At 37.5% G+C, this 72,089-nt stretch overlaps 5 protein-coding genes across 5 annotated transcripts; all 5 read left to right on the top strand.

The window, feature by feature from the left end:
- Window positions 1–10,059: 10,059 nt before the first annotated feature.
- Window positions 10,060–10,990, top strand: LOC121397329 (olfactory receptor 5V1-like). The gene has a single exon (XM_041573963.1). It carries the CDS (start codon window positions 10,060–10,062, stop codon window positions 10,987–10,989), a length of 930 nt encoding a protein of 309 aa, XP_041429897.1. The 3' UTR covers window position 10,990.
- A 7,287-nt stretch (window positions 10,991–18,277) lies between these two features.
- LOC121397328 (olfactory receptor 2G3-like) lies at window positions 18,278–22,181 on the top strand. Its single transcript, XM_041573962.1, has 2 exons — window positions 18,278–18,349; window positions 21,222–22,181. The coding sequence occupies exons 1-2, from the start codon at window positions 18,278–18,280 to the stop codon at window positions 22,179–22,181; spliced, it is 1,032 nt and encodes a 343-aa protein (XP_041429896.1).
- Window positions 22,182–32,274: 10,093 nt separating this feature from the next.
- On the top strand, window positions 32,275–36,133 carry LOC121397327 (olfactory receptor 10A3-like). Its single transcript, XM_041573961.1, has 2 exons — window positions 32,275–32,346; window positions 35,174–36,133. Exons 1-2 carry the CDS (start codon window positions 32,275–32,277, stop codon window positions 36,131–36,133), a joined length of 1,032 nt encoding a protein of 343 aa, XP_041429895.1.
- Window positions 36,134–44,249: 8,116 nt separating this feature from the next.
- On the top strand, window positions 44,250–45,191 carry LOC121397326 (olfactory receptor 49-like). The gene has a single exon (XM_041573960.1). The coding sequence runs from the start codon at window positions 44,250–44,252 to the stop codon at window positions 45,189–45,191; it is 942 nt and encodes a 313-aa protein (XP_041429894.1).
- Window positions 45,192–54,922: 9,731 nt separating this feature from the next.
- LOC121397325 (olfactory receptor 493-like) lies at window positions 54,923–58,995 on the top strand. Its single transcript, XM_041573959.1, has 2 exons — window positions 54,923–54,931; window positions 58,042–58,995. The coding sequence occupies exons 1-2, from the start codon at window positions 54,923–54,925 to the stop codon at window positions 58,993–58,995; spliced, it is 963 nt and encodes a 320-aa protein (XP_041429893.1).
- Window positions 58,996–72,089: the final 13,094 nt, after the last annotated feature.

Here is a 72,089-nt window from a genome sequence, read left to right as displayed (position 1 = left end):
CAGAATAGCCTGTTACAATGAACCTGTGGATCAAAACTTTTAGCTATAACTGAATTGATGGAGAATACCTAATTTTACAGCCAGCTTTATATGGTACCCATTAATATAATATGTCCCATGAATATATAGTCCAAGAGCTGACCCCTATTGTATTGGAGACAAACTAAATAGGTCTGTACTATAAAATACCTCATTGCAAAGCTCTAAAACCCTGTGGCAGTAGTGAATACAGTATACAGTATGTGATTTAACCAAACATTTGCACTGACTGATGCACCCACTGTCTTCCAGACTGAGACCAGATAAGTTGCACTCCTGTAACCAAGAAAGAGATCCTGATGAATATCATACCAGTTTTATAAATAGACCTTGATTTATCATTGGAATATACAGAACATCTATCTTGCCTGATATCCAGCTGTGGCGATATTAGAATCCTTGTTAAATGTATATATGACTGTATACATGTCTACGTCCATTTAGCCCCAGGCCAATCCTATCGCAGAAGCAGGATACGTATTTATCTTATTTTCTTAATCAGCAGGAATAAGTCCAGTCGTAGAACATAGATTCTAATTAGTGAGATCCTTAAGACTGATAACTATTCCAACAGCCTATAGTTGAATGTAAGCAAATATATGGACCACGTTGACTTCAAAAGTTGTGGTCTACAAGTTCATGTTATAATACAGCCATTGTATAATACCTACCTGCTGTTTGACTATTGCATAACACCCATATGCAATATAGTCGTATACCTTTAAACCAGAATTGGCCACTACTCTCACACCATCTTTGTAACTGTGCATAATCCTATATATTACATAGCATTTATATGAATCAGAATTGGCCTTAGCCAATCCATTTAGACAAGATACATGTCTACATCAGTTACCACCTTTACTGTATCTGTAACCCATATACCGATTGTGGAATACTTACCGGGACACAGTCCCCTAAGCCATTATGGACTGCTGTAAATAAGGGTATAATACTTATCTGCAACACAGCTGACGTACTTAATTAAGTTCATAATACCTATATCTGACTTGGCTAGCGCCTTTAAGTCAGTCTTGGCTGCTGTTATCAGCAAGCATATGTTACCCTATTGGCTTATTTGCAAGAGTAATCCATGCTTATAACCTAAATCAAAGTTACTTGAAACAGACATGACCCAGGGATACTGGAGCCTTAACTTGTGTTACCATGCTTACATACAAACCTGAAGGTTATATAGGCACCCTCCGGAAATGCCTAGAACCTTACCACACCCATTACTCATCAGTTTAACATTTACCTTCAGTTTGGTTGTTCTATTGATTGGTGTCCAAACCAGAGAGATGTATAGCATGTTCATTTACTTTAGTTATAACCTTAGTAAGCACCAAAGCCACTGAAATGTTTAAGCATATACATACAGTAAGGTTATAGTAGTGACCAGTGGCTGGCCCAATTAATGTATGACATGTGCATTAGTATGTGGTTATTACAGCCAGCTCCGAACCACTGATGTTACCCCATCTACATTCAGTTTGGTGTAATATTAAAAAGTGCCTATACCAAAAATGTCTAACATGTACATTCATATTTGGTTATTAAAACCAGCTCTGGAACCACTAAAAAGTTTCCACATATACAGTCAGTTTGGTTACCACATAATGCAGCAACAGGCCCAGAAATGTATAACATATGCATTTGTATTTGGTTATTCAAGCTAGCTCTAGAATCACTGAAATGTTTCACATATACAGTCAGTTTGGTTACTGCCTTATGCAGCGACAGACACAGAAATGTATAATATATGCATTTATATTTGGTTATTCAAGCCAGCTCTATAATCACTGAAATGTTTCCACGTATACAGTCAGTTTGGTTACTGCCTTATGCAGTGACCGGCCCATAAATGTATAACATATGCATTTGTATTTGGTTATTAAAGTCAGTTCTAAAATCACTGAAATGTTTCCACATATACAGTCAGTTTGATTACTAGAAAATGCAGTGATAGACCCATAAATGTAGAACATATGCCTTTGTATTTGATTATTCAAGCCAGCTCTAGAATCACTGAAATGTTTCCACATATACAGTCAGTTTGGTTACTGCCTTATGCAGTGATAGGCCCATAAATGTATAACATACACATTTTGTTTCCACATATACAGACAGTTTGGTTACTGCCTTATGCAGCGACAGGCCCATAAATGGATAACATATGCATTTGTATTTGGTTATTAAAGGAAAACTATACCCCCAAAATGAATACTTAAGCAACAGATAGTTTATTTCAAATTGAATGACATATTAAAGAATCTTACCAAACTGGACTATATATTTACATAAATATTGCCCTTTTACATCTCTTGCCTTGAACCACCATTTCGTGACTCTATCTGTGCTGCCTCAGAGATCACCTGACCAGAAATACTACAACACTAACTGTAACAGGAAGAAGTGAGGAAGCAAAAGGCAGAACTCTGTCTGTTAATTGGCTCATGTGACCTTACATGTGGTTTGTATGTGTGCACAGTGAATCTTACGATCTCAGGGGGCGGCCCTTATTTTTTAAAATGGCAATTTTCTATTTATGATTACCCAATGGCACATACTACTAAAAAAGTATATTATTATGATAATGGTTCATTTACATGAAGCAGGGTTTTACACATGAGCTGTTTTACTCAGTATCTTTTAATAGAGACCTACATTGTTTGGGGGGTATAGTTTTCCTTTAAAGCCAGCTCTAGAATCACTGAAACAAACAGTCAGTTTGGTTGCAATATTCAGTAGTGCCAGGACTAGGAATTCCTACATAATGCAGACAGAGCACTCGGCCCAAGAGTAAAGAGGCCCCTTTCTCTGGCTGCCCATCCCAGCTAGCCAGTATCCACATGCTCACACATATACACACATATATAAACACATATATATACTGGCTAAACAGTTTACTTCCTTCCATACAGTAATGTCTAAGCTTCTAAGCTAGCTAAATCAGAAGCAGAGTAGAAGAAGTACATGTTAATTTAGTTCACAAACCTATACTATAAAGGAAAGAGTCGTAACACAGAACCTTACCTGATGTTTCAGATAATCAATCTGAGCTGCTAAGGGAGGGGCTGGGAGGGGATCTACCTGTTCATTAACTGAACCTGAACACTGACCTCCAGAGTAATTACCCAATTACCTGCAGCTGCTGTTAACCGAACCTGCAGATCAACATAGTATTCTCAGCGCTCAAATAAGAAGGCTAACATTGTATTTGCAACATTCCCATCACATATAGACAAGTCTTGCCTTAATGCTGCTTTCAGACCCTGCAGATCATCATTGCATAGAACTGCTCTCAGCTGCTCTCAGCACGTAGAAACAGTTTTGCATCATCACTGCATTGCATTATCATTGCTCATAGAACGTATATATCAGCCTTGCAGCTGCACAGTTCTTCCAATGGCCAACAAGGCTCATACTTTTTTAAGAGTTAGGAGACTCTGGAACAAGGTGGCATTCTCAGCTTAAATTTAGCTTTAACTGCCAGTAGATTTAAGACCTCAGGGTTTTCTTTTATTTAACCCTGGAAGCTGCCAATTACCTCAACCTTGGGAAAGTCTTTTGAGGGAGGCAGCTGGCTCTGACACCTAAATTCCTCCAGAAGAAAAAAAATAATACCCCCATGTGGGGGAAAAAAGAGAAGGAGGCCATAAGGTTCAGGCCGCTAACTAAATATTTGTCATCAGAATAACGTACCTAACTGCCACCTCCCTCTCCCATCCGTAAAAATCATAAAGGGTGTATGAGCCATATACCCCAATGCCGCTGGACGCTTTTTAGACATGCCCAGGTAGGCATACGGATGGGGGGACATAGCACTTGCCACAGACCTGGATGTAATCAGGCTGGAGGGCACATGGATCAAGGAAAGCAATGATATTAGCCACAGTAAAAACTGTGCCTACCTGATCCAGATGTTTAAACACTGAAGATTCCACCTGAGGTAATGTGCTTAGGGGTAAAAGATCACCAGGACCAACCCGAGTCCCTAGGACGCTAACAGCAGCCCTACTGCTTCCCCAAGGTTAAAAAGAAAACTTGCTTCTAACAGGAGCAAAAAAAAAAAAAACTGAAGCAGAAGGAAAAAAAGACACCGGACTAGGGGGTGGGGTTGGGCTTTTAAAGCTTTGGGGAGGGTCCTTCTGATGGGAGCACTGGGGCGGGGCTATCCCGGTAAGTATGACATGGAGTGTCCAGGAAAAGTAATTACCCAGGTACTCAGATTGGATCTTCTAAAGACAGACAGTTTGTTAGATAGATTGCTTGGTGGAATTGGAGATGACACAAATGATTCAGTACACTGGTCACCAAGTTAGTCAAAAAAGGTCCTTATGAATATTGCCAAACTAAACGCTTCTGCTAAATACTTGGTATATATTTAGTGTTGGCCAGATATTGCAGGGTGTCACAAACTGAACACTAAAAAATCCACTCACATAAATACAGACTTATTTCCCACTCAGCTGTAATACCAGACACCAACATAAAACATGCTTTTGGTTACTGACACCAAAGGCAATGAAAACCATACCCTAACCCATAAAACTATGTGGCGGATAAGAGAGGCCCCTCTCGGCAAACATTAAAAATATGTAAATGTATTTTTGTGCAAGCAGAGATCAAGGTAAAATTCTTATGCAAATAATTTTCTCCTTGACTGCAAAAATAGAAAATGCTGGTTCCATACTTCCCAATATCGGACAATTACATACAGTTCATACAATAATGTTCAAATGCTTAATGACTACTGGAAGCTTATGTATGATGTGTGGACTTAAAGCATGAGGCAAATATATTCAAATGTGCCTAAATAGTACATAAAATAAGTACTTATCTTCTCCCAGTGGTCGCCTGTCTGTTTGCCTCAAAGCCAGAACTCCCTAGTTAGCAGTTATTAATTTGTCCATGTTTAAATGCTCTCCTGCATGTCTGCACCACAAGCCAACATTTTGCATATTGCAACTGAAATTCAGAATTGTTGCAAACGACGGCCCTCTCTTGATCATCCAGTGCCACCAAACTTCCCCAATGAAGGTTTCATCAACAACATGACTTTTTCAAGAGGAAGTTTTAGGCTGACCCCAAGATTAAGGATGTGATGACCCTGACGTGGCAGTGGTCATTGCAACCCATCAGGAAATCCTTATCTGTACCTTTACATAGAAAGAAAAAGTTGTTAATCAAGTTACAGTATCAGCATTTCAAAAACAATTTATGTGATTATAAAATCAAACACTCTGGAATCAGTCTGCATTAAGTACACTGCTTGACTTTATTCACTGCTTCTGTCCATTGAAGCTTCTGCCATGCAATACAATTAAGATGTGAAAAACAAAACACTTTGGAACAAAGCTGTAACCTTAAGGCGTCTATTTATCATGCTATTAAATGGAGTAAAACATTACCAGTGATGTTGCTCATGGCATCCAATCAGATCTTTGCTTTTGTTTTCTACCTGTTGAAATCTAATTGCTGATTGGTTGCTCTGGATAACATCACCAGTACTGCTTCACTCCACTTTTTAGCCTCTTTAACCACCCTCAACCCCTCTAGATGAGGGATAACTCCCAGCAACTCCCTGCCAAACAAACCTGCGACTCCTGATCTCAGGTTGGACCCTCGCGGATATAGTATAGGAGGGGTGTAGTTGAAATAAGTGAATTAATAATTTGGGCACCAGTGGTTCTTAAACAGTTAACAGTAACTTTATTGACTAACATTCAAAGGTTAGTGATGCCATGCTATCCTTTAATTTTCTTATGCAGCTACTTGTTGCAATGTTAGCAGAAAGCAACAGCAAAAACTGAAATAATACACTCACTCATATGGAGCTCAAATGAGGTAGAACAGATCAAGTCAACTGAATATGAAGCTGGATAGATGTAGAGACGCCCATAGTGGATGCCATCCAGGTGCAGAGATATATCTTGGGTCCCTTTTCACAGTGGTCCCTGGCACTAGGGCATTGGGGCATTGAGCTGCCCTTGCTCACTAATCCTGCCTGTCTTATACTCCTGGGGTTTACTGTGACAGGGTCTCACTATGAATAACTATTATTCATTCATGGGATCCTGATGTCCCGTCTAAGTCTAGAATAAGAGGCCTAGTTCAGCCTCTGGACTTCCAGCACTCCTACCTGCTCCTCGGACAGAAACAAAAGCCAAGCTCATGTTGATCTCATCCCTTTAATCCTATAGGGAATGGGACATCCCATATTATCACAGATCTACACAGAACTATGGAGAAACACCTCCTTCCCACTAGCCAGGGTCACACCTATCTAATATTCTGTCAGACACATAAAGATTAACTACAGTATTTTATATTGCTGCATATACATGCACTTACAAAGTAGCTCTAACATACTTAAATAGACTGTTTATAGTCTGTAAGCTGAAAATGGAAATTTGTGTGGTTTGCCTTTATGAGTTTTAAGATGGCCAAACTGTGTTGGACTGGGCTGTACAGGTCAAAGCCAGACAGTTGGTAACCTTACCTGGTGGGCCCTAGAGAGCCCAATCCAAGATGGTTTTGTAATCTTAAGAGTCATAAAGACAAACAACACTAATTTCCATTTTCTACTTACAAATGACTTAATTCTACAAACTACTTTACTCTACTTAAGTATGTTAGAGCTTGGTTTTTGGAAGGGCTGTCTGAGTGAAAACTGTCTGCCTGATTTTTCAAATTAGGAAAACCAGGTGGATTTTCCCAGATTGGCACGTCGTAGCCCCCAACATCATTTCCCACACTGCAACGTCATCTGCCTGCCCTGTGATGTCACTGGCCCACTGCCTGCCCAGACCATGAGGCAAGAAAAGGTGCCGACTCTACCACTAAGACTGGTGCCTGGGCCCCTGCCAACCATGAGCTCCAGCTCCTATAAATGCCAGATTAGCAGCTTTGTCTAACTGTACCAGGACAGCAAGTCATTAAATCACCTTGTCCTGCTTCTAATCCAATCCCATATGGGTTAACCACATTACCCATATTTATTTCTGTATTTCCCCTTGATAGATGTAACACATTAATTGCTGGAAGAGTTAATTTGTCATTAATCATCATTCCTCCCTTGAGTTTAATACGACTAAATTCCCCTGGTCTGTATTAAGCACAAGAGACAGTATTTATACCTCCTGGTCCAACCTTTGACTCCCAGTGTTATTTTTTGAGCTGAAGCTGATCACATAATTTGCGTCACCCAGATCTATAGTAAGTACAACTTTGTTATAGAAGTAAATTTTATTTGAAGCAGTGTAGGTGGTTCTTTACATTGAGGTCAGTGTGGTTGTGGAATGCACTGCCGGGTGATGTTGTGATGCTGATTCAGTTAATGACTATAAGAATGACTTGGATGATTTCTTGGACAGACATAATATCAAAGGCTATTGTGATACTAAACTCTATAGTTAGTATAGGTATGGGTATATAGAATTTAATTAAAAGTAGGGAGGGGTGTGTCTATGGATGCTGGGTTTTCATTTGGAGGGGTTGAACTTGATGGACTTTGTCTTTTTTCAACCCAATTTAACTATGTAACTAACTATGTAAATTGTGTCATAATTGATGTTTATTTTAGGCTGACAACAGCAGAATTGAGAGGATTGTACAAACAATATAAGTTTACCAGGGACAATATCAGCCTATAGTTGTTTATCATTTTACCATGTACCTGTATAATGAAGTTTCAGAATGATTAATAATATTCATAACTTATAAAGGAATAACAGGATAATGATAAGGGGCTGGAATGAAACTTGATGAAATAAAACCATATAATATAAGAGCTAATAAACACTCACATCCCTATGTAATCAGTATGCAGCTGCTCTGTATGTATTATTGTTTGTTATATTCCTGCATTGGGGATTTGCAGCCAGTCCCTGCCATTATAATGAGTGTGGATTGTATGTTGGAAATAATCTGCTGGCTCTCAGTTGAATTGCCTATCATATTTATTTCAAATCCACAGCCCAAAGACCATTGGTAAGGTCCAGTATGACATTGAGAAAATAAATAGAAATAAATGAGAATCAAATTAACAGATTCATTTCCAGTGCACTCAAGACAGTGATAGTGTGAAATTAATATTTTACATAGTGAATCATGTTACATAAATCTGCAGAAGAAAACAAATCTGTTTTACTAAAGAGTATGTTTTCTTTTTCAGAAACAGTTACAGGTGAGATCTGTTCTCCAGAAACCCGTTATCCCGAAATTATGGAAAGACCATCTTTCATGGACTCCACATTATCCAAATAATGTTAATAATCCAAATATTTAAAAAAGATTTCCTTTTTCTCTGTAATAATAAAACAGTAGCTTGTACTTTATCCAAACTAAGATATAATTAATCCTGATTGGAAGCAAAACCAGCCAATTGGGGTTATTTCATGTTTAAATGGTTTTCTAGTAGACTTAAGGTTAAACAATCCGTTATCCGGAAAACCCCAAGTCCCGAGCATTCTGGATAACAGGTCCCACACCTGTACAAAGATTATATTTTGATGATAGACGAAATTTAAACCTTCTGTTCAGAAGGACAAAAATGGTTTTAATTTTCAAGTAAAGGTAAGGTAAAATGATCACTTTACCAGTGTTGAACACTGAGCTATAATTCTTTACAAGGAAAATAATACAACAATCAAAAAAAAGGATTATATGATCCTTCCTTATTGTGAAGTATAGGAAATGGGTGTTTCTGGCTATAGGGTCTTTCTGTAATTTGAAGCTCTGTGCATGGAGGCTAATAAATTACATTTAAATACGAAAATTATGGTGTTGCCATGAATGAAAAGAGAAGCTACAAAAAAATAGCTAGTATAAATAGCAAATATTGTATATCAGAGCATTTTGGATATCAGGTTTCTATATAATAGATCATAACCTGTAATTAAAATATTCATTACCATAGAACGGGATATCAAACACAAGCTCTTCAATGCATTCATCCTAAGCTTTTCTTCACTACTTATATCCCCTGTTATTTCATCATGCACAATAAAAGCTTTTTCTGCATTTTACTTCTCATCTCAGCCTTCTAACAAGATGTAGCAGTGCTGTTTTTATGGCAGGGAGTCTAGATATACATGGAATTTTAGTATTACTGCTACTTTAAGGAGCCGATATACTAACAATCGAATTTAAACATTTGTCCTCAAATCTCTAAAATTGTGTGTTTTTTCCTAATTTTATTCAATTATTGACTCTAGTGCCATAAATCTGCGTTTCACATGCTTCTGCGTCTGATGTCATCACTCTTGGAGCAAAATTCAAATTCATTTAAAGTTGCAAATCCCTTTTTCACATTGCTCAATGTAAGTCTATTTACAATAGTTCCTGTTCTTGACCTAGCCTGTCCCTGACCAGTCCTAATCTGCTGCCTGTCCTGACCATTGCCTGTTTACTGACCATTCTCTCGAATCCCGTTTCTGTATTGGAATACTGTTAGCTTTGACCTGGTCTGTGACTTTGACTACGCTCTTGTCTCCCGATTTTGTTCTTCTCTGCTCATTTTGTATTGACTTGACCTGTCCCTCTACTCTCCTTGTTCCCCATTCCTTCTGTAAACTTTTGGTTCCCTTGCCTGTCCAGAACTCTCTCTGGTACTCTCACTTTAAAACCTGGCGGCAACCGAGTAGCGGAGGGCTCCGGAAGCAAAAGATGGCTGTTACAGGCGGAAGTGTGAGCTGAGACTGGGATCTTGGGTTTTTTTCTGGGTTTGGGATAACATTCATAACAACAAGTCATTGGAAGGGTCCAATCCATGGTTCAATCAGCTGCCGAGTTTATGAGACCATAAAAAGGATGAGGTTATAAATTGTGGCAAAATATATGTGGAATATAAAGTTATTTATTTTTAACTGCAGTTCTTTGCTAAAAAAATGGGAAGTTGACAGGACCATAAAAAAAAGGGGTTATAACTTATGGCAAAGTACAATATGTGGATTATAAAATGAACACTCAGATGTACTTTTTGTATTTATCTTACAGATACTGTTTGGAAACCTGATGGAATATGCCAATAACACTGCAGTGGAAAAGTTTATTTTATTGGCCTTTTCAGATTTATATCAGCTCCAGATTCCCTTATTCTTCGTCATTTTGCTTGTCTACATCATATGTGTGTTTGGGAACTTTCTCATCATTCTTCTAGTTGTAGCTGAACCTTCACTTCATACCCCGATGTACCTTTTTATTAGTGAATTAAATGTGTTGGAAATATTGTATGTGTCTTGCATTATTCCTAATCTTCTGGCTAACCTCATTGCAGATAAGAAGAGCATATCCTTCATTGGATGTTTCATACAATTGTTTGGCCATTCTGCCTTGGGTTCTACAGAATGTTACCTTCTTGCAGTCATGGCCTTTGACCGAGACCTGGCTATTAACAAGCCCTTGCATTATTCTACTATTATGAACAAGGAGTTTTGCGTGATTTTTGCAGTTCTACCATGGATTGTTGGATTTATCAATATATTAATCTCCACAGTCTTCACAGCTAAATTGGAATTCTGTGGTCCTAATGAGATCAACCATTTCCTTTGTGATGTCCCTTTTGTACAGTCCTTGGCTTGTTCCCGTTCCCTTATCACTGAAGTGGTCATAACTGTTGGGGTTTTTTGTGGAGCTGTCCTCCCATTTGTAGCAACTGTTGGATTCTACACCCATGTAATTATTGTTATTTTGAAGATGAACAGTGCTGAATCTAAAAAGAAAGCCTTCTCCACCCTCTCAATCCATCTCACTGTAGCAGGCTTGTATTATATCACAGTTATAATTGTTTATACTGTGCCAAAGGGAACCCATTTTTACAAGTTTTTTGGCCTTATATATGCTGTCATTGTCCCACTTATGAATCCCTTTATTTATGCCTTTAGAAACAAAGATATAAAGAAAGCGCTCATAAAATCAAGAAGGCTAAAGCTTTGGCAGGGATAATATTAATATTAACTAGATAGAAACACTGATGAGAGATTCCGTTTTGCTTCATTGAAAAATTAGCGAAACTTCGAAAAAATTGTGAAATGGTAAAAGAATTGCGAAGCACATTGAAGTCAAAATATTTTTACTTGTGACAATTTTTTACATGCATGACAATTTTTCTTGCTTCAAATACATTTTAATCAGTGGGCATTTATTGTTATTGCGACTTTTTTTTTTTTGTCCAAATGCATTAAAGTCAATGGGTGTTTTTTTCTTATGCCAAATACAAAAGGGGGGTTGTGGGAGCACTCACATTGCTAAGTAGAAATGTATATAAATATAAGGGAAGTGCTACTGACATAACCAAATGGGTCAGTGCACATTCCCTGGGCCCCTGTCTAAGTAATTCAGTAGATATGCAAATGCATGTGTTCACAAAGACAGGGGTTTTTAGTTACAAAGTTATGATCATAAAGTTTAAAAGCCACCATACCACGTCAAGGTAAACCCCATATGGCGGTCCCTAACTTGTTTACCTACCAGTCATAGTATTGAGGATCCTGTGCCTCTCTGCATAATAGCACTAGTTAAAGTAAAAGTCTGCTGAACCTTGGTTTCTGTCTGAGGGCTAAATCCTCCCCCGCTGCTAACTTGCAGCTTTTAAGAGAGAGTGATTGCCCAAACCAACGCCCATTTTTAAAAAAGTGTATTAATATGGTGCGGTTAAAACATAGGGCCACAATTAGTTGATAGGGGTGGGTATGGGGGGTGCTACAAACCACATGAAGCTTAGCCAAAGCTTCAGGCTATAAAAGCAAATACAAAAGGGGGGTTGTGGGAGTGCTCACATTGCTAAGTAAACTAAAAACCCCTGTCTTTGAGAACACATGCATTTGCATATCTACTGAATTACTTAGACAGGGGACCAGGGAATGTGCACTGACCCATTTGGATATGTCCGTAGCACTTCCCTTATACTTATATACATTTCTACTTAGCAATGCGGGTGCTCCCACAACCCCCCTTTTGTATTTTTTTCTTATGGGTCTTTAGACTTTTTTGTCTTAGCAAACTTTTCCGCAGCAAAGTTTTGCAGCTGTTTTGTGAAAACAATTGCAGATGGCGGAATGCGGAATTTCGTTGTGAATCCATGGCTTGCGAAAAGATTTGCTCATCACTGGACAGAAAATACATTCTCCTTGTGTATTTAACTGGTTGTAGTTTCTCTCTCTCTATACTGTTTAGTACAGTATATTCTCTTTTATTTCATAATATCCTATTGCCCCAATTTTTTACTTATTTTCTTTCTGATCTTACTTTTTTTGAACCTGAGTGTTTTAAAAACAAGGAGCATACAAAGAGAGCTGCACATATTAGTTCTACTGTTTATGCATCTTCTGTGTAATACTATATACTGTTGCATTTAAAGGGATACTGTCATTGGAAAACATGTTTTTTTTTTTTTTTAAACACACATTAGTTAATAGTGCTGCTCCAGAAGACGTCTGCACTGAATCTGTTTCTCAAAGGGGCAAACAGACTTTTTTATATTTCATTTTGAGATCTGACATAGGGCTAGACATATTGTCCGTTTCCTAGCTGCCCCCAGTCAAGTGACTTGTGCTCAGTGACTCTTTACTGCTGTACTGCAAGTTGGAATGATATCACCCCCTCTCTTCCCCCCCTCCCAGCACCTAACATCAGAACAATGGGAAGGTAACCAGATAGCAGCTCCCTAACACAAGATAACAGCTGCCTGGTAGATCTAAGAACAGCATTCAATAGTAAAATCCAGGTCCCACTGAGACACATTCAGTTACATTTAATAGAAGAAACAACAGCCTGCCAGAAACAGTTCCATAGTGCAGCACTGGCTCTTTCTGCAACATTATTATGAGGCAAAATAACCCGAGATGTTGCCTACACACCAATATTCTAAATTAAAAAATATACACTTGCTGGTTCAGAAATGAAATTTTATATTTTATAGTGAATTATTTGCAATGTAAACAGTTGTATTTAGAAATAAAAATGACACCATAAAAATCATGACAAAATCCTTTAAAGGTTCAAACATCATGTGGGTTACTTCTGGCCAGGTAGACAAAACATTAGTACTGATTTATAGGATATAACTTAGGTCCATCCATAGCAACCAAAGAACAATTGGTTTTCTTCAGTCTACCACAAAATGATTTTAAAAGTTTGTTTGCTGTTGGTACATCCACTGGTACAAACTGAACTTACAACTGTAGATCTAAACAGTGCATTTAGCACAGACTGCTACCGCTTTTTGTCATTTCAACAGAAAACCGAATGTGATTTTGTGTGTCAATAAACTCTGTTTTATCTGTATCTCTTTTTCTACACTGTGGTCTATAAGACATGAATGATATAAGACAGCTGAGTTGTTAGATCAAGGTAGTTTCTGTAAATAGATTCCATATTTGGGAGATCCTGAGAAGCTACTGTCACCCCAAAAAGTAATTACCCAGGTACTCAGGTTGGATCTTCTGAAGACAGACAGTTTGTTAGATAGATTGCTTATAGGATTTTTAGATGACACAAATGATTCAGTACACTGGTCACCAAGTTATCCAAAAAAGGTCCTTATGAATATTGCCAAACTAAATGTTTCTGCTAAATACTTGGCATATATATAGTGTTGGCCAGGGTGTCACAAACTGAACACTACAAAATCCACTCACAGACTTATTCCCCACTCAGCTGTAATACCAGATAACACCACAAAACATGCTTTTTGTACTCAATAAAAATGAGCACATTTTATTTTGGTTACTGATTTTTTTTGGCAAGCAATACCATAACCTAACCCATAAAACTATGTGGGGGATAAGAGGGTCCCATCTCGAAGAACATTAAAAATATGTAGATAAAAAATTTTGTGCAAGCAGCAATCAAGATAATATTATTAAGCAAAAAATGTTCTCCTTGACTGCAAAAATAGAAAATGCTGGTTCCTTTGTCCCAATATCAGACAATTCCACTCATACAGATTATGCTGTTTAATGTTCATATGCTTAATGACTACTGGAAGCTTATGTATGTTGTGTGGATTTAAAGCACGAGGCAAATATATTCAATTATGTCTAAATAGGACATAAAACAAGTACTTATGTTTCCCCAGTTGTCATCTGTTTGTTTGCCTCAAAGCCATGTCTGTACCACAAGCCAACATTTTGCATATTGCAACTGAAATTCCTAGTTGTTGCAAAACAGGACCCTCATTTGATCATTCAGCTCCGCCAAACTCCCCCAATGACTGTTTCATTAACAACATGACTTTTTCAAGAGGTAGTTTTAGGTTTATTCAACCTCAAGATTAAGATGTGATGACCCTGAAGAGTCAGTGGTCATTGCAACAATCTATACATCAGGAAATCCTTACCTGTACCCTTACTTAGAAAGAAAAAATAGCTAATCAAGCTATGGAATCATTCTACATTAAGTACACTTCTTGACCTTATCCAATGCTTTCACCCATTGAAGCTTATGTCATGCAAAACAAGAAAGATGTGGAAAACAAAACACTTTGGAACTAAGCTGCAACCTTTAGGTGTCTATTTATCATGCTGTTTCAGAAAAATGGAGTAAAACATCTTTGCTATTGTTTTCTACCTAATTGCTGATTGGTTGCTCTGGACAACATCACTGGTATTGCTTCACTCCACTTTTTACACAGCATGATAAATACAGTCCCTTAGTCCCCTTTGTCCCTTAGTATATACACAATGGCCCAACATTCTGAACATTTGAATTCAGCTTTGACTGCAATCCAAGTTTTTTTGCACCAAAAAACTGCAAACTCAAATTTTGGAGATTTATGGAGTGCAAAAAACTTTTCTATAAAAATGCGGCATCTAGGAGCTGGGAATTGAATAGAGTTGTATTGGCAAAATTTTTCAACACAAGTTTTAGAGAATAATTCAAACTTTGACAGGTTCATTGAAAATTCTGGGTAGAATCTGATTTTACTGCAAAGTTTTTTCAATACATTTTTAAATGATCAGTATTTTTAGTTTGAGTTAGAATTTGAGTTTGAATTAGGCAAAAGAAAAACCTAAAATAGATCTGATCGTGTTTTGAACAAAGCACTTCTTCAAGTGTTCAAAATGAAAGTCTTCAAGAGACTGTGATTGGAAAGGCAAATTCGAAAAATTTGAAAGTCTAGCCTTGAAGTGCCTTAAATAGTTGATTGTTAAAGGAATACTGTCATGGGAAAAAAAATTTTTTTTCAAAACTCATCAGTTAATAGTGCTGCTCCAGCAGAATTCTGCACTGAAATCCATTTCTCAAAAGAGCAAACAGATTTTTTTATACTCAATTTTGAAATCTGACATGGGGCTAGACATATTGTCAATTTCCTAGCTGCCCCAAGTCATGTGACTTGTGGTCTGATAAACTTCAATCACTCTTTACTGCTGTACTGCAAGTTGGAGTGATATCCATGTCAGATTTCAAAATTGAATATAAAAAGTCTGTTTGCTCTTTTGAGAAACGGATTTCAGTGCAGAATTCTGCTGGAGTAGCACTATTAACTGATGCGTTTTGAAAAAAACATGTTTTCCGATGACAAGATGCCTTTAATAGTTCAAAAAAATGAACTCAGCAATCATCAATTGTTTATTAAGTGATCTACGTTATAAAGAAAAATCACGTGCCCCAAGTTATTCAGAAAACCCAAAGGCTTTTAGTAGTAATGTCTTTTTTTAAAGAAACAACTTCACTCCAACACTCCAATATTCTTGTGGAATTAGACTTTTTCTTTTTTGATCCATTTTTATTCTTGTTGTAGAAGTTACTTGGTCACATCACCTAATCTTCTGAATCACTTCAAATGAATCACCCAGCTAATAACAGATTTAAAAACACATCAGGACAATAACTGCATCGACTCTGTTGTGGTCATTGCCGCAACGGCCTGAATTTACCATTGTTGTGATCCGATCATTTGGCCTGAGGGCCTCAATGTGGGCATATTGTATGTCCAGGGTAAGTCAGTTGGGTTATTTGTAAATGGCTGTCTGGCTGGACTACTATTGAGAAAGTAAAGGAACACAGTAGCAGAACATTTACTGCAGAATATATAGTATTACATAGAAACGTTGGAATGGAATTCAGTGCACTGTATTTCAGGCAGATGGAAATGAGGGTTAGCCTCTTTAACCATCCTCAACCCCTCTGGGTGAGGGATAACTCCCAGCAACTCCCTGGCAAACAAACATGCACCTCTTGATCTTAGGTTGGACCCTTGTGGATATAGTGGAGGAAAGGTGTAGTTGAACTAGAATTCTCAGAGCACATTAATAATTTGGGTACCAGTGGTTCAGTTAACAGGAACTTTATTAAGTAACATTTAATGGATAGTGATGCTATGCTATCCTTTAATGTACTTATGCAGCGACTTGTTTTAATGTTTGCCGTGAATAACAGCAAAAACAGAAATAATACACTCACTCTTATGAGGCTCAAATAAGAAAGAACACATCAAGTCAAATGAATATAAAGGTGGCTAGATGTAGAGACACTCACAGTGGATGCCATCCAGGCACAGTCTTCCCTGGCACTAGGCCATTGGAGCATTGAGTTGCCCTTGCTCACTAATTTTGTCTGTCTTATACCCCTGGGGTGTACTTTGACAGGGTCTCACTATCAATAACTATTTTTCATTCATGGGATCCTGGTGTCCTGTCTAAGTCCAGAATAAGAGGCCTAGTTCAGCCTCTGGATTTCCAGCATTCCTACTTACTCCTCAGGCAGAAACAAAAGCCAAGCTCATGTTGATCCCATCCTTTTAAGCTTATAGGGAATGGGACATCCCATATTATCACAGATCTGCACAGAACTATGGAGAAACACCTCCTTCCCACTAGCCAGGGTCACACCTATCTCTCTCAGACACAAAAAGATTAACTACAGTATTTTATATCCCTGCATATACATGCAGTTACAAGGTAGCTCTAACATACTTAAATAAACTGTTTATACTTAAAATACGTAAAAATTTAAATTTGTGGTGTTTGCGTTTATGACTCTTAAACTGGTCAAACTGTGTAGGACTGGGCTGTACAGGTCAAAGCCAGACAGGTGGCAACCTTACCTGGTGGGCCATGGAGAGCCCAGTCCAAGATGGTTTGGCCAGATTAAGAGTCATAAAGACAAAAACTTACTTAATTATTTTTGTGCTTGGTTTTGGTAGGGCTGAAACCCGACGGGAGAAAACTTTCTGCCTGATTTTCTAAATTAGGAAAACCAGGCGGATTTTCCTAGGTTGATGCGTCGTAGCCCTCAACATCATTGCCCACACTGCAACATCATCTGCCTGCCCTGTGATGTCACTGGCCCACTGCCTGCCCAGACCATGAGGCAAGAAAAGGTGCCAACCCTACCACTAAGACTGTTACCTGGGCCCCTGCCAACCATGAGTTCCAGCTCCTACAAATGCCAGATTAGCAGCTTTGTCTAACTGTACCAGGACAACAAGTCAGTAAATCACCTTGTCCTGCTTCTAATCCAATCCCATATGGTTTAACCACATTAACCATATTTATTTCTGTATTTCCCCTTGATAGATGTAACACATTAATTGCTGGAAGAGTTAATTCGTCAATAATCATCATTCCTCCCTTGAGTTTAATACAACTAAATTCCCCTGGTCCGTATTAAGCGCAAGAGACAGTATTTATACCTCCTGGTCCAACCTTTGACTCCCAGTGTTATTTTGTTGAGCTGAAGCTGATCACATACTTTGTGTCACCCAGATCTATAGTAAGTACAACTCCTTACAACTTTATTATAGAAGTAAATTGTGTCATAGTTGATGTTTATTTTAGGCCGACAACAGCAGGAGTGACAGGATTGTACAAATAATATAAGTTTACCAGGGACATGGTATCATCAGCCCATAGATGTTTATCATTTTACCATCTACCTGTATAATGAAGTTTCAGAATGATTAATAATATTCGCAACTTATCAAGAAATTCCAATAACAGGATAATGATAAGGGACTGGACTGAAACCTGCAGAAATAAAACCATGTAATATTAGAGCTAATAAACACTCACATCCCTCTGCAATGATTGTGCTGTTGTTCTACCTGTAGCAGTGATTGTTATATTCCTGCATTGGGGATTTGCAGCCAGTCCCTGCATTATAATGAGTGTGGATGATATGTTGGAAATAATCTGCTTTGCTTTGTATTCTGTCTAAACGTTTGTTCATTTATCATATTTATTTCAAATACACATCCCAAAGCCTATTGATAAAGTCGATTATCACTATGAGAAACTTGCTTATAAAGAGAAATGAAGGAGAAGCAAATTATGACATTGATTTCCAGTGTCACATAAAGGTATTATAATGGGAATGCTAATGTAATCTATTCAGTATAGATTATGTTTCTAAATATTGAGTCTGAGTTTTGATGGGTGAATTTGCGCCGTTTCGCCGAAAAGTTTGCGAATTTCCAGCGAAATTCGCAAAACGGTGAAAAATTCGGTGAATCGCGCAAATTCGCTGCGAATTCGCGCCTGGCGAATAGATTTGCCCATCACTAAGTCTGAGTGATTTAAATACAGTTGCTCAAATATACAGGTATGGGACCCGTTATTCAGAACGTTGGGAACCTCAGGTTTTCCAGACAATGGATCTGTACATAATTTGGATCTTCGTAACTCCAAAAATTTGCTTCGCTCACAGCGCAACACTTCGCCAGGCATACATTCGCCAGGACAACGCTAATTCACAAAAATCCGAAATTGCATCCAGGGCTCAAGTTTCGCTGGCGTTCGCCAGCGAAACAAAGAGATTTGTGTCTGATTAAGAGAATGGAAGATATAAAAAAGGTTAGCTGAGGCAGAAAAATCAAATTAGCTTCTTAATACATGATGTTCATATACAGAAAAAAATGAGCTAGATGAGGTGTGAAATAGAACAGGTTCCAATCCTATTGTTGAGCCAATACAACATAATACAGGTAGGGGATCCATTATCTGGAAACAGGTTATCCAGAAAGCTCAGAATTACAGGAAGGCCACATCCCATACACTCCATTTTATCTTATTGATTACAATTTTTTTAAGATTATTACCTTTTTATCTTTAATAATAAAACAGTACCATGTATGGTATCCAATTGATCCTAATAGTAGGTCAAACACGCCTGTTGGGTTTAATAAATGTTTCAATGATTTTTTATCTGAAGATTCAAATTATGGAAAGATCCATTTTGCGGAAAAACCCCAGGTTTGGAGCATTCTGGATAATAGGCCCCATTCCTGTTTATATAATCTTCACATCACATCACTGTTCCCTTTATACAATATATTTCTCAGCAATTGAACTTGTATTTAGGTTTTAAATTCTTGCTTCCAGTCTAGTGAAGAATGTTCAAGTATCTTTTCTTACAGCCGCACTTCGCCACACTTCGCCAGGCGTAGTTTCGCCACCGCTCCGCAAATTCACTAAAATCCGAAGTTGCGCACAGGGGTATCGTAAGGTTGCGAAGTTGCGCTAGCGTTGATTCGCTAAGTGAAGCGAAGTTACGCTAGCGAAGGTTAATTTGCATACGGCGCCAAATTCAAATTTCCATGGAGGAATACTTAGAATCATTACAAATGGCTAGAAAACCTTCAAAACATCAAATAAAATTGTTATTTTGCCTTACACATGTGCCCACTGTCTAGGTAAGTTGCCATGAGTCAGGAAATATAGGGGGGAAGGAGGGGAGCCCCAAAAAAAATTTCGATCTTTTTCAGCCTATCACCCATAATGTAGAAAACACGCCAGCGTTTTTTGGGACTTAGAAAAATTTTTGACTTTTTTTGAAGCAATCCCTATCTACTCTATTGAGCTTCGTCTGGTCTGGGGTGGCGAAGGAAGTCTAGCGTAAAAGGTGGCGTAAAGAACAATGCGTATATTAGTGAATTTGAGTAGTTTCGTTTGTTGCGCAAATTCGCCAGGCGTAAGGGTGCGAAGTTACACTAGCGAAATTACGCCAGCATTCGTTAGTGAATTTGCGATGTACCGAAAATGCCAAACGCTAGCGAATTAACGCTAGCGTTCGGCGCTTCGGCGCTTAGTGAATTTGCCCCATAGTGCATTATTCCATAAAGTGTCCCTGGACAGCTTGCTCACTTATTTAAGCAGAGTAGCGCCATCTTCTGGGGAATTTGGCACATGTGCAGTTGGAGTATTCTGGTATTTGTATCAACACCGAAAATGTTCTGAAAATTGCCGAAGGGAAGAGGATCCAAAGAAGACAAAAGACCCAGAATATGGTGCCCATGAACTCCACTAGCATGCTGTCTAGGGGCATTTTCTAGAATAATGCACTATGAGAGTAGGAAGCAGGGAGGGGGGACTAGATTCTAGGGTAATAGAGGGCTTTTTTATTGGGGGAGGTTTTAGTTCTCCTTTAAAGTAACAGTAACACCAAAAAATATAAGTGTTTTAAAGTAATGCAAATATCATGTACTGTTGCCCTACACTGGTAAAACTGCTGTGCTTCAGAAACACTACTATAGTTTATATAAACAAGCTGCTGTGGAGCAATGGCAGAAATTGAAAAACGGCTATATGGCACAGGTTAAATAGTGGATAACAGATAACACCATTAGACAGACAGAGCTTATTTGCCATCTGCTGTGTAACCTGAGCCTTTTCTCCTTTGAATGACTGCCCCCATGGCTACACAGCAGCTTATTTATATAAACTATAGTAGTGTTTCGGAAGCAAACACAGCAGTTTTACCAGTGCAGGGCAACACTGTGTTATATTTTCATTACTTTAAAACACTTTTATTCTTTGACGTTACTGTTCCTTTAAGTTGAGTTGGAAGCTGAAGCTGTTTCCATGTAGGTGGAATCAATGACTTGGCGGCTTGTAAAATTAATTGTTAATGGGTATGAGATCACTATTTGATTCTTGGACATGCAGGACACTGGGAAAGTCCCATACATGGGTCAATAAGCTGCTTTTGAAAAGTTGAGGGCTACACATTCCGGCAAAATGTAATATGTGAACAGTATCAAAGAGGATGAGGTCTAAAGCAACTGGACTTGTTCAACTGAAACGTTTTCAAGAACATTCAGAAAGTCCAGTTGCTCAAGGCTTAATTCTGTTACATACTGTGTATCATGACCTGGATGAATGCAAATCTTCATAGATGTAATATGTGAACTAAATAATGACTATTCAGCTGTAATTTTTCTATTTATCTTACAGAAACTGTTTGGAAGCCTGATGGATAAAGTCAATAACACGGCAGTGGAAGAGTTTATTTTATTGGCTTTTTCAGATTTAAATCAGCTGCAGATTCCTCTGTTCTTTGTCGTTTTGTTTGTCTACATCATCTGTATGTTTGGCAACTTTGTCATTATTATTCTAGTTATAGCGGAACCTTCCCTTCATACCCCGATGTACCTTTTTATTTGTGAATTAGCTGTGCTGGAAATAATGTTTGTGTCTTGCATTGTCCCTAATCTTCTGGCTAACCTCATTGCAGATAAGAAGAGCATATCCTTCAGTGGATGTTTCATACAGTTGTTTGCCAATACTGCCCTGGGAACTGCAGAATGTTACCTTCTTGCAGTCATGGCTTTTGACAGAGACCTGGCTATTAACAAGCCCCTGCATTATTCTGCTATTATGACCCAGGAGTTATGTGTGCAGCTTATACTTCTACCATGGATTGTTGGAATTATTACAGTATCAATTTCCACAGTCTTCACAGCTAAATTGGAATTCTGTGGGACTAATGAAATCAATCATTTCATTTGTGATTATTATCCTCTGCAGTCCCTGGCTTGCTCCAATACATTTATCACTCAAGTGGTCACAAATTTTGGGGCCTTTGTTGCAGCTGTAGTCCCATTCACAGTAACTGTCGGACTCTATACCCATGTTATTATTGTCATTTTGAAGATTAACAGTGCTGAATCTAAACAGAAAGCCTATTCCACCCTCTCTTCCCATCTCACTGTAGCAGGTTTGTTTTATATCACAGCTATAGTTGTGTATATTGTGCCAAAGGGAACCCATTATAACAAGTTCCTTGCCCTTATTTACACTGTCATTACTCCTCTTTTGAATCCCTTCATTTATGCATTCAGAAACAAAGATATAAAGAAAACTTTAATAAAATCAAGGAGGCTAAAGCTTTGCCAAGGATCATTCCAATATTAAAAGACAAAAAACACTATATAATTAGAGACAATTAAAGGCCCATTTTTAAAGGTTGAATTTTAGTGGTATTAGATCTTTTTGAAACCATGATTACATTTTATTTCTCTAAAACCACCACTGCAATGAAAATGTAGCAAAAGATCCAAATATAAAAAATTCAAACAGAAAAAAAGTGCTGAATTACAAGCTAAAATTTTTTCAGAAAACCTCTAAAAATTTGAACGGCTAAAAAAAAATTTCCAGTAGGATCAGCGCATCTCCCATTGACATTTATGGGACCTTGGCTGCTTTAAAGAGAAATAAAGCTTAAAAAATAAGTAGCTAGAAATGTTGTACATTATGTTTTGTGCTTCTGTACCAGACCAAGGCCAAATTTCATGTTTTAAAACCAGAAATTTGCCTTTTTAAGTTACAAGGAGTGACATTTATCTAGTATAGGTCAATCTAAAAACAACTGGACTTGCTGAGTAATCAATGAAGACGTTTCACTACTCATCTGAGCAGCTTCTTCAGTTCAACTGACTGGTGTGGGAAATTCTCGGCATATAAACTCTTCCACTAATCCAATCACAATGGTACATTGTAACTCTTCAAAGAGGTGACATCTGAAGAAACTCACAGAGGTGTTGATTCTGTGTAGTTACTGTGATAGGATTATCCAATGTGTCATGCAACTCCTAGATACAGGTGTTACTTGTGAGAGTTGCATGAATGGATGTGTGAAGTGTTCTGAATCCGCCGGGGTACAGAAGTTAGAACAGCATTGTATGTAGCAGACAGGTGGTGTCGAAGGCCCCCGCCTCTGTTCAGGGATGGTTTCTCCACCTTGACATGAATCGCCTCTTTCACGCCTCGCTCAAACCAGCGGTCTTCTTTATCCAAGATTTGGACCTTGCTGTCTTCAAATGAGTGTCCCTTAAGTGTAGAAAGACAGCTGAGTCTTGCCCTGTAGAGTTCTCCCTCCTGTGCTGAGCCATTCGCTTGGTGAGCAGTTGTTTTGTCTCCCCAATGTATAGATCTGTGCACTCCTCGCTACACTGGACTCCGTATACCAAATTGCTTTGTTTTTCTTTTGGTGTTTGATCCTTTGGGTGTACCAGTTTTTGTCTCAGTGTGTTGCTAGGTTTGAAAAACACAGGGACATGGTGTTTGTTGAAAATCCTCCTGAGTTTCTCTGACACTCCAGCTACATATGGGATGACTATGTTTCGCCTACTATGTGTCTCCGGGCGGTTATTTCTATTGGTGTTCCTGTTGGGCTTGGTTGCTGCTGTTTTGACAAAGGCCCATTCTGGGTAGCCACACGCTTTCAAAGCTCCTCTGAGATGTTTTTGCTCTTTGTCTTTGGACTCTGTATCAGTTGCCACACATTCCGCCTGGTGGTGCAGGGTTCGAATGACACCCAGTTTGTGTTCCAGTGGATGGTGGGAATCAAACAACAGATATTGATCCGTATGAGTGGGTTTCCTGTATACTTCCGTCTTCAAGTTACCCCCTTCTTGGATACAGATCAAACAGTCCAAAAAAGCAAGTTTGTTCTCGTGGACATCTTCCCTTGTGAATTTGATGTTATTGTCCACTGAGTTAATGTGTTCTGTAAAGGCCGCCACTTCATTGGATCTGATTTTAACCCAAGTATCATCCGCATACCTGAACCAGTGAGTCGGTGTAGTTCCCTGGAATGTAAGTAAGGCCCTCCTTTCCACTTCCTCCATGTACAAGTTTGCTACAATGGGAGAGACTGGAGAAGCCATTGCACAGCCATGTTTCTGTCTATAAAAAAGGTTCTTGTACTTGAAGTATGTGGTGTTAAGGCACAAATCTAGCAACAAACAAACTTGGTTGGGACTGAGCTTCGTTCTGCTGCTGAGGGTGTTATCATGTTGCAGTCAATTTCTTACAGTCTCAATTGCCTCTGTAGTAGGTATACATGTGAACAATGAAGTGACATCATATGACACCATTGTTTCTTCTGCCTCTAGTGTAACGCAGTGAATCTTGGTTACAAACTCTTTGGCATTCTGGATATGATGCACTGTATTGCCTACCAACGGGGCTAAGATGTTAGCCAAGAATTTTGCAATGCTGCTGACAATGGGTCTTAGTGGGGCTCCTTCTTTGTGGAGTCTTTAGGGAGTCCGTATAAGCATGGTGTGGCTTCCCTGGGATACAGACGGTGGTATAAAATTCGATCAATGACTTTCTCCTTTTCAAGTTGTTGTAGGCAACCGATCACCTTTTTCTTGTAACCACTGGTTGGGTCTTTCCCTAAGGGTTCATATGTATTGCTATCACTGAGCAGAGTGGTTATCTTGCAGTCATAGTCAGTTGTGTTGAGCACAACTGTGCATCGCCCTTTATCTGCTGGCAGGATAGTGATGTTCGGGTCCTTACTCAGAGAGCTGAGTGCTCTCCTCTCTTCTGTAGTAAGGTTAGAGGGAGGTGTTCTGGCACTTGACAAAGCAACTGACACTTTTAGCCGGAGTTGTTCTGCTTCTTCCTTTTTCAAGTTATTATTTTTGATAGCAGATTCTGTGGCTGTAATGAGTTCAACTACTGGTATGCGTTGTGGTGTCACTGCATAGTTTAACCCCTTGGCTAACACATCCTTTTCAGGCTGGGTTAGTACCCTATCTGATAGGTTCCTAACCCAAGTGTCTTTGGTGTTCTTTGGTGTCTCATCTTTCTGCCTCCAGGTTAATTCTTCCCGGCGGATTCAGAACACTTCACACATCCATTCATGCAACTCTCACAAGTAACACCTGTATCTAGGAGTTGCATGACACATTGGATAATCCTATCACAACTACACAGAATCAACACCTCTGTGAGTTTCTTCAGATGTCACCTCTTTGAAGAGTTACAATGTGCCATTGTAAATGGATTAGTGGAAGAGTTTATATGCCGAGAACTTCCCACACCAGTCAGTTGAACTCAAGAAGCTGCTCGGATGAGTAGTGAAACGTCTTCATTGATTACTCAGCAAGTCCAGTTGTTTTTAGATTGACCTATACTAGATATACTATGACCTGGATGAATGAAAATCTTCATAGTCAAGGAGTGACATTCTGCCTCCCCTTGTAACCTGTTTGGCACTGTCGCTGTGCCTCACTGGCACTGTGTTCATGATTAATGGAGAACTAAACTTAACTAATGAAGTAGCTAGAAATCTTGCAAATGTTTTGGGCTTCTGTACCAGCCCAAGGCAACCACAGGCATTTAGCAGTAAAGATCTGTGTCTCCAAAGATGCCCCAGTAGCTCCCCATCTTCTTTTCTGCTGATTCACTGCACATGCTCTGTGCTGCTGTCACTTACTGAGCTTAGGGACCCACTCACAATGTACAGTACACATAGAATAGAAATGTCAAAATATAAGGCTGATTAGTAATTATTATAGATAATTACTACATGGCAGCACAGAGACCAGTGCAATTAGCATCAGAATTTAATAATCAGCCCTGTAGCATCAGCTTATATTACAGGGGAAGCTCATTTTCTGCTGGATAATTAGTGACGAGCCCTAAGCTTAGCTTCTCAACAGCTGCTCAGAGCCCACTGAGCATGTGAGTGTCACAGACACTTTCCAAGATGGTGACCCCCTGTGACAAGTTTGAAGTCCTGGATCATTGCTGCTATTGACAAGCTGAAACTTTAGGCTGGTGCAATAAGTTCAGTAAATGAAATATGGTATTTTTAGCCACATTTTTTAGGGTTTAGTTCTTCTTTAACTTGAAGAAGTTTTGTATTACAGTTTTTTAGAGTTTTAGAGAAATTAAAAAAAAAAACTTGAATTATTAGAGCAAAAATACAAATTATGAAAAAATGGAAATCCCAATGTTAGTAAATAGGCCGAAATGTAATCTCATCTGACTAAATAGATGTTCCCTACATCCACTCAGTAGAGAAAGAGAGTCCAAGAACAAATTCAGCAATTGGTAAACATGTGCTATTTACTGTACCCTAATTTCATTCTGGCACTGTGATGCCAACTGTAGCATGCGGTGTGCCGTTGACATTTTTGGATAATACTTTGCTGACCTGCTTCACAATATAAGGACTTAGCTGCTTTCATTTGATTTTAAGATAGGATATTCAAGAAAACCAAAGTTATCGAAAATGATAACAGTAAAATATTTATTTTGGTAGACAACTCCTTGTAATATTTCATAATCAGAATACATGCCCTGGTGTCATCAAAATAAATTGTATTAATAAATCAAGTTTTTACTTTATTACTGTGTTTTCAATCAAGTCTCCTATCAATTAAGTTTAAATATTCTAATTTACTCTAAAAACAACTGGATGTTGGGTCATTTTACTAACTAATTTACTTATGTTCTCAAACAAGAAGTGTCAGAGTCTGCACCCTAAATCCGAACCAATGCTAAGCACACTGTTCCCGGCTCTTGCTTCTGCCTTTAACAGCCGCCTTTCACTTCGGGAGGAGCCCTCGGCTAATCGGATGCCGCCAGGTTTTATTAAGAGAGGTGCCAAGCGAAGGGTTCTAGACGAGCAAAGGGGCACGACATTAAAGCAAAGTCTTTGGGCAGAAGGTCACAGTACAAGGTGTAGACAGAAAGCATAGTCCAAATCAGGCTGGGTCGGTGCAGGCAGAGTACAAGCAGAGTCAGACAGGCAAAGGTCAAACCGAGAGATCAATCAGAAGGGATATGGATACAGAAGAGTCGGTTACCAGGCAGGATTAGGATTACAGAAGTCAGTATCGTCAGCAGCAGGCAGGGGTCACAACAGGGTATCAGATAACAGGAAAACCAAACAGGTAGTGCACTCAGGAACTTACAAGAAGAAACCTATAACGGACAATGAACTACAGCCCAAATGCGCCTTTTAAACATTTTAAATTTCCCGCTGACGTAACCACGTCGCGCGCGCCCTAAGTAATTCTGGAAGAAGAGGAAGTACCTCGAGGCGGGTGTCCCCTGCCGACCCCCTCCCACTAGACAACCACGGTAAGTTGTTACAAGAAGCTTTTGATCACGCCCACAGTTCAGTCTTATACTTCCCCCTGATTATATATATTACTTCATAAAAGGGCTCAGAAAATATTCACTGATACTAAAAATAATGGTGATGAAACTGAAGGATAGAGGTGGGTGTAGGACTGATGATACAAGGTCAGGGGATTATATTTTTAGTTCAGAACAATTAAGCTTTACGGTAGATTCCCTTTAAAAGATAATCCATGTATGAGACATCATCTGATATGAGATGAGGTGAAGATGGGAGTAGGATATATCCTTATTTGAGATGGATCTGGAAATTTTTGTGGATAACAAGGTGTATAATTCTAGGCAGCGTCATTCATTGGCTACTAAAGCAAATAAAGTTCTGTCTTGCATTAAAAAGGCATTACCTCAAGCATAAAAACATATTTTGCCTCCTTATAGGTCCCTGGTAAGGCCTTAACTTGAGTATGCAGTGCAGTTTGGGCTCCAGTCCTTTTTACCATTGAGTTAACTTTTAGTATGAAGTAGAGAGTGATAGTCTTAGACAACTTGCATTTGGTCATCGTTTTTTATTATTTGAGGTTTTTGAGTTATTTAGCAAATTGTTTTATCTGTATCTCTTTCTACACTGTGGTCTATAAGACATGAATGATATAAGACAGCTGAGTTGTTGTTGTTGATCAAGGTAGTTTCTGTAAAAAGATAATAAAACCTTCCTATACTTGACATTTACCATTATCTGTGTACTGTGTTTGATAAAGCTGCTCATTCCATATTTGGGAGATCCTGAGAAGCTAATGTCACCCCAAAAAGTAATTACCCAGGTACTCAGGTTGGATCTTCTGAAGACAGACAGTTTGTTAGATAGATTGCTTGGAGGATTTGGAGATGACACAAATGATTCAGTACACTGGTCACCAAGTTAGCCAAAAAAGGTCCTTATGAATATTGCCAAACTAATTTTTTTCTGCTAAATACTTGGCATATATATAGTGTTGGCCAGGGTGTCACAAACTGAACCCTACAAAATCCACTCACAGACTTATTCCTCACTCAGCTGTAATACCAGATAACAACACAAAACATGCTTTTGTACGGCATTGGGCACATTTTATTTTGGACACCAAAGGCAAGGAAAACCATAACCTAACCCATAAAACTATGTGGCAGGTGAGAGGGGCCCATCTCGTAGAACATTAAAAAATGTAAATGTATTTTTGTGCAAGGAGAGATCAAGGTAGTATTCTTATGCAAATACTTTTCTGCTTGACTGCAAAAATAGAAAATGCTGGTTCCTTTGTCCCAATATCAGACAATCCCACTCATACAGATTATGCCATTTAATGTTCATATGATTAATGACTCCTGGAAGCTTATGTATGTTGTGTGGATTTAAAGCATGAGGCAAATATATTCAATTATGTCTAAATAGTACAAAAAACAAATACTTATGTTTCCCCAGTTGTCATCTGTTTGTTTTCATTAAAGCCATGTCTGCACCACAAGCCAACATTTTGCATATTGCAACTGAAATTCAGAGTTGTTGCAAAACAGGACCCTCCTTTGATCATCCAGCACCGCCAAACTCCCCCAATGACTGTTTCATCAACAACATGACTTTTTCAAAAGGTAGTTTTAGGTTGATTCAACCTCAAGATTAAGATGTGATGACCCTGAAGTGGCAGTGGTTATTGCAACATCTACACATCAAGAAATCCTTACCTGTACCCTTACATAGAAAGAAAAAATTGCTAATCAAGCTATGGAATCATTCTACATTAAGTACACTTCTTGACCTTATCCAATGCTTTCACCCATTGAAGCTTATGTCATGCAAAACAAGAAATATGTGGAAAACAAAACACTTTGGAGCTAAGCTGAAACCTTTAGGTGTCTATTTATCATGCTGTTTTAAAAAAATGGAGTAAAACATCTTTGCTATTGTTTTCTACCTAATTGCTGATTGGTTGCTCTGGACAACATCACTGGTAATGCTTCACTCCACTTTTTACACAGCATGATAAATGCAGTCCCTTAGTCCCCCATGTCCCTTAGTATATACACAATGTCCCAACATTCCGAACATTTGAATTCAGCTTTGACTGCAATTCAAGTTTTTTTTTGCACCAAAAAACTACAAACTCAAATTTTTGAGATTTATTGAGTGCAAAAAACTTTACTATAAAAATGTGGCATCTAGGAGCTGGGAATTGAATAGAGTTGTATTGGCAAAATTCCAAAAAATTTTCAACACAAGTTTTTGAGAATAATTCAAACTTTGACAGGTTCATTGAAAATTCTGGGTAGAATCTGATTTTACTGCACAGTTTTTTCAAAACATTTTTATATGATCAGTATTTTTAGTTTGAGTTTAAATTTGAGTTTGAATTAGGCAAAAGAAAAACCTAAAATAGGTCTGATCATGTTTTGAACAAAACACTTCTTCAAGTATTCAAAATGAAAGTCTTCAAGAGACTGTGATTGGAAAGGCAAATTTGAAAAATTCTAGCCTTGAAGTGCCTTAAATAGTTAATAGTTAAAATGAACTCAGCAATCATCAATTGTTTATTAAGTGATCTACGTTATAAAGAAAAATCAAGTGCCCAAAGTTATTCAGAAAACCCAAAGGCTTTTGGTAGTAATGTCTTTTTTTAAAGAAACAACTTCACTCCAACACTCCAATATTCGTTTACCTCTTGTGGAATAAGACTTTTTCTTTTTTGATCCATTTTTATTCTTGTTACATCACCTAATCTTCTGAATCACTTCAAATGAATCACTTGGAAAGTTAAAAACTGGATGATACCTAGCTAAAAATCACCCAGCTAATAACAGAATTAAAAACACATGAGGACAATAAATGCATTGACTCTGTAGTGGTCATTGCCCCAACGGCCTGAATTTACCATTGTTGTGATCCGATCATTTGGCCTGAGGGCCTCAATGTGGGCATATTGTATGTCCAGGTTAAGTCAGTTGGGTTATTTGTAAATGGCTGTCTGGCTGGACTACTATTGAGAAAGTAAAGGAACACAGTAGCAGAACATTTACTGCAGAATATATAGTATTACATAGAAACGTTGGAATGGAATTTAGTGCACTGTATTTCAGGCAGATGGAAATGAGGGTTAGCCTCTTTAACCATCCTCAACCCCTCTGGGTGAGGGATAACTCCCAGCAACTCCTTGCCAAACGAACATGCGCCTCTTGATCTTAGTTTGGACCCTCGTGGATATAGTGGAGGAAATGTGAAGTTGAACTAGAATTCTCAGAGCGCAGTAATAATTTGGGTACCAGTGGTTCTTAAACAGTTAACAGGAACTTTATTAAGTAACATTTAATGGATAGTGATGCCATGCTATCCTTTAATGTACTTATGCAGCGACTTGTTTTAATGTTTGCTGTAAATAACAGCAAAAACAGAAATAATACACTCACTCTTATGGGGCTCAAATAAGAAAGAACACATCAAGTCAAATGAATATAAAGGTGGCTAGATGTAGAGACACTCACATTGGATGCCATCCAGGCACAGTCTTCCCTGGCACTAGGCCATTGGAGCATTGAGTTGCCCTTGCTCACTAATTTTGTCTGTCTTATACCCCTGGGGTGTACTTTGACAGGGTCTCACTATTTTTCATTCATGGGATCCTGGTGTCCTGTCTAAGTCCAGAATAAGAGGCCTAGTTCAGCCTCTGGATTTCCAGCACTTCTACTTACTCCTCAGGCAGAAACAAAAGCCAAGCTCATGTTGATCCCATCCTTTTAATCTTATAGGGAATGGGACATCCCATATTATCACAGATCTACACAGAACTATGGAGAAACACCTCCTTCCCATGAGCCAGGGTCACTCCTAACTTACATTCTGTCAGACACAAAAAGATTAACTACGGTATATTATATTCCTGCATATACATGCACTTACAAGGTAGCTCTAACATACTTAAATAGACTATTTATACTTTGTAAAAATTTTAATTTGTGGTGTTTGCCTTTATGACTGTTAAGCTGGCCAAACTGTGTTGGACTGGGCTGTACAGGTCAAAGCCAAACAGGTGGCAACCTTACCTGGTGGGCCATGGAGAGCCCAGTCCAAAATGGTTTCCCAGATTGATGTGTCATAGGCCCACAACATCATTGCCCACACTGCAACATCATCTGCCTGCCCTGTGATGTCACTGGCCCACTGCCTGCCCAGACCATGAGGCAGGAACATGTGTCAACTCTACCACTAAGACTGTTACCTGGGCCCCTGCCAGCCATGAGTTTCAGCTCCTATAAATGCCAGATTAGCAGCTTTGTCTAACTGTACCAGGACAGCAAGTCATTAAATCACCTTTTCCTGCTTCTAATCCAATCCCATATGGTTTAACTACATTAACAATATTTATTTCTGTATTTCCCCTTGATAGATGTAACACATTAATTGCTGGAAGAGTTAATTCTTCAATAATCATCATTCCTCCCTTGAGTTTAATACGACTAAATTCCCCTGGTCTGTATTAAGCGCAAGAGACAGTATTTATACCTCCTGGTCCAACCTTTGACTCCCAGTGTTATTTTTTGAGCTGAAGCTGATCACATACTTTGGGTCACCCAGATCTATAGTAAGTACAACTCCTTACAACTTTATTATAGAAGTAAATTGTGTCATAGTTGATGTTTATTTTAGGCTGACAACAGTAGGAATGACAGGATTGTACAAATAATATAAGTTTACCAGGGACATGGTATCATCAGCCCATAGATGTTTATCATTTTACCATCTACCTGTATAATGAAGTTTCAGAATGATTAATAATATTCATAACTTATCAAGAAATTCCAATAACAGGATAATGATAAGGGACTGGACTGAAACCTGCAGAAATAAAACCATGTAATATTAGAGCTAATAAACACTCACATCCCTCTGCAATGATTGTGCTGTTGTTCTACCTGTAGCAGTGATTGTTATATTCCTGCATGAGGGATTTGCAGTCAGTCCCTGCCATTATAATGAGTGTGGATTGTATGTTGGAAATAATCTGCTTTGCTTTGTATTCTGTCTAAATGTTTGTTCATTTATCATATTTATTTCAAATACACATCCCAAAGCCTATTTATAAAGTTGATTATCACTATGAGAAACTTTCTTATAAAGCGAAATGAAGGAGAAGCAAATTATTACATTGATTTCCAGTGTCACATAATGGTATTATAATGGGAATGCTAATGTAATCTATTCAGTATAGATTATGTTTCTAAATATTGAGTCTGAGTAGTGATGGGTGAATTTGCGCCGTTTCGCAGAAAAATTAGCGAATTTCCCTCGAAATTCCCACCAAAAAAATTTGGTGAATCGCGCAAATTCGCTGCGAATTCGCGCCTGGCGAATAGATTTGCCCATCACTAAGTCTGAGTGATTTAAATACAGTTGCTCAAATATACAGGTATGGGACCCGTTATTCAGAACGTTGGGAACCTCAGGTTTTCCAGACAATGGATCTGTACATAATTTGGATCTTCATAACTCCAAAAATTCACTTCGCTCACAGCGCAACACTTCGCCAGGCATACATTCGCCAGGACAACGATAATTCACTAAAATTCGAAATTGTATCCAGGGCTCAAGTTTCGCTAGCGTTCGCCAGCAAAACAAAGAGATTTGTGTCTGATTAAGAGAAAGATATAAAAAAGGTTAGCTGTGGCAGAAAAATCAAATTAGCTTCTTAATACAAAAAATGAGCTAGATGAGGTGTGAAAGAGAACAGGTTCCAATCCTATTGTTGAGCCAATACAACATAATACAGGTAGGGGATCCATTATCTGGAAACAGGTTATCCAGAAAGCTCAGAATTACAGGAAGGCCGCATCCCATACACTCCATTTTATCTTAGTGATTACAATTTTTTTAAGATTATTACCTTTTTATCTGTAATAATAAAACAGTACCATGTATGTTATCCCAACTGTGATATAATTGATCCTAATAGTAGGTCAAACACGCCTGTTGGGTTTAACTAATGTTTCAATGATTTTTTTATCTGAAGATTCAAATTATGGAAAGATCCATTATGCGGAAAAACCTCAGGTCTGCAGCATTCTGGATAATAGGTCCCATTACTGTATATGTAGGGACAGATTTATCAACGGTCAAGGTGAATTTCGAGCTATCTTGTGTACTTTGCCTAGGGAATAGTCCAAATTCGATTCAAACTTGAAGATTTTTGAAAATTTGAATATCGAAATATATCATGTACTGTCTCTTCAAAAATATGACTTCGACCATTCCCATCTAAAACCTGATGAATTGCTGTTTTAGCCTATGGGGGACCTCCTAGAACCTATTTGGAGTCAATTGGTGGACTTTGAAAACTCAATTTTTTTGGGGGAAAAACTTCAAATCTTCAAATCGAATTTGATCGAATGTGCTGTATCTTCAATTCTTCAATTCACGCGATTCGAATTCGGCTAAATTCAGACCTATTCTATCGACAACTGACCTATTCGACCAAAAAGAAACTTTGGCTTAATTTTGGTTGGTCTATTTGAATTCGAATTTCCAAGTTTTTTCAAATCAAAATTCGACCCTTGATAAATATGCCCCATAATCATCACATCACTGTTTCCTTTATACAATACATTTCTCAGCAATTGAACTTGTATTTATAAGGTTTTAAATTCTTGTTTCCAGTCTAGTGACGAATGTTCAAGTATCTTTTCTTACAGGAATTTCCTCCAAAAGAAGAACTCAACTTCCCAATAAGAAAAGCCCCATCTACTACCATAGATAGTCCCCTCTTCTTGCTTCCTACCCACATAATGCATTATTCCATAAAGTGTCCCTGGACAGCATGCTCACTTATTTATGCAGAGTAGCATAGCGGAGCTCATGGGGGGCCATCTTTTGGGTCTTCGGTCTTCTTGGGTAAGGGAATGCTATATTTGGAACATGTGGGGGCAAATTCATCAAGGGTCGAATATCGAGGGTTAATAAACCCTCGATATTCGACTGGGAATGAAAATCCTTCGACTTCGAATTCGAAGGATTTTGCGCAAAGGATTTGCGCAAAGGATTTTAATCCAACGATCAAAGGATTATCCTTCTACCAAAAAAAGTTAGGCAAAAAAAGTTAGGCAAGCCTATGGGGACCTTCCCCATAGGCTAACATTGGGTTCGGTAGCTTTTAGGTGGCGAACTAGGGGGTCGAAGTTTTTTTTTAAAGAGACAGTACTTCGACTATCGAATGGTCGAATAGTCGAACGATTTTTAGTTCAAATCATTCGATTCGAAGTTGAAGTCGTAGTCGAAGGTCGAAGTAGCCCAAAAACACTTAGAAATTCAAAGTTTTTTTACTTCGAATCCTTGACTCGAGCTTGGTGAATGGGCCCCGTGCAGTTGTAGCAGTATTCAGTATTCATATCAACTGCACATGCACTGAAAATGTTCTGAAAATTGCCGAATTGAAGGGGCTCCGAAGAAGACCAAAAACCCACAATATGGCACCCATGAGCTGCACTGCCCGACTCTGCATAAATAAGTAAGCATGCTGTCTAGGGGCACTTTCTTGAATAATGCACTATGAGGGTAGGAAGCAGGGAGGGGGGCCATCTAGAGTAGTAGATGGGGCTATTTTTTATTGGGGAAGGGTTTAGTTCAGCTTTAAGTTGAGTTGGAAGCTGAAGCTGTTTTCATTTAGGTGAAATCAATGACTTGGCGGTTTGTAAAGTTATGATTGTTATTGGGTGGACATGCAGGACACTGGGAAAGTCCCATACATGGGTCAATCAGCTGCTTTTGAAAAGTTACACATTCCGGCAAAATGTAATATGTGAACAGTATCAAAGAGGATGAGGTCTAAAGCAACTGGACTTGCTCAACTGAAACGTTTTCAAGAACATTCAGAAAGTCCAGTTGCTCAAGGCTTAATTCTGTTACATACTGTGTATCATGACCTGGATGAATGCAAATCTTCATAGATGTAATATGTGAACTAAATAATGACTATTCAGCTGTAATTTTTCTATTTATCTTACAGAAACGGTTTGGAAGCCTGATGGATAAAGTCAATAACACGGCAGTGGAAGAGTTTATTTTATTGGCTTTTTCAGATTTATATCAGCTGCAGATTCCTCTGTTCTTTGTCGTTTTGTTTGTCTACATCATCTGTATGTTTGGCAACTTTGTCATTATTATTCTAGTTATAGCGGAACCTTCACTTCATACCCCGATGTACCTTTTTATTTGTGAATTAGCTGTGCTGGAAATAATGTATGTGACTTGCATTGTCCCTAATCTTTTAGCTAACCTCATTGCAGATAAGAAGAGCATATCCTTCAGTGGATGTTTCATACAGTTGTTTTGCTCTTGTACTTTGGGAACTGCAGAATGTTACCTTCTTGCAGTCATGACTTTTGACCGAGACCTGGCTATTAACAAGCCCCTGCATTATTCTGCTATTATGACCCAGGAGTTATGTGTGCAGCTTACACTTCTACCATGGATTGTTGGAATTATCATAGTATCTATTTCCACAGTCTTCACAGCTAATTTGGAATTCTGTGGGCCTAATGAAATCAATCATTTCATTTGTGATTATTATCCTCTGCAGTCCCTGGCTTGCCCCAATACATTTATCACTCAAGTGGTCACAAATTTTGGGGCCTTTTTTGCAGGTGTAGTCCCATTCACAGTAACTGTCGGACTCTATACCCATGTAATTATTGTCATTTTGAAGATTAAAAGTGCTGAATCTAAACAGAAAGCCTATTCCACCCTCTCTTCCCATCTCACTGTAGCAGGTTTGTATTATATCACAGCTATAGTTGTGTATGTTGTGCCAAAGGGAACCCAGTATAACAAGTTCCTTTCTCTTATTTATACTGTCATTACTCCTCTTTTGAATCCCTTCATTTATGCCTTCAGAAACAAAGATATAAAGAAAACTTTAATAAAATCAAGGAGGCTAAAGCTTTGCCAAGGATCGTTCCAATATTAAAAGATAAAAAACACTATATATTTAGAGACAATTAAAGGACCATTTTTAAAGGTCGAATTTTAGTGGTATTAGATCTTTTTGAAACCATGATTACATTTTATTTCTCTAAAACCACCACTGCCATGAAAATTTATTAAAAGATCCAAATAGAAAAAATAGAAACAGAAAAAAGTGCTGAATTACAAGCTAAAATTGTTTTTTAGAAAACCTCTAAAAATTTGAACGGCTACAAAAAAATTTCCAGTAGGATCAGCACATCTCCCATTGACATTTATGGGACCTTGGCTGCTTTAAAGAGAAATAAAGCTTAAAAAATAAGTAGCTAGAAAAGTTGTATATTATGTTTTGTGCTTCTGTACCAGCCCAAGGCATACACAGCCCTTTACCAGTAAAGATCTGTGTCTCCAAAGATGCCCCAGTAGCTCCCCATCTTCTTCTCTGCTGATTCACTGCACATGCTCTGTGCTGCTGTCACTTACTGAGCTTAGGGACCCACTCACAATATACAGTACACATAGAATAGAAATGTCACAATATAAGGCTGAATTAATAGTAATTAATACAGATAATTACTACATGGCAGCACAGAAACCAGTGCAATTAGCATCAGAATTTAATAATCAGCCCTGTAGCATCAGCTTATATTACAGGGGAAGCTCATTTTCTGCTGGATAATTAGTGACGAGCCCTAAGCTTAGCTTCTCAACAGCTGCTCAGAGCCCACTGAGCATGTGAGTGTCACAGACACTTTCCAAGATGGTGACCCCCTGTGACAAGTTTGAAGTCTTGGATCATTGCTGCTATTGACAAGCTGAAACTTTAGGCTGCTGCAATAAGGTCAGTAAATGAAATATGGTATTTTTAGACACATTTTTTAGGGTTTAGTTCTTCTTTAACTTGAAGAAGTTTTGTATTACAGTTTTTTAGAGTTTTAGAGAAATTAAAAAAAAACTCGAATTATTAGAGCAAAAATACAAATTATGAAAAAAAGGAAATCCCAATGTTAGTAAATAGGCCCCTTAGTGAGTTTCTTTAGCCAAAATTGAATCTCATCTGACTAAAGAGATGTTCCCTACATCCACTCAGTAGAGAAAGAGAGTCAAAGAACAGATTCAGCAATTGGTAAACATGTGCTATTTAGTTACCCTAATTTCATTCTGGCACTGTGATGCCAACTGTAGCATGCGGTGTGCCGTTGACCTTTTTTGGATAATACATTGCTGACCTGATGCACAATATAAGGACTTAGTTGCTTTCATTTGATTTTAAGATAGGATATTCGAGAAAACCAAAGTTATCCAAAAAATAACTCCTTGTAATATTTCATAATCAGAATACATGCCCTGGTGTCATCAAAATAAATTGTATTAATAAATCAAGTTTTTACTTTATTCCTGTGTTTTCAATCAAGTCTCCTATCAATTAAGTTTAAATATTCTAATTTACTCTAAAAACAACTGGATGTTGGGTAATTTTACTAACTAATTTACTTATGTTCTCAAACAAGAAGTGTCACAGTCGGCACCCTAAATCCGAACCAATGCTAAGCACCCTGTTCACGGCACTTGCTTCTGCCTTTAACAGCCACCATTCACTTCAGGAGGAGCCCTCGGCTAATCGGATGCCACCAGGTCTTATTAAGAGAGGTGTCAATCGAAGGGTTTTGGACGAGCAAAGGGGCACGACAGTAAAGCAAAGTCTTTGGGCAGAAGGTCACAGTACAAGGTGTAGACAGAAAGCGTAGTCAAATCAGGCCGGGTCGGGGCAGGCAGAGTACAAGCAGAGTCCTACAGGCAAGGGTCAAACCGAGAGATTAATCAGAAGGGATATGGATACAGAAGAGTCGGTAACCAGGCAGGATCAGGATTACAGAAGTCAGGATAGGCAGTAGCAGGCAGGGGTCACAACAGGGTATCAAATAACAGGAAAACTAAACAGGTAGTGCACCCAGGAAGTTACAAGAAGAAACATATAACGGGCAATGAACTACAGCCCAAATGTGCCTTTTAAACATTTGAAATTTCGCGCCATTGCGCGCTGACGTAACCAGGCGAATGCGCCTATTAAGGGAGCAGAGACACGCCCTAAGTAACGCTGGAAGAAGAGGAAGTACCTTGCGGCGGGCGTCCCCTGCCAACCCCCTCCCACTAGACCACCACGGTAAGTTGTTACAAGAAGCTTTTGATCACGCCCACAGTTCAGTCTTATACTTCTCCCTGATAATATATATTACTTCATAAAAGGGCTCAGAAAATATTCACTGATACTAAAAATAGTAGATTCCCTTTAAAAGATAATCTATTTATGAGACATCATCTGATATGAGATGAGGTGAAGATGGGAGTAGGATATATGCTTATTTGAGATGGATCTGGAAATTTTTGTGGATAACCAGGTGTATAATTCTAGGCAGCGTCGTTCATTGGCTACTAAAGCAAATAAAGTTATGTCTTGCATTAAAAAGGCATTACCTCAAGCATAAAAACATATTTTGCCTCCTTATAGGTCCCTGGTAAGGCCTTAACTTGAGTATGCAGTGCAGGGTTAAATTTCGAAGTTAAAAAACTTCTAAATTCGACCATTGAATTGTCTAAATTCGATAGTCGAACTTTTGTTTTTGAATTTTTTTGGCCGTTTTTGGTCAAATTAAAATCGTTCAATCGATCGATGGAACAAACGATTTTCAAAAAAAATACTTTGACTTTTTAAAACTTAGCCAAATTTTGGCTCTAGGTTCTAGGAGGACCCCATAGGCTAACATAGCAATTCGGCATGTTTAAAGTGGCGAAGTGTCGAAGTCAAAGTTTTTTAAAGAGACAGTACTTCGATTTTCGAAATGGTCGAATATTCTCAGTATTTTCAATTCGAATCGGAGTCAAAGTCGAATTTGGCCTATTCGATGGTCGAAGTACCCAAAAAATACTTTGAAATTCAAAGTTTTTTAATTCGAAAATTCACTTCGACCTTTGATAAATCTGCCACTAGGTAAATAGATAGTATATGCAAAATAAAAAATGTTTCTAATATAGTTAGTTAGCCAAAAATGTAATGTATAAAGGCTGGAGTGACTGGATGTCTAACATAATAGCCAGAACACTACTTCCTGTTTTTCAGCTCTCTTGGTTTCCACTAAACTCATTGAACAGTTATGTCCCATGTGGCCCCCCTTTAAGTCGCTGACTAACTGGAAAGCAGGAAGTAATGTTCTGGCTATTATGTTAAACATCTGTCTACTCCAGCCTTTATGGATTACATTTTTGACTAATGAACTAAATTAGAAACATTTTTTGTTTTGCACCACCTTTCTATATACCCAATTTTTATTTCTACACTGAATTGTTCCTTTAAAGTAAAAGGAAAGCTACTGAAGTAGTTTATTGCCAATATATTGGCCATAATAGTGAAACTATAACACGATTTATTCTGCAGAATGCTTTATCATACCTGAGTAAAAAGCTCTAGAAGCTCTCTGTTTGTTTATGATAGCAGCTGCCATATTGTCATGGTGTGACATCACTTCCTGCCTGAGTTTCTCTCTCCTCACTCATAGCTCTGGGCTCATATTACAGCAGGGAGGAGGTAGAGGGGAAAAGGGAGGGAGAGAGGAGCAAACTGAGCATGCTCAAGCCCTAGCCCTGGAGGTTTAACCTAAAAACAGGAAGTCTGATACAGAAGCCCACACAATAGAAGGAAAGAAATGTGGTGTATCTTTAGACAGAGGACTCAGAGCAGCATTACTTTGAGGATTTACTGGTATATTTATATAGACTTTACCAATAAAGACATGCAACTAAACTGATAAGAGGGATGGAAGATTTAAACTACTATATAAGTAAAGACTGTTATGGTTGTGGTTGTTTTCTCTGGAAAAAAGCTTCATTATCCTCATAGAAAAGATCAGAGAAATAGAGGCCACCCCTTTAGACTAGAGTAAAAGAACTCTTTCATCTGCCCTGCCAGATGATGATGTGATGGCTGATTCCATTAACACTTTTTGGTTGGATTATTTATTGGATAAGCATAATATCATAGACTATTGTGATACTAAAATCTACAATTAGTGATGAGCGAATACATTCACCAGGCATGGGTTTGCGGTGAAAATTTGCCGCCGCAAAATCTGGCGTGACAAATAAAATTATTGCATGTACAAATAATTCGGACACCCATTGACTTTAAGGCATTTGGACCAAATAGTCGTGCGTATAAATATTGCCGTTAGCGTCAAAATTGTCACGCGTCAGAATTATTTTGATGCCCATTGACTTCAAGCAGTTCGATTTGTTTTCGCCAAATTTTTTGGCAAAGCAAAACGGGACAGATTCGCCCATCTACAATTTGTAAATATAGTTTATATATGTGAGTGCATAGATTTGTCAGAATGAGTATGTGTATATATATATATATATATATATATATATATATATATATATATATATATATATATATATATATATATATATATAGACAAATACAAGATTCCTCTGCACTCAACCCATTATCAATATATTTAAGACAGAGACATTTTGTGCATACTGCCAGATATGGGATGACTTTGACGTAGTTGGCCAGCTTAAATATATTGCAACAATCCCTGTTTTGTTTAAAGGGTAAGGCATTTTTCAGTAGCAGTATGCACAAAATGTCTCTGTCTTAAATATATTGATAATGGGTTGAGTGCAGAGGAATCTTGTATTTGTCTATATGTATTTTGTGGTCACAGCCTCATTGCACCCCCGCCTAATGATTTTAAAAACTAGTGGTGAGCACAACTTTCCCTTGTTTATATATATATATATATATATATATATATATATATATATATATATATATATATATATATATATATATATATATATATATATGTATGTATATGCACTGGGGTTCATTTGGAGGGACTGTACTTGATGGACTTATGTAACTATATATAATAAACAAAAGCCATGAATATCTTGTAAATGATATCCTTATAAACGGTGAGTTCCGATGTCATCAGTTATAAACGGTGAGTTCTGATGTCATTTCTGTCACATGACTCACCGAAACTTGTGTATTATAATAAATAAAGTATCCCCAGTTGCAAAATATGAGGATATTAGAAGTTACCTCGGAGTTCCATGACCTGTATAAAAAGACTCAGCCTTCGGCCTCATGTTTTTATATGGTCATGAAACTCCTCTGTAACTTATAATATCCTTATATTTTACAAGAGGGGGTACGTTATTCACTATATATACGTATGTCTTAATTTGCATCAAATACATGGCCACAGTACTGAGTCTGGGGCTTGCCCAGTGTAAGAACACGCTGAGCCCTTAGAAACTCATCAGAAATTGCCATTACCATATCCAGTGCAGGTTACACCACTTATATCATTCCTAATTCATTTGCTGAACCTGTGAATCAAATAAATAATTCAGCTGCAAATCAGATCAAGATTCTGGATTATGATGGGTGAATTTGGGGTGTTTTGCTTTGCGGGAAAATTCATGTATTTCCCGCGAAATTCGCGAAACTGTGCCAGCGTCCATTTTTTTTTGACACCTGCAAATTTTCGCTGCGGTTTTCGCAAATTTATTCACCGCCGGCGAATCATGGGAATTCCCCCGCGAATTCTCGCATGGCGAATAAATTCACCCATCACTAATTCTGGATGCTGAATATCTTGAATTCTTATTCCCAGAAAAGTCCCAAAGTCTCCAGTGATTCCTTATTGTGGAAGGTGCCATACAAATGACTTTTTTTTGTTATTCTCTTTTCCCTTTTCACATTCACCATTAAATTAATTAGCCCCCCCGAGGCTAATGCTGCACAATCCCCACTGGGCAATATCAGATGTAAATGCAGCATTTATTAGTTGTGCCTCTACCACTTTCCACGATATTTGTCTCAGAAGAATCTGACACCTTGCCTTGAACACAAGTGAGGTAAGTGACATTCTCCAAATTGCGTTGGACAAGTGAATGATTTCAGAGTTGGGGTTGTATTTGTTTCATTATATTCTGCAGCTCTATTTCTATAATGTGGGGTAACTTGTTTTGGGCTGGGGATGATAGAACTGAATCTAGTCTGCAGATTAGCAAACGCAATTGCTTTTAAAGAAGTATTTGTCTCCCACATTGCAATTGTCTGCACTCCTGGTTCTGAGTACTGAAAAGTATGGCAGGAGACATTAATAGACTTGCATAGAAGCATACAATGAATTGTGAGCACTGGAGTCTTGGCTGGAGAAGTGCAAAGAATTGCAAGGGAGAGACAGATTCTGCTTTCAATAGCAAACCATTTACAAACAATTGTTTAAACAAAGTCCCAGTCCCAAACAGTATAATGGTTATACAGCAATCGCTGACAGTTGGCAAGTTCCTAGGGCTGGAATCCTGGCAGATATGGTGTATGAAAATGATAGTTATCGCAAATTGACAGCGACATTCTGCAACTACAGCACCTGTGACACTTTAACCAGTGTGGATTTCCTAATAACAGCAATTCTATACACCAAGGAAATCAGCTCCCTTTTTACCTAGGCACAAACTCACACATATGGGCACAGCCACAGAAACAACCACATTAAATAACACACTACACACATATACAAAAACACTTTCAAACCAATATATAAACAAAAACAGGTATCATTATCCAGAAACCCATTATCCAGAAAGCTCCCAATTACAGAATAGCTGTCTCCCATAGACTCCATTTCATCCAAATAATCCAAATTTTAAAAAATGATTCCCTTTTTCTCTGTAATAATAACTTGATCCCAACTAAGATAGAATTAATCCTTATTGAAAGCTAAAACAGCCTATTGGGTTTATTTAATGTTTACATGATTTTCTAATAGACTTAAGGTATGAAGATCCAAATCACAGAAAGATCCATTATCCAGACAACCCCAAGTCCCAAGCATTCTGGTTAACAGGTCCCATAGCTGTACCTCTAGGCTGTTAAAAATCCAAATACCAAAACTCTCAATTTCAAACCTGCTGAGTTCATGTGTAAGTTAATGGCAGATGCCAGTTTGAAGATATTGTGGTCTGCGCTGGGTTTCATACGATAATCTGAAAAATCCGAGTGTTTTGGGTGTCAAATGCACACAGCAATCTGAAAAAGTTGCACAAATTGATGCACGCATTTTTCAGGCTCTTTTCTCAATCCGATTTTTTTTCTAGTTAAAGTATCAGTAAATAATAATAACAAATTCAGGGATGGGAGTTTGGTTGAGTTTGTTGTTATTAAAACATCCAGACAAAAAAATAAATAACCCCCTTAATGTATGAAGATCCAAATTACAAAATTATCCATTATCCCAAAAGCCCTGGGTTTCGAGCATTTCGGATAACAGGTCCCATGCCTGTATTGATATTGGTTTTAGTGATGGGTGAATCCGACCCTTTTTGCTTTGCCAAAAAATTCGCAAAATCGATAATTCACCAAAATGCACGCACAATTTTTTCCACCCATTGGAGTCTATGGGCATCATTTTTCGCGGCAAAACTCAGGCGTTGCGCCAAACTTTTTTGCGCAATGCCTGAAGCGGCTCCTGTAATTCCCCCCCCTCACTGGCTTACCAGTCAGGGGGGGAGGAAGGAACACTAGTGTGGAGAGCGCAATTGCGCTCTCTTGCACCAGTAAAGCCGAATTTCCAGTTTAAAAACTGAAAAATTCGGCTCTTAAAGGTTCCAGGGGCAGCTTCTTTCTACCCTTGGAGACCTATCTGGCGATGGCACGTCTTTGGTGGTGCACCCCTGCCCCTCCGGGTCCCCACCTCTGGGTTCCCCTGGCGAGCCACACCCCCTTAGCTGCACATGCGCACGTCTTTAATTTGCCGCGACCTGTGGCAAGAAGATTAGTGCAGGGAACAGGACTGGGATGCCTAGTCCAACCCTGGGCTTGAGCAAGGGATGATCCAATCCAATTTATGGTTGTTACAGATAAACCATTTGGGCCAAGGTATCACTGGGGAATAATTATTTGTAAAATAGGATGGAGAATAGGTTCAGCTAAAAAGTATAAAATATAATATTTGGCCTCAAGCTCAATGTTCATCTGAAATTCCCAAAATGTAACTTAGAAACTTTGTGTATTTATCTTATAGATACCGCTTTGCAGCCTGATGGATAAAGGCAATAAGACCACAGTGGAAGAGTTTATTTTATTGGCTTTTTCAGATTTATATCAGCTCCAGATTCCTCTGTTCTTTGTCACTTTGCTTGTCTACATCATGTGTGTATTTGGGAACGTTATCATTATTTTTATAGTAAGAGCTGAACCTTCACTTCACACCCCAATGTACTTTTTTATCAGCACATTATCTACTCTAGAAATAATATTTGTGTCTTGCATTATTCCTAATCTTCTGGCTAACCTCATTGCAGATAAGAAGAGCATATCCTTCAGTGGATGTTTCATACAATTGTTTGTCACTGCTACTTTAGGAACAGCAGAATGTTACCTACTTGCAGTCATGGCTTTTGACAGAGTCCTGGCTATTAACAAGCCCCTGCAATATGTTTCTATCATGACCCAGCGAGTCTGTGTGCAACTTGTACTTTTACCATTTATTCTTGGGATTATAAATGTATCAATCCCCACGGGTTTTACGGCTGCCTTGGAATTCTGTGGCCCTAATGAAATCAATCATTTCTTTTGTGACTTTGCTGCTCTACAGTCATTGGCTTGTTCCAGTCCTTATATGAGCCAGATGGTGACAAACTCGGGGGCAATTTTTGCATCTGGACTCCCCTTCACCATAACTGTTGGACTCTACATCCATATTATAATCATCATTTCAAAGATTAAAAGTGCTGAATCGAAACAGAAAGCCTTCTCCACCTGCTCTTCTCATCTCACTGTAGCAGGATTGTTTTATATAACAACCATCATTGTTTATGCTGTGCCAAAGGGTTCCCAATATGACAGGTTCTTTGCCCTAATATATACTGTTATTACTCCCCTATTGAATCCCTTTATTTACACCTTCAGAAACAAAGATGTAAAGAGAGTACTAATAAAATCAAGGAGGTTAAAGCTTTGCCAAGGTTCATTCCGATACTAACCAAATACAAATAATTTCTAAAACTTATACTGAGTGGTATTTGTTTTCCCTTTTTATTCTGTTTTAGTGTTACTGAGTGTTACCTTTTGCCTTATCGCACCCGTTTATGAACGTCCCTCACTATTTATTTGAATTCCTAATGCCTTAAATCTTAAAGGAGAAGGAAACCTAGTCGGCGCAAAAAACCCTCCCCCCCCTCCCGTGTGTTTCCCACCCTCCCTCCTCCCCCCTGGCCTACCCGTCCCGCTGGGCAAATGCCCCTAACTTGTTACTTACCCTTCTGCACAGGTCCAGTCCACGGAGTTCACAGGCACCATCTTCTTCCACGCGATCTTCTTCCTGCTTTGACCGGCGCATGCGCAGTAGGAGCATTTCGCCGGTATGATCTACTGCGCATGCGCCAAAAGTCACAAAGTGAAATTGGAATGAGCAGTAGATCCGTACCGGCGAAATGCTCCTACTGCGCATGCGCCAAAACGCTGGTCAAAGCAGGAAGAAGATCGCTTGGAAGAAGATGGTGCCTGTGAACTCCGTGGACTGGACCTGTGCAGAAGGGTGAGTAACAAGTTAGGGGCATTTGCCCAGTGGGACAGGTAGGCCAGGGGGGAGGAGGGAGGGTGGGTAACACACGGGAGGGGGGAGGGTTTTTGCACCGTCTGGGTTTCCTTCTCCTTTAAAGGCACAGCTTAGTGCAATACCAATGGACACGCTCTAAGCTATGTATATCAGTTCTACTGTTTTATTACATAAAGGGTGTTGTAGAGGAGTTGGTAAACTGTTAGCTAGTAGGCATTATTTGTTTTGTTAATTATACTGGATTTACTGGGCACAGTGGGCACCATTCATTTCAGTGGAAAGATTGGTGTTGCCAACTGCAGAAATTACACCTCCTTTATCTATACCTGCTTTAACACTGGGATCAACAGTATATGTAGACAAAAGAGCAAAAAAGGACCGCAAACAGCTCACCGCTCTCCCCTCAGGCCAGGTGCTCAGTCAGACAGTGTCCCCACTGTACACACAACAAAACTCGAAAAGCAGACGGCACTTCTGAAAATGGGGTTTATTGGAGTTCCTGCTGGAAAGACCTAACGCGTTTCGGGAGTTATCCCTTAGTCATAGGTTCAAACCTATGACTAAGGGATAACTCCTGAAACGCGTTAGGTCTTTCCAGCAGGAACTCCAATAAACCCCATTTTCAGAAGTGCGGTCTGCTTTTCGAGTTTTGTTGGATCAACAGTATATGCTGTTGATTTAAATATTTTGTGGGAATAGTCATAAATAGACCCGATTCCATTGAATTTCTGTTGCTATTGTGGCTTAACTTCACATTGTAAAATTAGTAATCAACTACTCTACATAATGGAATGATGGCAAGAGAGGGTTAGACCTGTGGGATTAAAGAAGGCAGTTAATATAACCCTCCTTTACTTGGTGTTAGGAAAAGTGCTGGTTTGTACAGAGCCAAGTGCTGAATAAACACAAGAACTGCAAGTTTTAGCAAGATTTATTATGGAAACATGAAAATGTGGGAACAGACACAATAGCAAGTCCAAATTCTGGCAACACAGCAAACAATCAAAGTTTTAAAGGAGAACTAGAGCCTAACTAAAGAAGTAAGCTAGAAATGTTGTACACAACAGCCCTTTAGCAGTAAAGATCTGTGTCCCCAAAGATGCCCCAGTAGCTCCCCATCTTCTTTTCTGCTGATTCACTGCACATGCTCTGTGCTGCTGTCACTTACTGAGCTTAGGGAGCCACTCGCAATATACAGTACACATAGAATAGAAATGTCACAATATAAGGCTGATTAGTAATTAATACAGATAATTACTACATGGCAGCACAGAAACCAGTGCAATTAGCATCAGAATTTAATAATCAGCCCTGTAGCATCAGCTTATATTACAGGACAACCTTATTTTCTGCTTGATAAATTGTGATGACCCATAAGCTTAGCTTCTCAACAGCTGCTCAGAGCCCACTGAGCATGTGAGTGTGGCAGACACTTTCCAAGATCATTGCTGCTATTGAGAAGCTAAAACGTTAGGCTCGTGCAATAAGCGCAGTCTATAAAACATGGCATTTTTAGCCACATTAATTTTTAGGGTTTAGTTCTCTTTTAAGGTGGGCCAGAACTCAAGGGTGGGTGACAGACAACAATAATCTAGATAACAGGCCAAAGGTCAGCACAAGCAGAAACCATGAAAAGTCAGAAAACAGGCCAAGGTCAAAACTGGGAAGTCGGATCAGTGGGAACAAGGGCAGAGAAGGAGAAGGACTTACAGGATGTGAACAGGGACTCAGGAACAGGAACAATATCTTAGCAACATATCAGGCACAAGAACACGAGGCTTGGACTTAACATATTGGATACTGATCCAGCACAAGGGTATGAGGGAGGAAGACTTAAATAGCCCATTAATTGGGCTATTGTCTGCAGCTGGACAGTGGGCATGGACCAGGAAATACTGACAGGAGGGAAAGCATGCAAATAACCTAGAAATGCCTAATGGGGCTCAACCTAGAGGAGCAGTGATCGGTATGCAGCAGATCCTTGGTTCTAAAGCAGGCAGTTCTTGACACACAGGGTCCTATTTATTAAACGTCAATGTTTTTAGGGGGAAAACTCTAAATTTTCATGGAAAAATTAAAACTCAAATTTATTATACTTATTATAAATTCTATTATACTTATATTATACTTACACTTTATTATTCCTTATTTATTATACCCCAAAGATGCTAGAAATCCAAATCCAAAAATATGCCATCTCAAACCTGTCGAGGTCATGTAGAAGTCAATGTCAGATGTCCCTTTTACAATCTGAAGATATTGTGACCTGCGCTGGGTTTTGTATAATAAGGGGGTTTCGGCTGATAACTCGAATAATTTGAGCTATTTGATGTCAAATCAAATCGATTTTATCAAGGCTTTTTCTGCTCAACTTTTTAGAGCTGATTATTTGATAAATGACTTTAATTTGTGGATAGGAGTTAGGTTGAGTTTCTTTCTAATAAAATAATGAGATAAATTAGAGTTTTAGTAAATGTGTCCCTTGATGTTAAGCATTGTGGGAGCCTCAGTGCTTGATAACATCACTCATTTCAGATTTAGGTGAAAAGAATACTGTCACAATAAATATAAGCATTGAAGAATGATTGACATTGTATATATACTGTAGGTACAGTACTTATAGCCAGGTTAGTGGAAAATGGAAGGTTCTTAAGAGCTTTAATTTGTGGTTCATTAAAAGGGAATGGTGTTGGCTCCATGAGTAATGGGCAGACTATTTGCTTTACTGTTCCTGCATATAAGGTTTTGTGATGCAGTGAATGTTTATTGAAGCACGATGATAAATATTTCTGCTTAGCAAAGAAAGAGTTAAAATTGTGACATCAGGAACAATTTACTCATGGTTTGACTCACTTATTTAATAGACCTATAATAAATTAATTGACAGTAATATAATGTTTATATTTGCATGCATTTGAAAGCGGCTGTTGTTTGTTACCATTAATGCTGTATGTGAGGACAAATCTCTTCCATGGCTTTTGTATAGAAAAAATAGTAACAAACTGATCAATTGCCAAAGTTGAGTCCTGCCTCGATTCCTACCATCAGCCTTCAGCACTCAGCCCAACTGATCAGAGAACTCACCTCTTCGATGTGGAATATTTTATAACAGATGCTTGTTGTCATCCCAATGTTGCTTCCACATATAAATCCCATGGCCATGGCAGATATGTTTTAATAATAATATATGTTGCTTTACATCTTTTATTTATTGAGAGATATATTGCTAAAGATCTATGAGAAGGAAGCATATCCAACTGACAGGAGGTCACTCATTCCCATTAGAAGAAAGAAGGTTCTGATTAAATAGTCAGAAGGGTTTTTTTACTGTGAGAGCTGTGAAGTTGTGGAATATTCTCCCTGAATCAGTGGTACAGGCTCAGTGTCGGACTGGGACACCAGGGGCCCACCGAAAAACCTTAGACCAAGGGCCCACCAAAGAACCATAGACCAGGGGCCCACTCTCAGTACTATTATTTTTCATCTCCTCACTCAACCTTTATTCTCCTAGTCACTATTCTTTACATACTATAATCTATTATTCCATCTATTTAGCCTCTTTGTTAATAGGGAAATAGGGAATGGCCATGAAATAGGCTAAATGTTTAGCAGCACAAGGGCCCACAGACACCTGGGCCCACCGGGAGTTTTTCTGGTATCCCTGTGGGCCAGTCCGACACTGTACAGGCTGATACATTAGATAGCTTTAAGAAGGGGTTGGATGGTGTTTAGTAAGTGAGGGAATACAGGGTTATGGGAGATAGCTCATAGTACAAGTTGATCCAGGGACTGGTTCGATTGCCATTTTGGAGTCAGGAAGGAATTTTTCCCCCTCTGAGGCAAATTGGAGAGGCTTCAACTGTTTTTTTTTTTTTTGGCTTCCTCGGTATCAACTGGCAGTTAAGCAGGTTAAAATAGAGTTAAAAGGTTGAACTTGATGGACATGTGTTTTTGTTCAACCTAACTAACTATGTTACTATGTAGGGTCTCAGATAAGTGATTATACTCACTTTCCTGCCTCTGCTTCTAACAATTTCTAATTGCTCTCATTTGTGTATATATTCTATTTATTAAGTAAATGTTATGTTGCTTATGTAGGAGACTTCATACTGATTCTATTCTATATTTTTTATTTTCTTACATCAATATACTCTTTCTTGTTAAACCATATTCATTTAATGCCTATTTGGTGGTTACTATTATAGCCTTCCCAGACTATTAGCAGTAGAACATGGGCCATACTGGACTCCTGCAATTTCTTATGTTTTGGGCAGTCGAGGATGAGTAGAATATAACAGTGCTTTATTAGCAGAGACTCATGCAGCCATTACACAATAGGAAGCAACTCACAATTATACCTCTCTTGCTGCTATACAGAAAAATAAAGACAGAGGGCACCAGAGGTTCTTGTAATGGGCAAACAAAACAAATCTGGTTTATTTAACATTCCCAGGATTTACTCACAGTACAATTCCTCTGAAGCAAGTGAGAGCGTTATACAGGTTGACACTCTCATGAGGACAGACTTGGCAGGAATCTCACTTTCTTAATTCTCTATCCTGATTCCAGATATCCATGGGATCCCTACACTACAGGCAATACAGCCTGGGCGATATTCCTCCAATCTTCCACTCCTATGTTGGAGCTCGGTGCTGCTCTTTATAATTGAACCCTAACTGACTTACACTCTTAGAGGCCCATTTATCAATGGTCAAATTTTGAATTCATGTGAATTTTTTTAAATTTGAATATACTCACAATTCGACTGGAAGATTATTTAAGAAAAAAATTGAATGGCTACTATTCGATGGTATGGTTACGACCCGAAAATTTGAATCGCATTTGATTTGTATTCGATTTGTATGAATCAACATTTTCTCCCGAAAAAAATTGAATGTCAGGAAGGCTAGTAACATCTCCAAATGGCTCAGCTGAACTCTACCATTGGCTTTTACATGAACTCTGCAGGTTTGAGGTGGCAAATATTTGAATTAGGACTGTTCCCATGGTCCAGGTGTAATAAATCTCACATTTGAATTCACATTTAAATAGGGGACTAAAATTAAAATGTGTGAATGTATGAATTTTTAAACTTGAAAATTCAAATTCGAATTGACTATTCGACCCTTGATAAATCTGCCTCTCAATGTGTAGTATGATAGGAGCTACACATCGAGGGTTAATTAACCCTCGATATTCGACTAGGAATTGAAATTTAGCGCAAATGCTACGATCGAAGGATTATTCCTTTGATCGAACGATTAAATCCTTCGAATCGAACGATTCGAAGGATTTTAATCCAACGATCGAAGGAATATCCTTCGATCAAAAAATATTAGGCAAGCCTATGGGGACCTTGAAACCGATGAATCGGCCCCTTAATATCTCATTCATGGGCCATGTTTTCTGACTTGACCAAGGCCTTCATACTCTTGGGGTTTTATCCTTACAGGTGCCCAGCACCATCCACCCTGTTCCTCAGGTGGAGGCCAAAGAGGAAGTCCCATCCCTTTCCTAGTACTGTATCATAGTCTATTTTTTTTTTACTGTTTTTCAAGAATAAAAAAGTTTAAGTTTAATATTCCTGTCTCTGGTGTTTCAATTTGAACACAGTGATCCGGGTGCAGATTCAGAAATGGTAAGATTTGCTGCAATAGTTGATACATTTTCTTAGCAGCATCGGTGGAATATTAGCTATTGTAAACTACTGTATCAGTTATAACAGCTGCGTTTAATGAAACTCAGGGATTATGTTCAACAGGACCACAGATAAAAAAAATTATCAGTTTAGGGCAGTGTCAGACTCGGACACCAGAGGCCCACCAAAAAAACTTAGACCAGGGGCCAACTCTCAGTACTATTTTTTTTCCTCTCATCACCACTATTCTCCTTGTCTCTTTTCTTTACATACTATAATCTATTATTCCATCTAATTGTTCTCATAGAAATATGGAATGGCCATGAAATTGGCCAAATGTGTAGCAGCATGAGGGCCCACTAACACCTGGGCCCACCGGGAGTTTTCCTGGTATCCCGGTGGGCCAGGCCAGCACTTATTTAAGGGCAAGCATTTAGGGGAAAACTTTAATTTTTAGAGGGAAAAAAACTCATACTTTTAGGGATTCATTTTACCCCAAAGCATCTAAAAATCCAAATCTCAAAACTGTCAAACCTGTCGAGGTCATGTAGAGGTGAATGGCAGATATCCCTGAGTGATAAAAAGTCAAGTTTTAGTAATTACCCCCTATATGTATCAATTTAGAACAACTTACAGAGTCACAACCTCAACCCCCCTGGAGCTGCTTTAGAAAGACATAAGAAGGTGAAAAATTAAACTTTACATTTCAGTAAAACGCTAACAAAAAGGAAAACCAACTGAAAAAAAATGTAACAAAAAAAAAAATGAACAAAGGTAAACAATACCCTACCCTAATACAGAATGGTAGTGATGGGCGAATTAATTCGGCTGGCACAAATTTGTGGTGAATTCCCGACGATTCGCCGTCTGCGAATAAATTCCCCAAACCGCAGCAAAAAAACGGACACCGGCGTCAAAAACGGATGCTGGGGTCAAAAACTAGACGCCGGCGTCGTTTGGCAAATTTTTCACAGTTTAATGAATTTAGTTGTAAATTCGCGAATTTATCGGCGAAACAAAATGCCCCAAATTCGCCCATCACTACAGAAGGGTAGTTTTAGAGATAGACAAATACTTTCATTTTATTAAAGGGGTGGTTCACCTTTAAGTTAACTTTTAGTATGTTATAGCATGGTAAATTCTAAGCAACTATTTAACTGGTCTTCATTATCTATTTTATATAATTCCTTTTTTAATGATTTGCCTTCTTTCGACTCTTTCCAGCTTTCAAATGGGGGTGACTGACCCCATCTTAAAACAATTGCTCTGTAATGCACGCGTTTATTTTTATTATTACCTATTATTACTCATCTTCTATTTAGACCATCTCCTATTCATATTCCTGACTCTCATTCAAATCAGTGCATGATTGACAGGGTTGGACTGGCTGCAAACTGCAGAGCAGCTCAATAAAAAGCTAATTAGCTCAAAAACCACAAATAATAAAAAATGAAAACCAGTTGCAAATTGTCTCAGAATATCACTCTCTAAATCATACTATAAGTCAACTCAAAGGTGCACAACCTCTTTAATCAGAAGCTATACAACACTATAGGGCTGATGAATTCAATGAGTGGGCCAAAACTGAAATGTTCATGTCGAAGTTAATGGGAATTATCCTAGGTAAAATGTAAGTTTGTTTTCTTCAATTCAAGTTTTTAAAACTTTTTTCTTAATTTTTTTGAAACTTTTTAGACCCATTGAAAATTCTGAATAGAATATTAATTGGATACATTTGAGCTCCCACCCTTCCCAGCTATAGTCAGGTGATCCCACTGGTGTCTAATAAAAGGGCAGCCAAGTATGGAGTTTTACTTTGAAAGCAGCAAGTAAGTTTCAGGTAAAACCTAGTCCCTTTGTAAAATGTAAAATGAAGCAATAGAATTCTTAATGAATCAGATGAAAATTAAGCGTAGGACTGGCCAGATATGGGATGACTTTGACGTAGTTGGCCAGCTTAAATATATTGCAATATATGGACAAACAATCCCTGTTTTGTTTAAAGGGTAAGGCATTTTTCAGTAGCAGTATGCACAAAATGTCTCTGTCTTAAATATATTGATAATGGGTTGAGTGCAGAGGACTTCTTGTATTTGACTATATGTATTTTGTGGTCACACCCTCATTGCACCCCCGCCTAATGGTTTTAAAAAATAGTGGTGAGCACAACTTTCCCTTGTTTGTAAAAAAAAGAAATAACAAATTTGAATTTTGATAAATAGACCTCCTTGAATTTCATAGTTTGTTTCATAATCAAACAGCACAAAATTTAACACCAAAAAAAAATAAGCAAAGTGTCAACTTGATGAATAATATCACAGAATAATGCAGTGCAGTTAAAACCGGCCCTACAGTGGTACATATTAAGGTGGCCATAGACGTAACAATTACGATCTTTCCAAGAAAGATCGCTCATTTCACGTGTAGAGCTGAATCGTCAGATATACAGGTAGAAACAATAGAATTTTACCTGTATCTGATGATTCAGCACTAACAATGGCCGAAGTTTGGGTGCCTTCAAAGGCACCTGATCAAAATTTTCCGTTCAGCCGATCAACAAGCCGACCGATATCCAAGTCTTCTGCCGACCATACATACACCGAATATCGTACGAAAATTCATTTTGTACTATATTATCTCTGCGTATATGGCCACCTTATGCTGCAGATTTGGCCGCTTCAGACAAGGTTAATCTGCCCATGTAAAGACCCTCTACAAAGGCTTATTCAATAGATAACTGGCTAAAACTTAACCAAATATCTATTTGGAAGATTTAACCCCCCCCCATAGGTGCCTATTCTTCATATTGTGATCCCATTGTTGGTCCGGGTCCAAACAATCATGTCATTCTAATTTGGCTCAGAATGTAGGTAACCAAAGTGGCCAAATATATGTTTGATTTTCAAACTTACTATACAAATCAACTTTTTATGGAAATCTGTATGATCATTGAATAATAATAATAATAATAATAATAATAATAATAAATGTGCATGATCAATGACTAAGGGCTACTCTTTATTGAGCTTTTGTTTCTATTTGCTATTGAAGCTATTATTCCCGTCTATACAAATTACGTTTATTGTGACTAAAATCATCAATCATTAATTGCTGAAAAAATACAAACTCTCAAATGATCAGCTTTCCACCTTAGAGATTAATAGAGCTCAATCCCCGTGGGTTTTATTAAAAGTAAATACAGTATATATTCCATGTGGCTCGACCTCTCACAGTTATTTTCCTCTCAGAAGCAGATAGGACACTTTGAGTGACACGTGTTTAAAGTAAGTGAAATTCCGTACAATTAAGGTTAATGAATGATTTATGTTTTAACTTCTGACAACAGGCAGGATTAACAATGATAGATATTGGGTAAAGTCATGGGTACTTTGCTATATTCTGAATGTATGCAGCATCTTGTATTCATTCTCCACTCAGTTGTTTCTCTTTTCTGTCTGTGCCTGGTTGGAAGAATAGATGTTGCGTTTTGTGATTTTGGCTTCTCATATATCCACAGATGTCCAAGGTAAGTCTGGTGGGAATAAAGCTTGGGCTGCTGCAGCTGAGAATTTTCAGTCTAAGTAAAACCCTACTGGATTTTGAAGGTGCAGTGTAAAGAATCAAAACAATTTGCTTGCCCAGTGGTAGAACATATCTATAACATAGTTCATTCAGCCATGCAGCAATTAGTAAGAACTTATGTTAAGTAACGTATCAGGCAATGTTTCATGTAGATCAAGAGCTTAACTCAATAAATACATTATAAATATGTATTTGCATTATTATATGCTAGAGGCACTGTATGATGTAGTGTTCCTAAACACTTAAAATAGAATCACAATAAATAATGGTCCATTCCAAAGTCTCATTCATCACTGCTTTACATTATTCTGTATTTACAGTGCAGCTTGCTGCAGCTCTTTCCCTTTAATTATCTGATTTTTATAATCAGTGGGGATTAGCTGCCGAGCAGCACTGCCTTCGTTTTTTTCCACATAACCGCATTGTTTTAATTTTTTCTCTTACACCCATCATGTGTTTTTTTCAGCTACAGTACCCAAGAATCATATATTGAATATATTCAGGTTTAGTAATATATATCCGCTCAGTAAAGGAAAATAGAGAATCAATTAACAAATCCACTAAACTGAATCTAAGTCCAAAACTATTTATTGTGGAAAAAAATAAGATCAACTTTTTAGTTGTTATACATGTAGCAAAAGTCAGCTGATGGATTGACTTTGGATCCTCATAAATTAAGTCTACTAGAAAATATTTAAACATTCATTAAACCCCACAGGATTGCTTTGCTTTCAGTAAGGATTAATCATATCTTAGCTGGGATCAAGTACAAGGTATGGATTTACTATTACAGAGAAAAAAGGAAATAATTTTCAAAAATATGACTTTTTCAATTAAAATGGAGTCTAGGGGAGACAGCCTTCCTTTAACTCTTAACCCCCTGTTTTTATAATAATGTGCACAGTTTGCCCAGGTGCAGTAACCTATCGCAATAAATAGGATCCTTGCTTTTTAAAAGTTTCGGTACTGCCATGAATCATTATTTATATATATATATATATATATATATATATATATATATATATATATATATATAACCAGCCGTATAAGTCATAGCTCCTGTAACACATATTATGATTAATGTTGCCTTACACGGCAGGAGTTCCGTGATGTTTTCATGCCTAGCTGGCTGTTAATACCTAAGAAAAAAGAAAAAGTAGTCAGAATGTTTTATAGATAATAATAATAAATCATAAGAAAATTTTAGGCTAGTGTAATCATTCATACCTTTAGGTTTGCTCCAATCTAACCTACTGATCCAGAAATAGTAATCTTCCCCAGTCGCCACCTTTCCGTGGTCTTTTTACCACCTCCTGTATCTTATAAACCTGCCCGTTATCAGTTTTATATAGTGATGATATATGCCAAGTAGTCTATCATATACAATACTATTTCATGTTGTTACTCTATCTAGGTTAGGATTGACTACTGTGCATGAGACGTGTTTCGTTTTTTAAGCGCAGACTAAAACCCATTAGAAATACAGTGGTGAAGCTTTTTTCTGATTTGTTATCTTACTTTTGATTTAATTTACACATTACACATTGTTTTCAGGTGCAAAGTTTATATTTTGATTGTAGTGCTCCTGTAAATGGACAATAAAAAGGCAGTAAAGACACTATTAACAACACAAAGTACACAATTAACAATACACATTTTGTATCAATAAAGTTTCCCTGACCACAATAGTAAGAAGGGGTACCCTTATTTCAGTGCTTATTTATAGATAAAAGCCTCATTTCAAGTTTACGGACCCTGTGCCAGGTCTTTGTATCGGCAAATGAATGTTACATACTACACCACTCAAAATAGCAGTATTGGGTATGTGTGATAAAATAATGCATTGTGTCTGTCAACCTAAGCCTTTCTTCATGACCCCCTTTCTCTCCACAATTTGCCAGTAACAAGTGTCCTTGTTTATTTGTATAAAGCCCAAGTTAATATTGCTTTCTCCTGCTCAAATGAGCTATTCATTGGGCCATGTATGGAGCCATAATTATGATTACATGATTTATATCTAGTTAGGAATACCCAAGATATCTACTGAACAGGCTTGATGTGACCAAGGATGAGGTCTTCTGCTGACTTGTGCCTTAGTGTAGGTAGTCTACTTAATTTGTTTATACATCTGAAGACTTCAATGATAACATTACACTGTAAGGGCTAGATTTACTAAGGGTCGAATTCAAAATTCGAATTTGAATGGCCTAAAACCGGGGACCCCAACCTTTTTCACCTGTGAGCAACATTCAGATGTAAACAAGTTGGGGAGCAACACAAGAATGAAAATTTTCCTGGGTGGTGCCAAATAAGAGTTGTGATTGACTATTGGTAGTCCCTATGACTGCCAGCCTTCAGGAGGCTCTGTTTAGCAGTACACCTGGTTTTTATGCAACCAAAACTTTCCTCCAAGCCTGGAATTCAAAAATAAGCACCTGTTCTGAGGCCACTGAGAGCAACATCCAAGGGGTTGGGGAGCAACATGTTGCTCATGAACTAACTGGTTAGGGATCACTGGCTCTAAACTGTCAAATTCGACAGTTGCTAATTATCCAAACTCGATTTAAAATTTTTTAAAAATCCTAATTTAATTTTCAACATTTATCAAACTCTGGCCCTTTAAAAATTCAAATTCGACTGTTCACTACCTAAAGTTCACTACCTAAAACCAATGAAAGTCAATGAGAGAGGTCCAGTGACCAATATAATGATGTTAGATTCAAGTTTTTTAAGAGAAAAACTCGATTTGAGTTTGGTCGAATTGGTTCGAATTTGATTCGAGTTTTTGGGTCGGTAAAATTAGTCTGTGTTTTAGATATTCAATATTTTAAATAAATAACCACACACTTGAATTTCGAGGTAAATCAAGTTTAATCGAGTTTTAAAAAAACTCACATGAATTCGAAATTCGACCCTTGAAAAATCTGCCACCTTGTAAAATTGGGAAAGTTCCCCATTTCCATGATCATCTGTGGCAATATTGATTGAAAATACTGGAAATATAAGATTCCAAAATTTTATATATCAACTTCTTCTTTCCTTTTCCTTTTACAGGTAGCATCTTCAAACCTGATGGATAAAGTCAATAAGACATCTGTGGAAGAGTTTATTCTATTGGCTTTTTCAGATCTATACCAGCTCCAGATTCCTTTATTTTTTGTCATACTACTTATCTACATTACATGTGTCTCTGGGAACTTGTCTATAATTTGTCTAGTAAGGGTTGAAACTTCCCTTCATACCCCTATGTATTTTTTTATTAGCACATTAGCTGCAACAGAAATGATGTGTGTGTCTTGCATTATTCCTAATCTTTTAGCTAACCTCATTGCAGCTAAGGACAGAATATCTTTCATTGGCTGCTTCACTCAAATGTTTACCACTGATTCTTTGGGAACATCAGTATGTTACCTACTTGTAGTCATGGCTTTTGACCGAAACCTGGCTATTAGCAGCCCTCTGCAATATTCTTCTATTATGACCCAGACATTGTGCATACAACTTGCTGTTCTACCCGTGATTGTTGGCGTTGTCACTCTATTTATTCCTTTCATTTTTACAGCTAAATTGGAATTCTGTGGCCCTAATGAAGTTAACCATTTCTATTGTGATTTTGCTCCTCTACAGTCCTTGGCTTGTTCTGATCTCTTCATCACTAAAGTGATTACTATCTGTGCGGCTTCATGTGCTGTTGCGCTCCCATTCATCATAACTGTTGGAATCTACATCCATATAATTTTCATCATTTCTAAGCTTAACAGTATTGAATCTAAACAGAAAGCCTTCTCCACCTGCTCTTCTCATCTCACTGTAGCAGGTTTGTTTTATATAACGGCTAGTACAGTGAATGTTGTACCAAAGGGTTCCATTTATGACAGGTACCTTGCCCTTATATATACTGTCATTACCCCTCTTTTGAATCCCTTTATTTATACCTTTAGAAACAAAGATGTAAAAAGAGCTCTCATCAAACCAAGGAGGTTAAAATGTTTCCAGGGATCATTTTAATACTAACTAGATACAAAATAAAGTCTTGTATAAAACTAAACCTGAATGGTTGTTTCATTATATTGTACATAAGTTTGCTTTGATTTCTTCTTTTGAATTTTGTGTGTTTGAAGTTTCCTTTTTTCTCTTATGGCATTTTTCCTTTCTCCCTGTTATAATATGGCAAACTCTAGGCATTTCATGCATAAATTAGGCTGTTTAATTTGTATAGTTAACTTTTTGGTTAAATGTTAAAATAATGAATCCTCTCCCCTCTGTTGATTTAACCAATTTAATTAAGATGAAATAACAGGGAAGTGTTATGTTGCAGAAGGAAATAGTATTTCAATTGAAGAAACATCAAATATTGAACATTTTCACTGAATGTATATTATGTACATTTATCTGTTTTTTTTTCCAGAAAAACAAGTCATGCACGACTTTTTTCAATTCATATACCACAATCTATATACTGAAATAATAGACAAAGGTCTATTATTCATATATTTTTGCATTTTCTAAGTTCTGGATTTGATCCACCATTGCATATTGGAATTGTATTACTTGTGCTCCACATACAATGAAACCATGCTTGATACACAGAAATATTATTTAAATAGTATCTGAGATTAAGCTTAGCAAGCCACATTTTTAAAACCTGGATCCAGTGGCTAGGTTCCCCTAGAGCAAATAATCCATCATTTCTCTGGGACATAAAAATCCAGTGTAATCAAATATTGTCAGTCACCATAGCCAATTGTAATACAGGTAAGATATCTACAGTACTATCTGAAATTCTTGGGACCTATGACAATATGATTGTTTTTCCACCATTCATTTAGTTTAGTTGGGATCAAGTACAAGGTACTGTTTTATTATTACAGAAATTATTTTGAAATATTCAACTTTTCTGCTTAAAATTGACTGAATATCAGGTTTTTGGAACAACGGGTCCTATTCCTGTATTAAGAGAGAGATCATTCAGTCTGCTGAGGGTTTGTGCTTTAGGTCAGGCCCATTTATTAACATTTAAATTGTCAAATTTGAAAAAACAAAAAAAAACAAATTAACTAGAATACTCCAGCATATTTACAAAAGTAAAAAAAAATCAAATGGCTGCATTCTAACATGCAAGAAAACTTGATTGATCTATTAATTTTCAGCTAATTATTTTGAGAACCTTAAAAAAAAATCTTAAATTGATTGATCTATTAATAAACTTGATTGATCTATTAATTTTCAGCTAATTATTTTGAGAACTTGAACTTTAAAAAAAATCTTACATTTTAAAAATGTAGCCCATATTAACTTCCAAAGCAGCTTCCCAGCTTTAAGCTAGAACATTTTTAGATTTTTATGATTGATACTTTCAAGATAAAAAAAAACTTGAATTTGAAAAAAAATGTAGTTGTTTCAAACTATAAAACCTTAAATAGTGTAAATAAAGCAAATTTGAATGCTAATAGATCAAATTTGAATGCTAATAGATCAACCTTGCAATAATTATGTGCAATACATTAAAGAGAGGCAAATCTACTGATTATTTTTATGGCTCACTCTTAGTTGGGATTGGTTATTGTCAGAAATCAGGACAACCATCCATGGCAAAGAACTTGATATTTTTGCAACTTAGACATTATTCAAATTCAAAATAAATTTTTGTTGGGATTTTCTCAAACAGTAACAAAAATGTACATTTGAATTTTACTAAATTTACCCCTGGCTTGTAGCAGCCCAAAAAAAAAAACAAGCTTCTTAATAGCAGACTAGTCTGACTAAGGCTTGTTTACCAATATTAAGTATTTCAGAAGCACTGGTACAGGAGACCATTTTTAAACCAAACAGCATTATTGTATTATTGAGCGTAACACTGGCATTCTGTTGGCAGATTTATTAAGTTTATTAGAAGTATTGAATTGAAAATTCAAATTTTCAAATTAAAATTTTGAGTTTATTTTAGTGTAATTCGACTAGCAAATAGTCCAAATTTGATATGAATTTAAAAAAAAAATTCAAAATTCTAATTTTGAAATCTATCATGTACTGTCCCTTTAAGATTTCAAATTCAACTAATTGCCATCTAAAAACAATTAAATTGGAGATAGGTGGCCTGTATGCTGTAGAGAGTGGACGCGTGTTCCGGGAGCTCCTGACCTCCAGGTGAACTAAAGCGGCTTAATAGAAGGACTATTGCTAATTTATCTGCCCAAATGACTGGCAGCTTCAAGGACCTGATCGATGGGCAGAACAAAGAAAAAGGGGAGCCCGAGGAAGCTTACAGAATTTTTTCCTGCAGTGGATAACAGATTGCGGTCTTTCCAAAATGGCGGCTGTTCAACTCCGACGTTGCTCCCTGCAGGAGCTCTTCGTGTTTCGGAGACATTGCCAGAGAACTCAGACTTGCTGAATATGGAAGACGCTTCATCTTCCGACTCCCCGTTCACTGAACAGCGTATGAAACGACTCCTTCAAGCGCTAAAATGAGCCATGCTGGGTGAGTTAAAACAACTTATGACGGAGTTTAAATTGGAATTGTCGCAATTAGGCGAACGCACTGCACACATAGAATCAAATATGGGGGACTTTGCTAAAGCCCATAATGATTTAATTGACGCAAATGAAGTTTTAGAAGAGGAGGTTTCAACGCTTAAAGCCAAAGTAGCTGATCTGGAAGACAGATCTAGGCGTAATTATCTCAGGCTAAGAGGGATATCGGAAGATGTCAATGCAGAACAAATTCCTGATTATTTTCAAGGGCTTTTGAAGGCCTGCTTGCCTACTACTAAAGAACAGGATCTCATTGTGGATAGAATCCACAGAATACCTAAACCAAAAGGTTTAGCTGCTTCTCTGCCTAGAGATACTATTGTGAGAATTCACTTTTTCCATGTAAAAGAAGCTCTAATGCTGTTTTCTAAAGCTAATCCTCAATTGCCTGAACCTTACAAAGACATCCTATTATTTACAGATCTTTCTCCTGCTACACTGGCCAAACGGAGAGAATTTGCCTCCATTACTAAAACTTTACGTAATGCCAATGTGAAATACAAATGGGGGTTTCCAGTAAAACTGATTATTTCGCGGAACGGATCACAGCACACTGTTTTTACGGTGGAAGAAGCATTTAATCTTTTATACTCGTGGAATATGGTTGATACTACTGAATCCCCGTGCGCAACTCCAGCGAAACGGCGCAGACAAGTGGATACAGGCTGGTCTACAACACCACAAAGAAAAATGGGTCCAACTACCTGACTTCCTCTACGTCCCAGTATTTTCCGAAGGCCTCATACTCAAAGTCCTTTTTTCACTATCTCCTGGAGAACTCAGGAGTCTCACTGATATTTTTTTTTTTTCAATATGCTGTTTTTCTCCTTTATTTCAATTTTTCTACTTAAGGTCACCCTCCTTATTTCTGGCTTTCAGAGTACATTATGTTACTATGTTGATTTTTCATGCTTTGAGTGCTCTACAGTAGTAGAGTTTATTATAGTTCAACTGAATAAGTGGAATACTTTTTTTTCCGCTTTATATGGATTCTAAGGTTTTTATACTTTTGGTTGCTTTGTTTACTTCAATTGAAATTACCTACTCTTAATTTTGTATGTGCAATAAGTCAAATTTTAGTGCCAGTACTTAAAACATTGTTAAGGTATGTCGTAGAAATTGGTACTCAATATGGTATCTACTGGATTGTAAGATTTCAACTTATTTTGATGCAATATCCATTTCTGAAAGAGATTCGTATGAGCTAATGTTTAATGTATTATGATGGTACTAAAAGTTATGTCCCTTAATGTGAAAAGGGTTAAATAGTCCGGTGAAAAGGTCATTAATGTGGAAAGAAATTTTAACCTCTCAGTCGGATATTGCATGCATTCAGGAGACTCACTTTCACAGGAAAAAACCTCCCAAATGTTCTCATCAAAAGTTTCCAATAATTTTATCAGCTTCACTAGAAGCAAAAAAAATGTGGGGTTATGATAGAAATTAAAAATACGGTTTCTTTCAAACAGGATAAAGTAATCTTGGATAAACAGGGTAGATATATTATTTTGTTATGTCAGATAAATAACTCACTTTATACAATAGTAAACGTGTATGGTCCAAACGTAAATCAAATCAATTTTATAGAAAAATTGTTGCAGAAAGTCAAATCAGAACAAAAGGGGTCTTTGTTGGTATGTGGAGATTTTAATAAAACAGGCAATCCTATTTTGGGTTGTTCTCCAAATAGACAACGTAACAACACAAAATTGGCACATTTGTTACATAGGGAAGAACTTTTTGATAGTTGGAGATGTCACCATCAAGGGGAAAAAGATTTTACTTTCTTTTCTCCGGTCCATAATATGTATTCTAGAATTGATCTGATTCTAACTGATAAATGGATGTTACAAAGAATTCGTAAAACAAGTATAGGTCATATTATCTGGTCTGACCATGCTCCTGTTTTCTTGGACATTCAAGAGACATATAATTATAAAGAATTAGGACTATGGAGGTTAAATTCATATTGGTTGAATCATGATCAATACTTTACATCTCTTAAAACGAATTTAGAGGAGTATTTTCAATTCAATGACACGAATGACACGTCCCATTTAACTCTTTGGATGGCACATAAGGCTTACATGAGGGGTATAGCAATGCAACTTAATGCACATATTCGAAAGGAAAAAGCTCTTAAACAACTAAATTTATTGAACCAGCTTTACCAATTGGAATATAGTAATAAGTTAAATCCCTCTCATACCATAAGTAAACAGATTAAAGAGGTGCAGAATGAGTTTCAGGAATTATATGCATACAAGCAAACTATTGTATATAATAAAATGAGGTTAAATTATTACTACCAGGGAGATAGGGCTTCGGCCTTATTGGCTAAACGTGTTAAAACTTATCAAGCAAAACAGAGAATCCCTTATCTAATTAATAAACATAATGTTAAAGAACAAAATCCTAAAATAATTGCAGATATATTTGCTGAATACTACTCAGAATTATATAATCTTAAAGCTGATATATCTACTCCTCAACCCTCTCAAGATATTATAGATAGTTTTTTTGCAAAGCTCACAATTCCTAAGATAACTCCCGACCAACTTCATGATTAAATAGTCCTATTAGTGATAAAGAAGTATTGTCGGCTCTACATTCTTTGAAAGCAAAACAAATCCCCAGGCCCGGACGGATTGATTAAAGAATACTATAAAAAATTTGATACCATTCTTACCCCGTATTTATCTAAAGAATTTAACCATGCCATCTTACAGAAACATTTCCCTAAAGAGTTTTTGCAAGCTACTATAATCACTCTCCCTAAACCTGGAAAAGATCCTGATAGACCAGCTAATTTTAGACCTATCTCTTTACTTAACTCGGACACAAAATTATTTGCAAAAATTCTAGCGAATAGATTAACTGATATACTCCCATTGTTGGTACATAATGACCAGGTAGGATTTATCAAAGGGAGACAAGCTTCAGATGGAACCCGGAGATTGATAAATTTAATAGAAATAGTGGGGAAAAAACCAGAACCTTCTCTGCTCCTGTCATTGGATGCAGAGAAGGCTTTTGATAGGGTACATTGGGGGTATTTATGAAGTCTTTTGAAAACATTTGGATTTCAAGAACAAATTTTTGATTCCATTATGGCTCTCTACTCATGCCCTTCAGCAAGAGTATTGGCCTCAGGGTTTTTATCTGAGATATTTCCAATAACTAATCGGACGCGCCAAGGGTGCCCTCTCTCACCCTTAATTTTTGCCTTAGTAATGGAACATTTGGCAATGGCGATTAGGGAGAATGTAGATATAACTGGGATAAAGGTGGGGGATACTTGTCATAAAATCAGTCTATTTGCCGATGTTGTTCTATTATTGATTTCTAACCCGACGACTTCATTACTGGCTGTACAACAAACAATAGAAAATTTTGCACTAGTCTCGTATTATAAAATCAACGAAAGTAAATGTATGATACTAAATATGGGAGTAGATGATCAGACTACTGCTAAACTAATAAGACAATTTTCATTTAAATGGAATAAAAAATCGATTTCTTATTTGGGGATCAAACTTACCTTCCCGATCTCAAATATAGTGGAGGAAAATTATAAAGAAATTTTGCATCAGATAAAAGCGGAAATTAAAGGATATAAAAATTTGGAACTGTCCTGGATAGCTAGAATTAACACTGCGAAAATGATGGTTTTGCCTAAGATATTATATTTAATGAGAACAATCCCTTTGAAAATTAATACAGATATTCTTAGAAGTCTTCAGGGAGTATTCCAAGAGATTATTTGGAATGATAAACTTCCCCGAGTTAATAAAACTCTTATGTATACAGCAATGGAACAAGGCGGGATGAGCGTTCCTAATTTGTTTAAATATATGGAAGCCTGCATTGCTGAAAATATAAAACTTTGTTGGGCAACAAATGACCATAAATTATGGATGACAATTGAAAATGTATTTATTCCTACTAATAATTTACAAAACCTGTTATGGGCATTAGCCCTAAATCCTGACTTCCAATTTTCTTCTCTAACAACAACAAGACACATGTGTCAAGTCTGGAAGAATATTCTCCAAAGGGAAGATTGGTGAAAAACTCAGGTCTTAGACATTCCGATAGCTGCTGTGAAGATTATTACCTACCAGAATGGCTTTAATAGATGGATTGACAATGGTATTCATAGGATAAAGGACATTACAAGTCTAAATAATTTATGGTCATTCCAAGAAATTAAAGAAACATACGCTATTTCTAATAATGATTTTTTTCTTTATTTGCAATTAAGACATACAGTACAACCATTTTTTAAACTAACAGGCAAAACGTTCTCGCCGTTCTACAGGTTTTTAGTTACCATCTCACCTACTTTAAAAGGAATATCCTTTTGTTATAAGCTTTTCAACGATTCTATGGAGAAATCTTCCTCTTTCATTAAGTGGGAAAAAGATCTTAATATGTCATTTACTCAGGACCAATGGGAAGAAGCCTTAAAATGGCCAAAAAAAGCATCACATTGCATTAATCACATATAGTTGAGTAGGAAAATTCTCCTAAGATGGCATCTCACCCCACGAAGATTAGAAAAAATGAAGGTGACTCCGTTAGCCTTATGTTGGAGGGGTTGTGGCTTGCAAGCAGATAGCTTTCACATGTGGTGGTCTTGTCCAATAGTGGTAGCCTTCTGGAAGGAAGTAAATGATTTGTTACAAAAGGTTTTACAGCTCGCAGATCCTATCTCTCCAGCTTTAGCACTTTTAAATGTGGATATTCACCAACTACAGGGTATTGCTGTATGTATTTTCTACTGCATTGTATAACAAACTCAATGTTTATAGTGGATACTGAAGTTATGATGGTATTTTTAGTAGTACCATTTTGACCTTGTGTAAGACAAAACTCAGTAAAGGAAAACCTTTCGTAATAGTCAGGCAATTTATTCATACATAATACAATAATAACAGTTTTGTCTGGGTAAGCTGTTGGAGTAACACACAGAATGTCAGCCAAGGACTTACCAAAGACCCACCTCTTGGTCCAGGCGTTATATAGCTTTCAGAAGGCATTTACAGTTATTGTAACAAAGGGTTCATGGAAATACCATACATAGTCTGACTCCTCCTTGTACAATTAATGTCTAAATGATTTACTTAGTCTTACATGTTATCAAAGGAATGTTGTAACATACTGTGCCTAGCTCCAACGGTCCACAACCTCGCAATCAGCTATTGGCTAACCAAGGCCATTGTGGTATTTCCAGTAATTTGAGCAGCACTTCAGCTAAAAGGGGCCCCCTCAGACAGGCTGGCGTTATGCTGACACTCTGGAATTTAAGTAACAGAGTGATGATCTTTTGTTTGTATGGCCTAGTATAAGCTATATGAGTGACCATTGTCCACAGTAGACCATTAGCCCTTATAGTCCATCCTGCCTTGGGCCCTATAGCGTTATGGCGTCATAGAGGGCGGGGGTGACAAATATCAACCCTCTGACACTAGCCATTCGTCCGTCTTAGGATTTAGACCGTTCCAGATATATTTTATAATAACAGTTATGTGTCAACATTTTACTTTGTAACCTTATTGCACGATTGTCAAACCAACTAATGTTCTAAGGTTGTTTGATATATGTAATTCAATGAAAATATTTCATAAAAAAAAAAAAAATTAAATTGGTGTTTTAGCTTATGGGGGACCTCCTACAATCAATTTGGAGTCATTGGTGGACTATGAAAAAATCATTTCCTAGTACTATATCATTGTCTATTTTGTTTTACTGTTTTTAAAAAATTTAAGTTTAAAGTTAATTGTTCCTGTATCCGGTGTTTCAGTCTGAACGTAGTGATCCAGGTGCAGATTCGGAACTGTTAAGATTTGCTGCAATAGTTGATACATTTCTCAGCAGCATCTGTAGAATATTAGCAACTATTGTATCAATTCTAACAGCTGCCTTTAATGAAACTCAGGGATTAATGCATCAATTTAGGGGCCTATTTATTCTACCCCTGGTCCTTTTCAAAGGGGAAAACTTTGATTTTTAGAGTGAAAAAACTAAAATTTTTAGAGATTCATTATACCCCAAAGCATCTTAAAATTCGAATCCAAAAATACTCAATCTCAAACCTGTTGAGGTCATGTAGAGGTCAATGGCAGATGTCCCTGATGATGTTTCTTGACGTGATCCATGCTGGTTTTCATACAATAACCCGATAAATTTGAGTTCGATAAACTAAGTTATTGGAAAGTCAATCGCGGGATGGGATTGATGCAGGATTTTGTTGCAACGATTTTTCAAACCAAATTTTTCGGAAAGAATTCGGGTTTGGGAGTTTGGTCAAATTTTTTTTTATTAGAGTGATAAAAAATCAAGTATTAGTAATTACCCCCTATATGTAGCAATTTAGAACAATTTACAGAGTCGGTGACCCTAAATCTCCCACCCCCTGGAGCTGCTTTAGAAAGACATAAGAAGGTGAAAAATGAAACTTTACTCTTCAGTTAAACGTTAACAAACAGGTGAACAATACCCTTTAATAGAGAAGGGTAATTTTAGAGATAGACAAATACATTCCTTTTATTAAAGGGGTGGCTCATCTTTAAGTTAAATTTTAGTATGTTATAGCATGGTCAATTCTAAACAACTATTTAACTGGTCTTCATTTTTTCTTTTGTAGTTTCTTCTTCTGTCTCTTTCCAGCTTTCAAATGGGGGTGACTGACACCATCTAAAAACAATTGCTCTGTAATGCTACACATTTAGGGGCAGATTAACATAGGGTCGAATATCGAGGATTAATTAACCCTCGATATTCGACTGCCAAATGTATATCCTTCGACTTCGAATATCGAAGTCGAAGGATTTACCGCAATTAGTTTGATCAAACGAACGATCAATAGATTAAATGAAAAATCATTTGTTCGAACGATTAAATCCTTCGAATCTAACGATTCGAAGGATTTTAATCAATCGATCAAACGATTTTTCTATGCCCAAAAAAACCTTAGAAAGGTTCGGTAGGTTTTAGGTGGTGAAGTAGGGGTGGAAGTTTTTTTAAAATGACAGTACTACGACTATCGAATGGTTGAATATTCAAAGGATTTTTCGTTATAATCGTTCGATTCCAAGTCGAAGTCGTAGTCGAAGGTCGAAGTAGCCAAAAAAACATTCGAAATTAGAAGTTTTTTTTTATTCTATTCCTTCACTCAAGCTAAGTAAATGGGCCCATTATTGTTATTATTACTTATTATTACTCATCTTCTATTCAGACCATCTCCTATTCATATTCCAGTCTCTTATTCAAATCAGTGCATGGTTGTAGGGTTGGACGGGCTGCTGAATAAAAAGCTAATTAGCTAAAAAAATTACAAATAATAAAAAATTAAAACCAGTAGCAAATTGTCTCAGAATGTCACTCTCTACATCATACAAAAATTTAACTCAAAGGTGCACAACCTCTTTAAAGGGGAAGTAAGTCTAAAATACATTAATGCTAGAAATGCTGTATTTTGTATTCTAAAGGGATACTGTCATGGGGAAAAAAATATTTTCAAAATGAATCAGTTAATAGTGCTGCTCCAGCAGAATTCTGCATTGAAATCCATTTCTCAAAAGAGAAAACAGATTTTTTTTATATTCAATTTTGAAATCTGACATGGGGCTAGACATATTGTCAATTTCCCAGCTGCCCCAAGTCATGTGACTTGTGCTCTGATAAACTTCAATCACTCTTTACTGCTGTACTGCAAGTTGGAGTGATATCACCCCCTCCCTTTTCCCACCCAGCAGCCAAACAAAAGAACAATGGGAAGGTAACCAGATAACAGCTCCCTAACACAAGATAACAGCTGCCTGGTAGTTCTAAGAACAACACTCAATAGTAAAAACCCATGTCCCACTGAGACACATTCAGTTACATTGAGAAGGAAAAACAGCAGCCTGCCAGAAAGCATTTCTCTCCTAAAGTGCAGGCACAAGTCACATGACCAGGGGCAGCTGGGAAATTAACAAAATGTCTAGCCCCATGTCAGATTTCAAAATTGAATATAAAAAATCTGTTTGCTCTTTTGAGAAATGGATTACAGTGCAGAATTCTGCTGGAGTAGCACTATTAACTGATGCGTTTTGAAAAAAACATGTTTTCCGATGACAGGATCCCTTAAACATAAACATGAACTTACTGCACCACAAGCCTAATCAAACAAATGATTTATGCTTTCAAAGTTTGCCACAGGGGGTCACCATCTTGTAACTTTGTTAAAAATGTTTGCAAGACCAAGACTGTGCACATGCTCAGTGTGGTCTAGGCTGCTGCTTAGGGGTCGTCATAAATGATCAAAACAGCACAAGTCAAATAATATCTGCCAGAAGCTGATACAGCAAGACTGATTAATAATAAGAATATGCAGACTGCACTGGGTCCTGTGTTGTCATGTAATCTAATGTGAATTTTATAGTTTTTCAATGTTTAATAGAAACGTTCTCCAACTCTGCAGAACCAGTGGCTGCAGAAAAATAATCCTCCAAATAGAATCCCAGTTTATTTGTTTAAATCTGGCTCCATGATCTTTGACCCTGCAGCTAGTATTGGAAAGAGTAAAGGGGATGTAAAGGCAAAAATAAAATCCAATTCAAATCTTTACACAGTCGCTGACTGCTCTACAGGGAAAGAAATAAAGCTGCTTGAGTTCTGCATGGCTGGGAAGTAAGGCCGGAGCTCCCTCTGCTGTTCATAAGTATGATTGTTTCCCTGCAGAGCAGTTTGGGACCATCTGACAATTACTACCCAGAGCAGTCAGCACAAGTAAATGAAGGGAGAATTTCACTGCATACAGTCAAGTTTCTTATAAAAATGGTACACATTTTTTAATTAATGTATAGTGGAGATATATTTAGTTTTCATTAAAGAAAGTAAAAATAGTGATAATTAGCCCTTTAAGTAGAGGCTATTCAACACCATGGGGCTGATTTATCAATTTATTTATCAATCAATCAATTTTTTTTTTTACTGAAACATATGAATTAAATGAGTGGGACAAAACTGAAATTTTTAATATTAATTAAGTACAAAAAAGTAAGATTTTTTTCTTCAGTTCAAGTTTTATAAACTTTTTTCTAAATTTTTTGAGACTTTTTAGATCCATTGCAAACTCTGAATAGAATATTAATTGTGTACATTTGGGTAAAAAAATAAATAACAAATTTGAATTTTGACTTCCACAGTTTGTTTCATAACCAAATGACACAAAATTTAACACAAAATAAGAATAATCAAAGTGTCAACTTGTCAACATTATCACAGAATAATGTACAGTAGTTCAGTTAAAACTGGCCCTACAGTGGTGCATGTAAGCTGCAGATTTGGCCCCTTCTGACAAAGTTTATCTGCCCATGTAAAGGCCCTGTGCAAAGCCTTATTCAATAGATATCTGGCTAATAATTAACCAAATATCTATTTGGAAGATTTAACCCCCCATAGGTGCTTATTCTTCATATGTGCCTATTGTGATCCGATTGTTGGCCCGGGTCCAAACAATCATGTCATTCCAATTTGGCTCAGAATGTAGGCGATATTCGGGGGGGGGGGGGGTTGTGGAAGCACTCATGGCTAAATCAAGTAAATTTAAGTTTAATTGAAGTGCTACTTACTATGCACTTCCCTGGTCCCCTGTCTCATATGTAATTCAGTATAAATGCAAGTGCATATGTTTACAAAACAGGGGTTTTTAGTTACAAAGTTATGATGATAAAGTTGAAAAGCCACCATACCACGTCAAGGTAAACCCCATATGGCGGTCCCTAGCTTGCTTGTTTAAAAAGAGATACTTCTCTGCTTAATAGCATTACCTGTATTCAGTGTGTGTTGAACATCGGTTTCAATTTGAAGGCTGAAACCTCCCCCGCCAGTAAAGGCTTTTAAGAGAGAGGGATTGCCCAAACCAACGCCCACATTTAAAAGCATAGGACCACCATTAGTATTAAGGGGTGGGTATGGGGTGCTATTAAAAACCACATAAAGCTATTTGGAAGATTTAATCCCTATAGGTGCCTATTCTTCATATGTGCCTATTGTGATCCGATTGTTGGCCCGGGTCCAAACAATCATGTCATTCCAATTTGGCTCAGAATGTAGGTGACTAAAGTGGCCAAATATATGTTTGATTTTTAACCTTGCCATACAAAGCAACTTTTTATGGAAATCTGTATGATAATTGAATAATAATAATAATAATAATAATAATAATAATAAATGTGCATGATCAATGACTGAGGGCTACGCCTTATTGAGCTTTTGTTTCTATTTGCTATTTAAGATATAATTTCTGTCTATACAAATTACGTTTATTGTGACTAGAATCATCAATCATTAATTGCTGAAAAAATACAAACTCTCAAATGATCAGTTTTCCACTTTAGAGATTAATAGAGCTCAATCCCTGTGGGTTTTATTAAAAGTAAATACAGTATATATATTCCATGTGGCTCGACCTCTCACAGTTATTTTCCTCTCAGAAGCAGATAGGACATTTTGAGTGACACGTGATTAAAGTAAGTGAAATCCGTACAATTGAGGTTAATGAATGGTTTATGATTCAA

Source organism: Xenopus laevis, chromosome 8L (assembly GCF_017654675.1).
Source record: "Xenopus laevis strain J_2021 chromosome 8L, Xenopus_laevis_v10.1, whole genome shotgun sequence".
Taxonomy (NCBI): domain Eukaryota; kingdom Metazoa; phylum Chordata; class Amphibia; order Anura; family Pipidae; genus Xenopus; species Xenopus laevis.
Note: the sequence above shows the minus strand (reverse complement) of the source record. Positions and strands in the feature narration are given on the sequence as shown.

Excerpts from the sequence above, each read along its gene's own strand:
- LOC121397329 (XM_041573963.1), top strand. The coding sequence starts at position 10,060 with ATGGAATATGCCAATAACACTGCAGTGGAAAAGTTTATTTTATTGGCC.
- LOC121397327 (XM_041573961.1), top strand. The coding sequence starts at position 32,275 with ATGAGAAACTTTCTTATAAAGCGAAATGAAGGAGAAGCAAATTATTAC. Across the intron at positions 32,347-35,173 it reads ATTTCCAGTGTCACATAATG|AAACGGTTTGGAAGCCTGAT; the intron begins GTATTATAATGG and ends TTTATCTTACAG.
- LOC121397328 (XM_041573962.1), top strand. The coding sequence starts at position 18,278 with ATGAGAAACTTGCTTATAAAGAGAAATGAAGGAGAAGCAAATTATGAC. Across the intron at positions 18,350-21,221 it reads ATTTCCAGTGTCACATAAAG|AAACTGTTTGGAAGCCTGAT; the intron begins GTATTATAATGG and ends TTTATCTTACAG.
- LOC121397326 (XM_041573960.1), top strand. The coding sequence starts at position 44,250 with ATGGATAAAGGCAATAAGACCACAGTGGAAGAGTTTATTTTATTGGCT.